General features: G+C 42.3%; 1 protein-coding gene across 2 annotated transcripts; it reads left to right on the forward strand.

Moving 5' to 3' along the window:
• The first annotated feature begins 36,423 nt into the window (after positions 1-36,423).
• Positions 36,424-58,665, forward strand: LOC118509730 (zwei Ig domain protein zig-8-like). Of its 2 annotated transcripts, XM_036050854.1 has the most exons (10): positions 36,437-36,499; positions 36,663-37,156; positions 43,122-43,341; positions 46,021-46,175; positions 46,768-46,845; positions 47,093-47,225; positions 51,535-51,654; positions 51,743-51,845; positions 55,232-55,329; positions 57,544-58,665. In XM_036050854.1, exons 3-10 carry the CDS (start codon positions 43,299-43,301, stop codon positions 57,822-57,824), a joined length of 1,011 nt encoding a protein of 336 aa, XP_035906747.1. In that variant the 5' UTR covers positions 36,437-36,499; positions 36,663-37,156; positions 43,122-43,298; the 3' UTR covers positions 57,825-58,665. The 2 variants fall into 2 exon arrangements, with proteins under 2 accessions (XP_035906745.1, XP_035906747.1); XM_036050852.1 differs by having other exon boundaries at positions 36,424-37,156.
• The last annotated feature ends 2,380 nt before the right edge of the window (positions 58,666-61,045 follow it).

Consider the following 61,045-nt stretch of genomic DNA (forward strand, 5'->3'; position numbering starts at 1 on the left):
AGTTCACCCTTTTCTATGGTCATCCCGAGTAAATGTATTTAACATAATTGCATACGGCTAGGGACAGTATTTATGATTCTTATTACAAGGATCATCGCACTCAATTAACCGACAAGAAACATTTGATTCCATTTCAAGATAAAGCGAATAAAACAACCGATGGAATAAAATACACTACCATCAAAAAAACACACACAAGAAAGGAAAACAGCCCCTCTCCCCTTTCTATTGACAAGCGTTAAAGGGAAATTGTTGCTTTTTATCGCTTAAATGGAAAAAAACCTCGTCCACCATTCGGAATGCAGATGAAATTGATGTCCCAAGGAAAGAAACACCAAAAAAGGTCCAAAACCATCCTTTTTTGCCAACAATTAAATTTCTTTTGTAAGGGTGGTGCTCATTTCGGACACGGCCTAGCAACATTCCATAAAACACCTTGCTAAAATATAAAGAGTAACAGAAGAAGGAAGGAAACCCGGACACAACACAACCGTCAGCAACATTTTCATTAAGATCAGCCCTGTCTACGAAATGATAACGGTGTAAATGAATAGGCAAACCCACCGGCCAGCCTATAGGTTGCATACCGATGGCGTGAAGTGTAGAAGTGAACATTTCAGTTTTTAAAATAGGTCAATTGGTGTACCTGCGAAAAGGGACAAAAACTTTGCTTAATTACTCAGATGCTTTTACTGCGCTGAGGCACCCGGTTTTTTTTTTTTGTTTTTCCTATTCTTGTCAAGATGCCCGTTTACTCGTGCTGCGCAAAAAAATGATTCTGATTTGTGTCTTTTGGAGCAAATAATTTATGCATTTATTCATTATGCCACCACCACCACGTCACTACACGGCGGAAAGCTTTAAGATAATGTATACATTTATTCACCTCATATCAAAAAAGCTTTCAACGGCCGCACATCTTCTTTAGTACATCCCACATTTCGGAGAATTCGATGCTAATGTTGCATGCAAATGGTTAAATTAATTGCACAATTCGCTTGTTTAGTGCCGAATGTACGGATCTAATTATCAGACCCGTCACTTGCTTCTAAAACCTCATCATCTAAACAATACGGGCTGCTGTACAATGCAATTGAATTATTTTCCCCCCCGCCACGAACTTGCTCTTTGAGGTGGCAACTTCCATGCCACTTCAAACAAATCTTTTCCTTATCTGCTGACGTCCAACACCACATCCCGGTTGATGCTGCACTGGGAGTTGCACGCCGGTCGGTCTCGTCGGTCGGTACCGCTCGACTCGATGCAAATTTGTGTCCAGACGGAATACTAAATTTCACTGGCAGGAGGTTAGATTTGATAAGGTTTGCCATTGGATGTTGCTCACAAATTAACTTGTACTGCGGCCAGATAGGAATAGACAATTACGGAGCACAAACCATTGCTCCTGACCAAATGCATCAACGTCGTCGAAGTAATAGACGATGCCTGCCTCTGGGATGTATTTATTTTACAGTAATGGAGTTGCTTTCGAATTCTATGCTCTGTGTAGAATTGAGTGAGCCCTCTATTTGGTGGCTTTTAACAACAAATAGCAATACGGATGCATTCATTACATATTTTTTTTTAGCCAAAGGTCACTTCCACTTGTAAATAAACATAGTTATTTAGGGCACCGTTTCGAACCTAGCTATCATAAACATGTCCTAAAGCGATTCTATACTGCCCAACGCCATTTCTAGCCTAATCATGAATATAAAATTTCATGGTAGCCTCCCAGCTAATGACTCAACTATTGCCCTAAACCGACGCTCTCGACTGAAACTGATTCATTTATTGTTATTGTTATACCGAAACTATGATTAAAATTGAATGAAAACTTCACGGTCGACCAGGTCCAGGATCCAGGCCTGTAGCATCGGCGAACTATTGGGACAATCGAGCGTCCTCTCTCACACACACACACACGCCTCCTGGATTTAGCCGGATGGTGTGTATTCCCCGCGGCTAAAAGCAATTCATCATCAAAAAGCGTTTGTGTGTGCAGAATATTGCACACCGAGGCCGGCCTGTATGGATGACCTCCTGTAGTTGCTCTGCTAACTAAAACAACACGGGCGTGCGCGCTCGGACACCAGACACAGCGAGACACCGCTGACCCCCGTCCCCCTGTGCTCGACGTCGATGGATGACAATAAGCTACATAAATGCACGGGTGTTGATGTACAATATGTGCACCGAAAGCATCAAACTAAATTATGGATTAGCGCACTCGGGACCGAATTGGCCGCCGGTTTGCACACAAGCAACGGCGGCCAGGATGCAGGAGCGAGGAAAAAAAAGCCGGTAGAAAGTTTTCCACGGTGTGCAACAAACGATCATCGCCCACCGGTCCGTTTCTTCCCCCGTTGACGCTGTTGACCACCACCGTTCGACGCCGTCCCGGGTCGTTATCGTACGCGTGTGCCATCATGCGCGAAAGGAAGTTTTGGGTCAACCGCAAATGTGGGTCGATGTTAATTTTGCCTTTCGGGAGCAATTATCTCCGTAATTGCGAGTTCAAACGAGCGAATGCGAATGATTGAATCATTTTCATGACGAACTCTTAAGTATTTTAATAAGAGGTTTCGGGACTCGGGCGGGAGGTTGAGCTGCCTGTGATGATCCGTTTGATGTGTGCCGATTAGTTCAGGGAATATGTTGAAGTTATTTATTATATTCTAGATCTTTTCCTAAATTTTTAGCTTTTGATACCCGGAATTCAATTCACCGAGATAAAAATGGAAAATATGCGTTCAAAATAGCTGTACGCACCATACTAATTCTTCTATTTTCCTGAAACTTATAGTATTTAAATTATTTCTGGACTCTATCCTAGATGAAATGGAATTAGGAATCAGTAGCAATATCTCAACACCCATCAAGAACGAGGAATCTTTTCAAGCATTTAAGGACTAAGATATTGTTAAATCACCAACGATATTTAATATTTTTTGATGGTATAAGCATTGCATTACGCTAATTCTGTTTTTTATATTAATTGTCTTCTCGAACCCCCTGAAATCTGCTTCTTTCTTCTTCTTTGGTACTATATCCTAATAACGACTGGAAAAGGATAAAAATGTCTGACTTTCTGTGACTCGATTTAAGCTGTAGCTAGTCATGCGTACGGGGAGGTTGTTTGGAAGGGACTTAAACCCCGAACGGCGCCGCTATGGCCTTTGCTACAAGATCCCCTGGAAGAGATGTATAAAAAATATATAAAAAAATGTCCTTTATACCAAGGAACTTGGACTTGGGACTAACCCTATAATAACTTTTCAAAACCAAGAAACCATTGATGAAGCATTGAATATTAGTCAAATAAACGCTAACAAGGTTCATGGAAAGATTGTTCAAAAGGTGTCTTGAATCATTTCTAAGTCGATAGGTCACATGTTAGTCAGCTTTGTCTTGTTGGCCTAATGGCTTCTTAGATGATGCCTGCCATTTCTGGCTTATTAGACTTAATGAAGGGGCGGTCCGATAGCCGAGGCAATTATGGTGCCGGTCTTCACACGGCAGGACTGGAGTTCAAATCCCATCCAGACCGCCTCCCCGTACGCAGGGCTGACTACTTTACTATGGGTAAAATTAAGTCATAGAAAAACAAGAAACGGCAGGCCGAGACCTTTCGAGGTTGTAGTGTCAAGGAAGAAGAAGAAGAAGACTTAATGATACCATGCAGTTGAATAGACAGTCCTCACTATTTACTATCCACCACTCACTCACTAGGGGAAACGTCTGGATAGGATTTGAACCCCAGTCCTTCATTCGCCAGTTTTATGGATCAAATATTTGTGTTGCCGAGCTTTTAAAACCATCCTTGAGTAAATAATTTGATGGTATTAAGGATAAACCAGTTATACCAGGAGATCAACCAGGAGATAAGCACTTCATGAAGTGCAAGAGACATGATTCGACCATGGTAAACGATAGAAAGCTGTTATTGTGAGCCCTTTGCAATTGTCTCAAGTTCCTCTATTCTTAGCGTAATGCATCAATAATTAAAGACAACAGATTCAAGTTTATTATTATGATGAGCATTGTTGAAGCTTTGGATGGTTATGAAATTCGTCTCTATTCCCATAACCTATCAGTGTAACAATCAACACCTTGCCCTTTGATTGAAACTGATCTTCAAGTCCAATTAGCAAAACTTTTCAAGCATTAATTTCTAATCATAATTTCAAACTATCCAATCAAACTAGCCACCCCTATCGAACACCTTTCCAAAGCAAACCTATCGCAAGCAATGGGAATCTCCAAAAACGCAACACCCCTTAAAAATAGTTTACTAATGGGATGCTTTTCCAACCCGGCACAATCAAGATCGGGCCGATAAGTTTCATTCCCGACCAAAAAGCGATCTCACGCGTCGATACACGGCACGCCGATACCCTCTCCCGTCCATTTCAAATCGGTTCCACTGGCAGGGGGATACATCTTTCGGTTCACTTGATTCGGTAAGCCAAAGTTCAAAACTCCCATTTCCCATTTCCGTTCCACGGGCGCGCTCTACACTGCAGGCCCCGATAGAAAAGATCGTCCCACGGGAACACGCACGGAGGCCACCCTCAGGATGCTTCGGATTCGATCGGAAATATAACGGAATTGAGATACGCTTAATTTCCGCAGCATATTCCTTCCTTTTTCGGGAGGCGATTGCACGGAACCACACAACGGAGGCCTTCCCAGCCCGATATGGGCTAGAACATCCGGGTGGGGACAGAAAGCGGAGCACATTTCATAACAAAACGCGCGATCCCATTTTATGGCGATTTTTCTCCAAATTGTGTTTGTGTGTGTGTGTGTGTGTGCCAGCGATGGGTGGTACGCATCGCGAGCGCGAGTATGTGCTGGAAATTGAATTTTACGTCACCGGCGCTGGCGCTTAGAGCGAAGGATTCCATTTTATGACATGTGACGATGAATCAATCTTTGACCCGAAACGGAACCAGCTTTTTCCGCAGGAAGGATGGCGAAAGGGAAAAAAAGGTGGAAGAAGAAGGAAAAAAAAAGGACGAGCGGTTGGGAAAAGCGGGGGCAACCGGGCTCGGAACAAGCGGCAGCGTATCGCAACGGACGGAAAAGCTTTTTGATGGCAGTAGCTGAGCGTGCTCATGCGATTTCACCGATTGTGTCGGAATGTAGCTAGAACGGACTGGAAGCCACTGGAAGCTTTCCATGGAAAAAGGACTCACACACACACACACGCATACACGAAGGGCCTCCGAGAGTAAAAAATATGTGGCTCAATTCCATGTGTGATGAAAACAACGTGACCAAACGCCGTGTGCTGCGCGGCAGATCAGTGAGCGGATCTGCAAACTTTGCACCCCTTTACGCGATTTCCGATTTACGCGAAACGGGTCCGACTGGTGCACGGTACTGCCGGTGGGCCGCCCAATTCCCCGGGCGATGCTTTGAAAGTACGGCGAAAGTTTAGACAAGCGAACGAACGAATCATTCGTAGAAAATTGTAGCAATCGAATGTTACGACCACGCTGCAGCATTCTGTCGCAAATCGGTACAGCCATTTTCTACCCATTCAGCGGGCCAACGTGTGCAAGCAAAAGGGAGACCGGGCACAACACGGCCCATTTTTATTACACCATTAGGTATGGGAATATTTTTCAATTATTCACACGGGAGATGTTACACCCGACGGGTTGGTCGACGGGCTTACAGGGCTTTACGACCGTATGCATGTGAGCATATTTACTACGAACCCGTAAGCTTATTCGAACATTAAAACGTGAAAAAGTCGAAAATAGTTTGGAGCTCTGGTGTTGAAGCTTTGCAGGAGCTCCTATCCATTAGCTTCAACGCTTTGATCGCGTTCGAGGAAGCAACTGTCGGTTTGTTTTCTTTCTTCTATTCTTGACTCAACTCTCGCGCTCGGTCGGTGTACGATTGCCAACTGGTAAAGTCACGACGACCGGTTGCGGAACAGCTGACGCTGACATGTTGGCAGGATGGGGTTATCATGCACGCGTTCCGAATTTTCCTCGAACCGGGAAAATGTGCACCACCGCTCAAGACATTCAAGCCATGAATCCCCCTTTTTTTTGCTCGACCATTACCAGTTTCAAATGCTGCTCACAAAGAAATTCTTTAGCTGCAAATTAAGACAGAACAGCTTGCGCTTGCCTTTCCGTGCTGATCTGCCGACCGCCGTCATGTATGTGCGGGTCGATGTGAGTAATTACCCGGTGCTACCAATTTAACTTTTATTTAACGAACTATTAATGCTTCGCCTGCATCATTGCGCACTAATGAAAATTGTGATAGCGTCTTAATCCAATCCCAACCCCGGGGACTCGCGCCATCACACGTTGCAGCTTGGTCGCTGCAGGAATAATCTAATCTAATTGATTTCAGTCATTACGCTGCACGTCACATCCGACCGTCCTTAATTATGTACCGTGGCTTTATCGTTACGCCAAGGTGCTATGCTCGCGACACCATTACATTAGTAATGTTGGAGGATATTTCGGGGGGGGGTTAGTGGGAGGATGTATGGAAGTGCGGGGAGGCACGTCTTTGCTATGATTCAATTATCACTGCCGTTGAGGATTTAGTTGGCGCATTCTGACTAGAATGGCGTGACTATCGATCTTTGAGCGGAGTGAGTCATTTAAAGGATTGAATAGCTAGAAGAAGGCGTACGATTATGCATTTGAACCTTTTTCGATATACTTAATCATCGGTGCTTTGTCTAATAACACTTAGGAGGAACATTATTTAATGGAAAAGCTTATGTCCGTCTTGGGTAGTTTTCTTGCTAATCAGAGTTTAATCTTCTAACTCTTTCAAAGCAAATATCAACAATTTCAATATTAAAATTGGCACTACAACCACCTCCACCACACTCTATAGGCAGGGTCGTTGAGAATCGGCAACATGCTCATGAAATGACCAGCTTCCTCTCTGTGTCGAAGAAATATTCTTCTGGCCGTCGTCCTCGTAAACGTAGCAAAGAAGTATTCGTCGGATTTGGGCTGAGTCTATGTATGTTTATAGAAACCTTTGTCAGAAATATAAAAGTACTATACGATTATAGGTTTTCCTGTTATGACAGGTATTTCAAGCGGTGAAGGTTCCTTAGGATTTATGACTGATTAGCAGACAGCACCCTCTGCGCGTATCTCAACATTTACAGGATGTCAAGCTCGTCAGGCTCAGGAGTGCTGGTCACGTCATAAGAATGACACCGGAAAACGAAGTCCTTAAAGTCCTTTCGAGGCCGTCCACACGGATAGTGGATGCGTGGTATTCCCAGACTGAAATGGAGTGATGGCGTTGGTGCGTCCACCAGCACGGCCGGGATAATCGATTGCCAGACGAAGGCGCTGTACTGCAAGCGGTATCGAGGTACGTTGCAGTTGCAGCGGTTGTGGCGCATGATAAGTAAGTAAGTAAGCAAGCAATCTTAGTTTGACAGTTCTCCAAGGAAGAGTAAGAAAATTGTACAAATTAATCATTTTAAATACTTTTCTGTTACCAAATTACTTATCCGAATCACTGGATATAGCCATCTGGCTTCGGTCCAGCACCAGAATTTGGAACAAGCCCTGGCATCTGTCTTCCTGAGAATGGTCACAAAAACAGATATTGGTTTTGTGTTGAACTCCACTTTGGTGTTGCTATAGCTATTGGCATTTCTTTAAGCTTCGGGTTAAAAGGTCTGGGGAGTCAAAAGGTCTAACGCAATCCGTTCATCGTGGCTAGACGATGCCTTTCTCAAAAGCCTAGTCACAGTTTTCCATCTCATATCGAATTGATTTCACGGTGTTCAAGTAACACTGAGCAACCTTCATAATTAAAATTCGTTTGATTTAAGATGTGAAGATCGAAAAACTATCAAGCTTTTAATAAAAAATCTCATTACTGCCAGATATTTCTCAGTCTTAATTTTCAAATTTCTAAATAACTTTTTCCTTACAGATTGCACTCAAAACAGAAGTCTCACTAGATATGACATTAAACATAATTAGGATATAGCTTATTATTGTTCTTTTATGTTTTTTTTTATTAACAGTTGTTTACTAAGGTAAGATATCTAAACATGTTTTAAATGTTGATGCAAATAATTAAAATAAAAATAAACCCGGCTTTAGTGACATAAAAGCTTTATAAATATTTATATTTTTCTCTCGAATCCCTAAAAATATTTTAAATGTTGCTTAAGATTTTAAAGTAAGCTTCAACAACTTGATTAAAGTTCAAATAAATAGCAGCATAACTATAACAAACCGGCGGACACAAACAAATTCACAAAGAAACTCAGAATGCATTATAACGACTGCAGACGTAAAAATTCATGCATCACATTATGCTTGGCCAAAAAACAAAAAACAAAATGCACAGAAACATTTTCAACTCTTTCACAACCATGAAGGTTGTGCTGTTAAACTTGCAAAACCGTCTTGTCTCGAAAGAAAAAAATGAGACAAGATCCACCTCTGCTGGGTTGAAAGGTGTAGGCCGCCGATGTTCACCAAACATCTTTCGTCAAAGTTTACCTACTTACCCGCCAGCTACATTAGTGTTTGGGAGTCTATGAAGTAGAAACCATCAAATGGTATTATCTGTGAAGGCGATGGATGGTAGGTGTTGTGTGGTAACAAGAGTTCGCAGAAAAGAAATTTCATCATATTTTTTATTCACTCTCGTCAGTCCATCTTCTCATGAACAGGTACTAAAAAACTGTATTCTTAAAGGCTTTAAAGTACATAGGTAAACACAAGCAATCAACTGTAGTAACCGTCTTGTGAGGTTGTGGTAAAACAGGTGGTATAGACCAAATTAAAGGTTGTTCTAACTGAATCAAAAACAAACTGTCATCCGATCGCCACGAGGCCTCGTGCTTGCTTAGCCACGTGGCCTAACGCATGGTTCATCTACTAGAGGATTTTTTACCAATGATACACCGGAACGAACTCATTCATAATGCACTAAAAATATACTCAGAACCAAAACAATAAAACAATAGCTCACTATCATAAGCGCTCCAATAGCCAGTCCACTATCGCAGAAATTGGATTCCCTTACTTGGCCTGGACATGATACATGAAGTCCGTAGAACATCGCGCTAACCGTCGGGTAGATATCATATTCTCAGCGATATCACTCACGAAAACACATTGTTTACCCCGGCCCAATGGAACCGAAAGAAGATCAAGAAGAGAACCAAACAAAACACAAAAAGCCCACCCGACAATAACGAACCATGTCACGTGTAACGCAATGCTGCACCCACGGCCATTATGATAAACGCGAACGCAACAGGATGCCAGCGCCAGCGGGAAGCTGCAAATTGGGAAAAATTGCTTGTCCCGTGTCTCGTTATTACATATTTACTACCATGTTTAACCAAGGCCCTCCCGGTTAATAACGCAAGCGTCTACGACGCCATACAGTGCGTACAGGACGGTACAAATCATTCCCGGCACAAAAAGCAAACCCAGCGTTCCCGGAGCATTGACGTACCGAACGGGAAATGGAAATAATGAATAGTAATAAAGCAAAAACGGAAACGGAAACAAAACAATTCCCATTTCCCGAACAATATTGCGACATTCCGTCATTATCCTTGGCGAACCATTTTCGCACTCACGGCGACTCACTCGCGACTAAGAAATCATTTGCGTGTTGCGTTATGAACGAGATCCGCTCACGTTTACAATCCTTTCGCCATCGGTGCCGGAGCAATTTATGGCTTGCACACCATTTCAGCGAAGCAGCGAACAGTGTGGACAGTGTCATCAGTTTTGCAGGAATTTCTACCACTTGGACTTGAGATGGGGGTAGTAGTAAGTATTGACAATCCTATTAAACATTTCCACGATGCGGTGGCAGATACACTTCACCGGTTCGCATTTAATGGAGAAAGAGTCCCTGACAGCAGTTCTGCAAACTGGGCTACAAGCAATGGAAGAAAATTATGCTTGCTGGCTTTTTTTTCCGAAAAATGTATCCTACCCAGTCCTGCACCTTGCTTTAGTGCAAGCGTAACGGTCTTTGCTCGATCTAATGCAAGTGATCGTCGTTTGTGACCTTCTTTCAAAGCTTCTCAGTTTTAAGCTGAACTGCTGGCTGTAACGGCGTTAAATTATGGCTCACAGGAAATAAAGGAGAACCAACCGAGAAACAGAGGAGTGCGATGCGAAGTTTCTTTGAACTTTAAAAACGATATAAAGTAGTATCCACCCAATGCAATCGCTTTTCTTCACCGTGATGGATGTATTGGTAGGAATGCTACAGGTATCGCTTCCACCAAAGCCAAAACCTCTGCGATGAGTGCAATCTATCCATGGACGGTGAGCCGCTTTGAAGTTCTTGTGGCAAGATATGATGAAAGTGTACATTATTCAGCCATCGATGATGACAGAACAGACCGGGTGTTCTGGAAAAACCGACACGGAAACCACTCTCCATTGATTACTATCCTCCATCGGTAAAAGAAATATCGTATCGGTTGAATGGCGTTGAGGGGCGAGTGTTGGACAGTTTTGTATCGGCACCGTTCCTAATCGTTCCTAATGATCGCCACATGGAAGGATTGTTTGATGTACCATCTTTAGGTGGTATCGTTTCCAGTGTTAATCAAATACACATTTTGATTGGAGGTTTGTGCTGGCTTATCTTTTCAGATAAGTCAGTTTTAGCAAGGCTTCAATTAAACAGAACATCTATCATGCGATACCAGATATTATATTATCACTATTAACTCGCTCTTTCACTGATTTTCGATTTTTTAAGATCAATTTTTATTACTATTCTTCCATTCCTTGACTTGATTGCCGGATATTCAGTCCTACGCATTGGGAGTCGTTGTTTAAGATTTGGTCTCTGGCCTTGCCATGTACTGCCTCGTCCGTCATAGAGAAAACCTGAGAATATAATGCTTTAGAATAAGAAACGCCAGTTTTTAAGGTCTCCAATTCCAGTTGCAGATCGTGAGACCAGTAAGTTGATAGGTTGTTATGGTCTTGCCACGTCGTGAAATTGTAGCTTGGACTGATTTGAAGCTTTGCTTAGATATTACAGAATATGGGCATGTAACAAGAGTACTATATCCTAAAGTGGGCATACCAAGCAAAAAATACAATGATGCTACAACGTCTTAGTGTAATGCGAAGATCTAGAAATTGTCTGTTTATTAAATAATATACTGGAATTAGAGTTCAAATCCTTTCCGGACCGCCTCCCCAGGGCTGAAAACTTTGCTACGGTTGAACTCAAGTCACAGAGAGCCATAAATGCTAGTGACAGAGGCCGGGACCTCTCGAGGTTGTAGTGCCAAGGAAGAAGAAGAAGGAGTTCGCGAAAATTCTAAAGATAGATATTTTATAGAAAATTACGAAGACAGCATACATCAAGAAACAGAACATGGGAAGAGCATCGTAAACATATAACAGAAATTGAAGCATATTACTTGATTACTGCCTTGTAGTACCCCGAACGTACTCCCATTATCAGTTGCCCTTCGGGGTTTGTGTATTCTGTGAAGCTGTGAGGTCTGTGCCTAGAAATCGATCTTGATACGTTTATCCGTGCAACTTACAATTACGCAACGGATTTTACCGAATTTTGTAGATGTTGAGCATTTTGGTATGAATCCGTATCAATAATCTGTCTTGTTAATCTCTCAGCAATATAGTCCCTAACACAACTATACGAACACCTATTATTTAAGATAAAAACTAAAAGAGTTAGCTGAAACTAATGTTGTAGAAAATTTTGGAGAATTACAAAACACTCATTTTGGAGAACATATTATAATTTTACATACAATTTAACAATTTAATTTAACACTCACAAAATTGCTCCATAAAACATAACTATACGAACACCAACGGAAAATATTGTTCTCCGCTATTGTAATGATTTTAAAAATCGTTCAAAAATACAACAAGCTGGAGACAATCTTTTTAAACGTTAAAATATTTTTGAAGCTGTTAATTTAACCATTTTGGCTCCCTGTCATATGGTTTTTATGGGACATTCACGTTTTTTTTTTTCATATTTTGATATTTATTATTTTTGATATCGCATGTATTCATTTCAATTTTTTTATATATTAAAGACTGAGGTGGTCCGGTGCCCGAGACGATTGTGGCGCCGGTCTTCACACGGCAAGGCCGGGGTTCAAATCACATCCAGAGCGCCTCCCCGCACGTAAGGCTGACTACTTTTCTACGGGTAAAATCAAGTCACAGAATGCCAGAAATGGCAGGCCGAGACCTCTCGAGGTTGTAGTGCCAAGGAAGAAGAAGAAAGACTTTTTAATAACCTTTTAAATCATGTATTTGTATTTGATTTGAAATTGCTAAGCAAGGCGAAAAGATGGCAAATATTTGACATACATTGCTCTACATGGATACAACATATCAAAAACCTAGTGTAAAAATAAGGCAAACTGTTTTTCAGAAAGGAAAAATGCAAAATTATATTTAAAAAATATAACAAAATTGATCCTACTGTCCAAGTCGGCTAGGAACACTACTTCATAAACAGCTAAAGAAGCGCTCCAAAACAACAGGAATTAAAGAAAAAGGTTGAGCGTGTAAGCTCTTGCATCACTATTAGAAGGCCAGCGTATATGCAGTCTTTTATAGCTATAAAGATTATAAACCTTTCAAAATATTTATCCATCATTTTTAAAAGTGCACAATACGGCGTCATGCCGTAATACTGGAATTATAAATAAATAAATAAATAAAAATTTTAAAAGTGTCTCAGAATGTTAGAATAATATAGTATTATTTTTCCACTTTTCAAGTCCAGCATCTCATAAAAAGCAACTTAACAAGTGATCCCAAACAGTACGAAAAAAATTTTTATTAGTCTTTTCAATTTATTAAAATATCAGGTTCGGCTGTCTTATTAAGTTCTTATTTAAAAAAAAAAACAGGTGTTCGGAAAATGTTCCTAAAGACTGTAGAGCTACACAGCTAAAAAACAAGAGACAAATTTTGTAATGGTGAAAGATAAAGCCTCAATTTCGCCGTATATTAATGACGTTGATATTGAACCGATATTTTAGAACCCGAGTATTTTTTTCCCAATAATCATAAATTACTGCCAATGATTTACTCCCAGCGCCGGACCGAGGCTCACTAATTTATTTCACTAACCCTGCAGGAGGCTTCCACCTTTTATGAGCTAATACGTGTTTAAGTATAATTTTTCACTTTGCTTTTCCGCTCACGGGAAAACCCCCCGACGGGGCGTGTGACACCGTCGTGCATCATTACAACACTCCACGGTGGTTCTTGCACTGCATGATGCTGTTCCACCAATCTCTCTCTCTCTCTCTCTCTCTCTCTCTCTCTCTCTCTCTCTCTACCTCAGCCTTATGCTGCACGCTACGACCCACCTTCAACCAACCATAAATCAACCACCGACAAGGAAAACCACCGCCGCATATGGTTCAGGCGCACACAGCGAAGGCTTAAATTTACTTTCACCGCAAAAATGATGCTTTTTTATCACCTTCCCATACCCCCCCCCCCCCCCCCCCCCCCCCTGTGGTATCTTGTGATTCTAGAGGGTGTTAGTGTGATTTTTCATACGCTTTCACAGTTTTGCTTTCGAGCGCTGTAGCGTCTGGTGACGGAAAATGCCACGATTAACTTATTATCCTAATGACCGCGAGGGAAAGAAAAGACAAATTTAAAGAGCAACCGTTGGCGTTCTTTCTCATCGTGGCGACATTTACTGCCATGTAAGCATTGTGGCAAGCATTAAGATGACCTTTTGTGAAACCTATTGTGTGTGTGTGTGTGTGTGTGAGCTTGGTATTTTATGTGCTTCTTATTGTGTTTTCTGAGCACCACCTAAGCCCAAGAAATCCTCTTCTGACTATGTTGGTAAGAACAACGGCACAGCAAAGGGGCGGAGGGAAAAGTAGTGCTGGACGGACTCTACTTTTTCTTCTTGCGTTGTTGTGATGATCATCGCCCCATCGACGACCGAAACCGAATGGCTGGCACACGCTCACAAACAACACGACCAACACGAAAATCCGCTTTCATGTTGGCTTTGGCTGGTGGCCGTTTGCTTGGTTGTTCATTTGCTTGGAAAATAAATTCCATTCCGAAGCGTGGCGACAGGTGAAGCGTGGTTTTTCTCTGCATAAGTAAACACACTGCAGGTAGCGAAATGTTTATGCTATGTTTTCATGTTGTTTCCCCATCTGCATCTGCAGGGTTCCCGGTGGAGAAGTTCCCTTTCGGAGAAACGGCCGTAGCGATCCCGCCGGTACCCATTACCGGACGACACAAAAGCACTGATTATAAAATGGAAGAAGAAAAGCGCATTCGAGCGCACACAAAATGCGGAATAAATTACTTCCTTTCCCCCAGCGGCGTCGGGACTTACCGGGCTTACCGGGGTTACAGGCCGGCAGAAGATGCTTGCCGTCCGCCCGGGACTTTCCCGGACGGAGGAAGTTCACATTATTTCATACCCGGGAGTAGCCTTAGCAGTATGATAAAGTTTCCGGTCCCATCGTAAACTGCTGTCGTAGCGGGCAGTGATGAAGTTCCGAGTGGTTCCAACCATCGAACCGGACGGGAATGTCGTGCAATAAAATGGCAACACTTTTCCGATGCAGTTATTGGACGCTGTTTTTTTGTGTATCAATGAGGGGAGATTTTTTCTTTTATTCTTGTTGGGATAGTAAGTCCCTTTCGTTGGATGGTACAGGGTAGACGTGAGCTAGAGAAACGTTGATAGGAGGATAAAAAATGTGAAAAAAGGAAATATTTACTTTTTTTACGTGTGACGTAAAGATTATTAAATTGAGATGAATGATAGATATTCGTAGTGTTTGGTGTGTTAGTAGGTTACACAATTTCCGATGGCATCTTCAGTTTGAATGTAGAAAATGTCTCCTATTTGGTCAACGAAGAGAAATAAGTCTGATCACGAGGTTCTAGTTCTGGTAAAGAATAAGATGATGAAAAACATTTGACAATTGTTTGTAAAATAATTAAATTTCATCAGGAGGCAATATTCAAAACAAAAATGTTTTTTTGGCTTGTTTGATAATAATTTTTGTAAGAAATTCAACCAAATTTATTGATATTTCATGATTGGATTTAATGTCATCCCCAATGTCAATCATTCTTTTTTTTTGTGTAGTCCCTGCCAAAGATCGAGTACGGACCTTCTGGCTTTCTGTGCCTCCATTTTACCCATAGTTTGATCCTGCGGTTAATCCTTCGTTTGGATGGAATTTCAATACCGGTCGTGCTGTGTGAAGACAGGCACCGGTATCGCTTATGCCACCGGACCGCGCCTTATTACTCTTGGACAAATGCAGAGCTCTGGCACACTATGGGGTAATACTGTTTCCACGGAAAGCTCTCATGGCTGTTAGCAACGACTATTCAGCGCTAAGGAAATAATATGGACAAGATACAAGGACAATGTCTGAGAAAGACTCTCAAGTATTGGGTGATATCGAACGAAGGGTCCTGCTACCCTTTCGTAGCGCCAACGGCGCCCATGAACTCATCGTGTTGATGAAATAGCCACCTTCCAAATTCATTTCAGAATTAGGCTTTGTTGATCGGATTCTATCTGTATAAAGAACCACCTCATACAAGAAAAATAAATCATCATTGTTTAGCGTTGATAAGATTGTATTACTTTACTGTTACAATTAAAGTCAACTACTATTTTTTGGCTTGTAAAGATTTGTTCCCCTATCAATATCGGAAGGGAAAGGATGCCGTGAAGCTCTTTCTGCTCCGACTTCAATCATAAGTCTCTTTCTCCAACTTACTTAGGTTAGGTTACTGTTGATCTTTTGCACGATGTTTTGGAACCCATCAGCCTTTATTTATGACGCCTAAATAAATAAGCGCCTTTGATTATGACTTCTCCTTAACATCCGTTCCTATGTACTAATATGTGAGTATACTGCTATCCCCAAGATAGTCAAACCATGAGACAAACATTTCAAATTAAATAAATATGAAAACTGATATTGATAAAACAAGTGCTTCTATACCACAAGGAAGAAATCGAGTATGATCACTAAAGTCTTGGTGTTATGGCTTGAACATGCATAGGTCCATGTTGTAGTTCTACAAGATCAAGATATGATCTTAAAAAGCAAGAAAATAAGAGTAAAATTGAAGACGCATACACTTGACAAGTGTCGAACGGTGTAGCGACTGATCGAACCTTATCGTCCATGATCGTTAGAACGAATCCTCTACCTTATGCGTCTGATTCTTCGAACTCGGGTATTTTTTAAGCTTTTTAGTTGAAGTACGCGGGATAAATCACTACGAGGAAGAGCACCCATGATGTGACCTCAATTGAAGCACTCCGGAAGAGTGAAAAAAGTTAACTCAGTTCGAGTGACGCAGGAGCTCTCTATCCCTAGCCAAATGTCTCCATTTGCCTGAAGCATCATTCACATAATACCACTGCATCTCCTGCAAGATGCTCTCAGGTGTAAGAAAAAGAAGTTAACAAGAAACTGCCACAAAAAACACTTTCCACTGTAATGTGTGTGTGTGTGTGCGTCGTCATCTTACGCCACAAAGTTGTACTATTAACATTTTCAAACACTTTATTAGTTTCCTGCTACTACTGCAAACGTTGTTAAAAAGGATGTAGTTTTATGCTAATCTTCGTGCCCCGTTTCCTCGTACTGTCGCTAAGCTCGTTACAGACGTTACCCGGGAACACAGGTAACCCCATTACGCTTGTTCCATGAACTTCAACATCATCAACCATAGTCCGTGAAACCCCATCGGGGACTCTCGGCTGCTGTGGAACGTGTCTTCCAGAATTCCAGCCAACGAACACGACACCCATTTGCATACGGAAGTGCCGGGCCACGGCGCCCGCTGCCCCTTTTGTACACAATTGTAATTCATAAATCACTGCATCTTGGGCTGGTTGTGGAATCGCAGCAACAGCCTTTGTACTAGCCGGGGTGTGTGCGTGTACGGCACTATGTTACGACGGCTCGTCGTTGATTACATTCCGTCAGTGGAAATTACGCGCCGTACCATGTTTGACTTTCAAACAGGTACACCTTACAGCAAGCCGACCGGGATGTACAAAAAAAAACAGCAAAACATCGGAAGAACAAAACCCTCGGCGGACAGTCGTGTACACCGTCGTGTACTCTCACCACAGCGACGCATCAAGACGGAAGGCTTCGTGAAAGACAATTTCGCCCCCGTATTTCCATTTAATCTCCCATCCAATTATGATCATTTTGTGGGTGTCACGGAAGGCTCTCTAACGCAGGCTCTACTGTCCTTGTCCCATTACTTCCGGTCGGTCGTGTCCGTGTACTGATGATTTATTGGTTGTACGTGCACATTCGCTGGCCGGGTCCGGGTTCATCATTTTTTGGTGAGGTTAGAGAGGGAAGCATCATTCTGTTTGTTAGCCTTTACAACGCTCCTCTGCTTACTGTGGCCACCCGTCAGATTCGTCCATTCCATCCCATTAAAGAATCGCCCAAAAGAAACTCAACCAATTTATTCTCTGTGCACCCGATCGGACGAATAAGAGAAAATGGCTTCACACCCAAAATCTCGAAGCCACACACACACACACACTTCATCTTCAGCTTAGACCGTTTTGTGCACACTTCATCAGCTTAAGTGCTTTCCATTTCGATCGAAGCTTTGAAGAGTGAATCAAGTTGCCCGCACATCGTTAGAACTATCGGGCGAACATATTCGGACGCAGTAAAGATCTGCTTACAGGGCGACCGTAAGGACCAATATTTGCGCTCCGTTCCTCAACTCACACCGAGACGACACGCTCGACAAGGACAAATATGATGGCGACGACAGCGACCAAGGACACCACGTAGTGACGGAATAGGACCAGTTTGTAGTAGTTTTGTGTTGTCGAAGCGCTGTAACGCCAACGCCGAACGCTAGATTAGGTTCACGGTTTTTTTTTTCTCCCGCTTTTCTCCAAAATCTATCCAAGGTCGGGGCGATGTAAAGGTCGCCATTCGTCAAAGGGCATCCATATCAAAATAAATGACAAATACACACACACACACGCACACATGGCACGTGACGTATGGTTTTACTGAAAAACAATCAAAACTTCAAACAATATTTGATCGGCATGGCAACAACGGTATGGCAAGGGCCACGTGTCTGTCACATGATGATCCCGCTTAGAAAATGTTCCCTCACACATAACGTTTTCCTATCTCTTCTTTTAAAGGAAAATTCTAACAGCAGAACACTTTGTAAATTGATGCCATTCGTTCGTTCGTTACAGTGAATTACGTTTCTCAGTATTGGCTCGCCAAGGGTGCAAGATTTCAAACTATTCAGATAATTTCTACAGCATTAAGCGTCCTTGAGCTTATACGTTACTATCTTTTGAAAATGCTATAAATAATTATCTCAAATTTGAAAATCAGTAACTGAAACTATAACAGCTTAGAACAAAGTACCAATTTATGAACTTTTGAAAGCTGAAAACTTTTGCTACTCTGCACCCACATTTTGACTTACTTTTTAAACTTCTTCCTGAACTCCACAACCACAGGTGGTCTTAAGTATCGTGGAGGATCAATCATTATCGCTTGAATTCCTGGAAGTTGATTAGTGAATTCCGCGTACGAGATGTACGGTCGGTATGAGATTTGATACCGTTTTCTGTGTGTTGAGAACCGGTGCTGGTAACTGCAAAGTAGCACCAGGAAACCTCATATTAAATGTGCATGCTTTTTTATTTAAAAGTAGTGTTAAACAACTTTCAATTAAAATTTTTGTTCGTGCCATGTATTTAGTTTTAAGCTTTGTTGATGAAATCTTTCGTATTTGTGTTATTTCTTTATTTATGTTCTGTCTATCCACCTTGCATTTTAGCTATTTTAAATGGAAATTTGATTACGATATCTGTTGCTGGGAAATTCCTTCTTGGCTATTGTATCGTCTATCTAACGTTTGGAAATAATTGAACTTAGGAAAGGTAAAAGCATATTCCATCAATTGCTATCAATTGACCAAAGAAACAAATTTGCGACAAGCTCTACACCTCACAGCATTTAAAATATTTAAAATGGCCTCCAACGAGATCATCCTGCGGTTGGTTTGAGTCTTCTTTTTTGAAACTATATCCTCACAAGATCTTGGTCTGCCATCCTGGTTAGGCTACTGATTTAAAACTTTCTGTTTTTCCTTACTAATGTCAATACGGAAGTCTCTTCGATCGAAATCGATTTAAAAAATAATATGTGTTGAGTAGTGAACTGAAGTCGCGAGATCAAACTTTATCAACAACAAATTTCTTTTCTTTGCAATACATAGGTTTTTTTGTACCTTTTAGTCGTTATTTATTGTATAAAAAATAGTTTTCTTTCTTATACGTTATCCTCAACTAACAAGGCATTTCTTCCCCTTTATTTGCCTTGTTACCAGTCATGTTCGGCTGTGGATACACAGTATTGTAGTTGTTTTGGGCATGTTCGTTATATGAGTCCAGTACTACTGCTTTTTAAATTGAGGTTATCCCTGTGCATTAACCCTTTCGTGTACCAGGACTGGACTGAAACAACAGAAGCAAGCAATAATTTGGACAGTGCATACATTTGCTTGAGTACAGTGCTCGACACGCTACCAAGCAGTGATGGAACAAGCTCCACCAGATCAGCATCGAAAACGCTGGTATCTTGTACATCATGTCTTGGTATCAAGACACAGAAACTCAGTTGCACTGTTGCAGAAAACAGTCTGACTCTCTTCTTACGACAGAGTCGCTGTTATCCTCAGATGCTGTTGCTCCGTCAACGAAACACCAGTGACACTACAAAAAATCTGAAGACAACGGCAATACAACGTATGTATATCTTGACGCGAACACTATCAACAATTTGACGGATACTGGGACGAAGCCACCAGGGTATAGGCTTTCAGCTTGTTTCATCGACTTCTGCTCAATTTGAAGGGCATACAACTCTGTTAGTGTGCTAGAATCTGACACCTTTTGCACGTTGTCGTTTTCAGAAGTGAACTAATTTTTAACCAACGATCAGGAAGAGTTTTGTTGTTATAAAATTGATGGCTCAAGGATTATGCTGAATCTAACCGCACTACTTAAATGCCACACTTTTAGGGGAAAATTTTTAAGAATCACTGTAAATTATTATTAAAAGGGTTCGAATTTAATTTTCGATTTTAAAGTTTCATAAGCATTTCTGACTGGTCTTTCGGCTCTTTTGCCATCTAAATATATTACATGGTCGGCAGCTTTACCTACTACAGTCTGAGAAGGTCAACTTTCATCTGAATATTGTTCGTTCGCAAGAGTTTTCGGACATACTTTTCGCTGTAGTGATAAATATTTACCGTCGTCTGTGTATTTTTTGATAATCAAGGAAGAGAGTTTATTTTCTAATAATAACTTAAATTTAATAGTTTTATTTGTTTCGATTTGATTTTTTGTTCCTGCCCTCAACACGAATACTGCATGCGCGAGGACCCTAGCTTAACGAAAGCACGATCCTGCTTTCGTCGAGTGTCAGCTCTCCAGGGTTGTGTACAAACAACAATCAATATGTAGTCTACATTTGAACAAAGAGGCAAGGGGTCTTACTATTCGACTAGCAGCCTGGAAGATATTTTTTTAAATATGGCCTGAATATGAAATAAGACAATGGAACTCTACAATAAATTAACTACACATCGAACACTAGATTCTATTTTTGTTTTCTCAAAGTCGTTCAAATACACATTTATTTCTATTTAATAATCGATCACCAGCTGTCCAATTCTTCCCAACCGAGACCATGAAATAGTAAATATTGTTCCAGTGTTCCCACTATCTGCAAATGCTTCGTCCATTTTTATTGCTTACCAATACAGCTGGTACCATATGGTTGATTTGTCTATCGCTCATTAAAAAAGGCTTTCGCGCCGGGTAAAAGCGACCATCAGTATTTCAAAATGACTTAGACCACAAACACTGGCAATTTGTGTAACAACAAAATAGAACCAAAAAAAAACCTTATAAAACACAGGATGCAGAAAAAAGTAATCGGCAGCACCCCGGGAACATAATAAAACTCAGACAACACACCGTTACACTGCGGCACCTTGGGCCGGAAAACAGCGAGTGAACTAACAAAACCGCCCGCTTCCGGTCGGACCGTTCGGACCGGCCCGTGTGGACTAAGGCGCGGTACGAGCGTTTCGTCTATCATTGCATATTTTATGTTTCAATTTAATTTATGAAACACACAATGTATCGCTTCACTTTTCATGCAGCAAATTTATGGCCTCCGCGTTTTCCTGCCTACGGCCGAACGAGCCGCATTTCGCAACATGTTTCGGATGTGTTTTGTTCGTCTTTTTGCTCACGTTTATCCATATCGGTATGTGTGTGTGAGTGTGTGTGTGTGGGCCTCTTTTTTATTTCCTTTTTTCCAAATTGAAGTGCTTTTATTTGGTTTTGTTGTAGTTTTTCTTTTCATAGTTCCAGTTCCCATTCGCTAGCATTTAACTTGGGGGGTTTTTGTTACACTTTCATGTTCCGTATTTTATTTTCCGGAAGCACCTCACTCACACGCTCAACGTGCAGCTCTGTGGTGCCAATTTCGGATGCAGTTTTCGGGAAACCGATTCATGTGCGCCGAGCGCGAATCGGTGAAAAGCTGTGCCATGAGGTAAAGCAGATGGTGGCTGTACCGAGCGCAACAACAACCAGAACAGAACACAGACACAGAAAAAAATGCAGCCTTCATGCTGCTGCCCGCCTTGAACTGGGAAAATCGGAAAATATGGCACACGGTGAAGGTCATTTGGCAAAGGAGAAGGCAAAATAGTCGGAATGTGTTTTTGTGGTCCCCCGGTCACAGGGTTCCGCACGCACCGATCGTGCACCGTGCCGTACATATTAATGCAATTTAAAATTTTATCGTCGCAGTAATATTGATTTAATTTGTGCACATATTTTATACGACCGTTTCAGTTTGATGATTGGCTGCAGGTATCATCAGCACCATTGTTCCCGACTCGGGAAGACGGTTTTGTACGGCCATTTGTTACAGAATGGTGATCATTAAGGTCGCGGTAAGGACCGGGTTGCAAAATAGCAAAGCGTACTCTACCGTTCATCTGCTAGGAAAAGGGCAAAAGAGCACAATGTCCCTCGTATTCATGTTTGTAACCAAATATTTCAGCAATACAATTATTTCGCTATAAAATAATTGATGACAGCATACTTTTGAAACGGACTATATTGATTACATATGGAAAAGGGTAATTTAACTCAATGGATTATTTATTTACCTTCAAATAATTGTAACATTCCCTATCCTTTCAACCTTTTCAAAATTGGAGCAGGTGTTGGCGGAAAACCCTCATCATTAAAAATGTAACAATAAACAAACGCAACTAGCTCGACAAATACGAATGCCATGGCCGCTGTAACAATATTCTTGTCGATACTGACCTTCTGTACGATGGCTCAGCAAGAAATTCGAAAACCGTTGCGTTTACTTTTTAGGGACTAATTACACATTCCTGATGGCCCGTCACCAACGTAGCCTGGGTCAGAACGAATTTGTTGTGCAGGGCATCGTTGCATTTCATGCTTCGCCTGCTCGCCATGGGAAACTGTGGTTAATCGGCTGCGGTTTTCCTTGGTTGGGTAAGATATTTGCATTCCTACCTTCACTGTTCAAATCACGTTCCGCGAAACTATTGCTTCCAAGCGGGTTTAGAAGGCACTCATACGGAAGCTTTGACGATGACTGGTAACAGAAGTCATGGAGTTAGTTCCTAATAAACTAATATGAATGGAATAGAATTTCTACAGAAAAGCCATAGATTATTAACTAGTAGGAAGTACGGAAAGCCACTTATTTAAATTAGGTGTCCAAGCGGGATCATTCGCTTTATTTGTAGCAGTGCGGTGCTAAGTGATAAACAGAGGACTTTGAAATGATGTGTAAAATTGTATATCAATTCTTATAAACTTAAAACAGGTACCATGACAGGAACTGGATAATTAAAACTAAACTAAGATCTACGTAGGGAATAAGTCGTCCATAGGTCATATGATGATCATAGATAGGTGATTAGCCCTTTGAAGTCGTCCCTAAATTCACTTATCTGTGATCAAACCTATAAGACTACCGATCATGCTACAGTATGAGAATGCTACTCCCTTAAACAAAAATGTCGCGAAGGACAAAGCTGGGACTGAATAGAATATTTATAGTCTCAGCACGAGCCACTACTCTCTTCAGCTACGAATTTAACCGACAAATACTCGCGAGAAATGTCTCCCTTTAGGGGGTGTTCATCGATACGAGGCTGTCGTTCGAGAAACAGCTTGATCATGTCGTGGCTAGGTGTAACCATTTGCTTGGACTGGTTACAAATATGACGCGGGAGTTCCGTAACCCCCTCTCTACCAAGTCCCTATACTATTCGCATCCCGGTTCGATCGCTAATGAAATGTACGAATACAGTGTGGCAGTGAATTCAACGTAGAGAAACTCGCTTTGCCCTATGCTGCTGGTATCGTAGCCTGAACTATAGGACCAGTTGTCTGCAGCTCAGGTTGTCACAGATCGGCGAACGCTTTCCAGACTTGCCTTTACTGTCGGAATCCTCAACGATACCATGGATTGTCTTGCGCTGCTTTCGTCGGTGGATCTTTACGTGCCAGCCAGGTCGCTCAGGTTTTGGACGACAGCATGACCTATTCATCTGTATGTGTCGACTCCTCCAATGCACTGACGCGAATAAACGTTCTTAGACAAAACCTTTCGACGTTGTGATTTAAAAAATAGTGTCTGTTAAACATTAATTTATGTTCCCCGACAATGCCAAGAGGAATTATAAGTCCATCGGTTGTTAATTAAATAAACAATAAATAAAAGTGCTGACATAAGCTTCTGAGTGATGCACTCTATCAACATCTGATGAGATAGGAGCGGATCAAGAGAATTTTTGAGCTCCTATGTGTGAAAGGATAATGAGGGACCTACTACAATGACCATCGGCTGGTTATGCTACGAGAATGACACTGAGCAACTCAGCCAGTAAAGTGCTTTTATTCCGTTCACATGGACAGAAAAGGCATGACAGGCCGAACTGGTGAGAGAGTGATAGTTTTGAAAGAATCACCCTTAAGTCCGGCACATTGGTTGGGCAGAAGACTGCTACATAAGGCTTAGTCTCGCTGGTATTGAAGTAATTAAGTGACTAAGCTGGTAAGTCGTTCATTACTTCACGATGAAAACGATCACAGGTTTTCTTTTTAATTTGGTGATCGATTTAAGTAAATATATTGGCAGGTAAGCAATTATTTTTCGAATGGAGTTAAGTTTTAAAAGTAAATTCACATGAAGAATAAATGTAGACAATAGTGACGAGGTCGATGGAGTACTACATTTGTATGATTGATGTTGCTGTCTGGCTATACAAGGAGCCATTTCGGCCAACCGATTCTGGTTGAGAGCGCTGCAGAAGATAGTTTTAAAGAGAAAATGCTGAAACCAAATTACATTTCATTCTAAATTCTAATTCTAACTACAAATAATGTTGTTGAATTTTCCATTTATCCTTAAAATAAACGAATTACTCTAAAGCTCGAAGCGCATTTAAATTGTTGTAACATTGGGAGTTTATTTACGTACCAGTAATGTCAAGCTAACAGCCGGTTCGGTTGGCTTCCTGCCAGGGCTAAACTTACACCGGTTTCATCAACACACTCACACACACCGCTTCAACCACCTATGCAATGCCACTCGATAGCCCAGGATTGATTTAGCCCGAAATGAAAAGGGATTTCACATACGGCAACCCACCCATACGCACGTACCATCCATTCGATGGAAAACGTGTTCGACGTTAACGATACGGCACCGTATCCCGTACCACTCTAATCGTTTCTAATATTTTCGAGTCGAAAAGTTTACCTATCTCTAGCGCGGTACCGATGTAAGCCCGGACCTCACCACGTGGGCACGGGTGGAGGGGTTTTGGCCCGAAAAGTTTGCAATTCATGTAACACAACACCAACCGATCGGTTACACAATCCCGGTCCCGGTGGCCTACGTGCGCTTGCCAGGTGCCAGGTACGCTTGCCAAAGCACGGGCACGGGTTACAAGGTGTCCTAAACAAACCACACTGATTGCGCGCTCCCCGACCAGACTAAACCAAATTTGAAGCACCGAAATACGGCTAAACGGTGGTTCCGGTAAACAAAAGCGCTCATTTAATTCGGAATAAATTCACCATGATATTGCAGCAATTACACGACGGCACCACCGTGCACCAAAACGTGCAACCGAGTTTTTCCCGATGGAAGTATTTACAGCATAAGTCTATTGCCACTATGTACACGTGTTCGGAAGCGGTCCAGCAAAGTAGCGACTTCCGTTGGGGGAGCTTCCGTACCTGCACAGATCCACATTGAGCCTGCCAATAAGCCGAACATGAACTGCTCTGTATTTGTTGCATCGTTTGGACGAATATTGCTTGACCCTCCAATGGTTGGGTCTCCAAGCTGAAGTTGGACGTATCTCTCCATCCAAACTATTTCAACAAAAACGCTAAACACATAATGAAACCAGCTGCTTTTACCTGGAGGACAAGAAAACGCTTTGATCTCTCGACTATCAGCAAGATAAAATGTATATTATTTCCTTCCTTCCGGCTTACACACACACACTGCGGAGAAAAACTTAATTCAAATTGGCGAACCGTTTAACGCAGACGAAAATCGATTCGTCGAACGAATGCATTTCCGGTGAAAAGCTTCCGCTTCATTTGCTCCAACCGGACGGACGGACGACCGGGCAGTTGATTAGTGTGGCGTGGCCGCACAGCATCCGGTGCCTCTTTTGAGTGTGCCATAAGAAGGACGGTCGTTTTAATTGAGTTCTCGCTTAACCATCTCATGGGATCCATCGGAAGATCAAATGTCCATTCGCACTGTTAATGTGATGGTCCAGCGCCGCCGTTGATGGCTGCCGGTCAAAAGAGCATCGAGATGTTTAATTAGAACTTCAGGAAGCACTTTTCGAACAGTCACAGACCCCGTCAGCCTTGAGTCCTTTGCCGTGCATCATCTCCTTTGGGGTACCGAACGGAAGTGGCACCAAAAGTCTGGCCCGAAGTGTATGGGTTTCTGTCGCCGGACGACAAAATGTGTACATCTGTGTGTAAGCTACTTTGATCCGGTGTGCAGGGACCGGCACGCTTGATAACCCGGTGTCAGATCAAGGCGTCATTTCCGTTCTTTGCCAAGCACACAGCCACACGTACGATACACAGGGAATCACTTCCACTTGGCAGTAGTTCGGTGTATCCCTGATGGCGTTCGAAGTGGTAGTTTGTTTTTCTTTGACAATCATCTCACATATCACATCGGGCCTGGTTAGCGAGCATCAGTTGTTATGGTTCCGGGCTGAAGAACAGGAATATTTTAGAGATTATTTTCTGCGTAATCGTATCATAATGCTTTTCATCATATTTGGAGTAAAACTTCTAGTGCATAAGAATGAAGAAAATTCCCAAAAACACCTATGCAACTTATCATAAAACAGTCCAGATTTGACAAACACGATGGATCGTGACGTGGTTGGGACTGCTGACACAGCCGAGTTAGCAGTTATCAAGAGCTGAGGACACAGCTACTGAGAGAAACTGTTAATTGGAAAAGTCTATAGCAGCTCCAAAAAGAGATTGAACTGAGATTTATAACACTTATGGTTTAGTTTATTGCTTATCCCAAATTTTGAAATTGCTGATTGAATTGATCCCAAATAGCAATTAATCAATTAGTATTTAAAGTGCACTCAAGGGATGAAATGTTAAGAGAATTATTTTCATTTGGGGATAAGAAGAAAAACTGCATGCAGGTAATATCCTGTCCACTCTCTAGCTCTTTTTTATAGGCACATCAATGCCGTCGATCTTCTCCTCCCTTGTCACTACAACCTCCAAAGTTCTAAACCTACCGTTTCTGGACTTCCGTGATTAGATATTACCCGTAACACAATAGTCTGTCCTGTATACGCAGAATTGCCAATGCCATCCTCTCATCCCAATTTGAGAAGGAACGTCCAATGCCTTCGTAATTCCAGACTCATCAGACCTCCAAATTCTCCAACTCTAATCAGGTTCAAGTATCATGGACTTAAAAGTTTTCCATCCAATTCCACCTGGTATATGACTTTAAAGGAATAGGAGAACTAAGTCTGTCATTACTAGAATTCTTAACTAACATTATCCCCGTAACTGGAGATGCAGTCCGGTGTGGTTGAATTTACCCAGCGACATGGAGCCATTTCGTTGTTACGCCGAAAGATTAGCAACTCATGCCAAGTGAGCGTACGTTGCATTGCGTGGCTTATCCTAATGGATTGTTTTAGGTAAGATTGTCTAACCGAGAGCTCAGTGCATGATCTTTCCGCAAGAAGGCATTTTGCATGCCATTTCTTGAGAATCATTTTCGTAACCCTTTCAAGTGTTGTACCAGTATTCTTAGTAAATTGACTGAGCGGGGCTTTTTTTCCTGGAATGGAATAGAAAACACCTTTTCTTCCTTCAAATTTCGTTAAGTGTACACGAGACGGAACATTTTCTACGTATTCAAGAAACTTTGTAATCGGGAAATACTCGATCGAAAAGACACAAAAGTATATTGTTACAGCTATGTCATTCCAGATGGTGTGATTAAGCTTGTAAATTTATTATGCAGAATCGGCAATTGTAGATTTTGTCCACTAATCTAAGATCTTAAATCATTTCGTTTGTTTTATTAAGCAGCTCAAAGAAGTTATGCTCCGTTAATATCTCAATAATGAAGAACAATCTCTTACAAGATTCTAACACGCGTCCCTTAACCCACGCAGTTGAAGTGGACTCGATCTGCACTTTCCCACCATCACCACTACAGCGCTGTTGGTGAATCGCTACGTTGTTGAACAGCATTGCTTGTGCTGGGAATCCTCCGAATGTAGGCTCCATTTCTTCAACGTATCCATGCCTCCGTACGGTGATCCAGCATTTGGCACATCTTCCAATACCCAACATCACCACCAAAGGCCTGCGGCGGATGATAATCGAAAGACTTCCGGATACCAAAGTGGCAGTGGAGTCGCCTTCCACTGACTGGCGAAGCGTTGGATCGTCAAGCCAACGATCCACACTATATATATGTTGGTGTCTTACGAACTGCTGCTATACAGGATGGATCGTGCTACCTCAGATCAAAATCTGAGTCTGCTCAGTCTGCTTCCAGTTGAAGACTCTGGAACACAGGTTTACCCCATGCTCTAGGGTATCTTGTCTTGGAGCATACTGATGCAGGCTATAGAAGCCATCGTCCCAAACCACAACCCTAACTTCCCATCCCTTCTCTTACCTGTGTTTAGTCATATTAACATAAATAAGAGGGTTCCCATCCTACGTATGTTTGCAAACTACATCATCCACATTGTTGGAATGGATAAAAATGTCTTAAGATGTTGTTTGAAAAGCCTGTACGTCTTCTCTACATGTACCCCACCTTCTGAATGTATACTATATTTTTATAAATAAAAATCGTTGAAAATTGCAATGTCTAGTGTTCACAAGTCATGTTCAACTTATTGTATCAAGCAATGAACACTTGCAGCGGCTTCTAGGTCAGTTCAACTTTACTGAATGTCATAACTCGAATCAGTTCCAGGAATCATATTTTTCCGTGCCAGATTAATGTAAACATGAAGATTGTTTTGGAGGAAATGATGTTCAACCTTTATCTACGTGAAAACCTGATCCTGATACAAGTTTGAACAATTCGGTGAGCTGTTTTATTTCAAGAAATAAATCCATTGCCTCGAATCTTAACGAGCCTGCATTCGGAGTGTACCTTAATGATACAAGTGCAAAGAATAATGCAGAATTTATTGAACTGTTCGTCTGTTGTCGCTTACACGGTTAGCTAACTACTCTCCCTAACCAATTTTCGGAGCTCTTTTTATACCCACCGCAATACAGGATGATTCCTTCTATTTTTGAAACTTTTCTATAGCAATACTTTTACTGGACCATGCCAAGTTTTGTATGGACCCAAACACCGTTTAGCTACTGGTACATACCGCGATTCATAGCTCTGAACTTACTAAAATATGATTCTTACTCAACATTCTGAGGGATTTTTGCTTCATCGTACCTTCTAAGGATCTATTTTTATAACAAAAAACCCTTTAGTTTACTCCTGCCTATTGCTGTTGCGAGGTGGGATTCGCCGATCGCTTTTGAATTCAATGTTGACTTGGTCGATCACGGGCTGTACCATTGCTGGGCTGCTTGGAGAACATTGCACGCAGAAAAATTCATGTTTGTACTGTCGGAACAACTTTGCTTGTTTGTTTCAGTCCGGACCCACAATAGACAACCGTAACAAATCAACCCCCATCGAAGCCATAGCCACAACAATAGATCCGGACCAAGATAAAACTCAACCTACATACACACACACACACAATAGAAACGGACAACAACCACCCATCTTCCGTCACAACCGAGCATGCCCGGCATAAGGCATATAACTAGGAGGAAATGCCTAGTTAATTATGTTTAATTGTTTCTTTTCGTGAATATAATTCTCAGTCACCAAATTCGGTGGATACAATACCGCATTGGACCGTCATACTTAATAAATATAATATATATTCCTGCCTATCGCATTCACGGAACTAATAAGAAATTTCCAAATTTAATTGTAACTTTGTTTGTAACGTCGTACCTGTAAATACTGAGAAATGATCGAGTTGTTTCCTCGAGAACAAAGAAGTTTCGGCACAAAATATCGGCCTATTGAAAGAATTTAGTAAAAATGCTCGGCCTTTCACTTGTTTAAAACATAGTTTTATTTGATGTTTTATTGTAATATGGGCATCTGCTGTTTAAACGTCATAGTGCTTCTGTTTCTATTTCGCACCCTTTTTCATAAATTTGTTTACTTATATGTAAACGGGTCACAAAACTGTCAACGTTATGATACAAAAAGGTATAAAGTAGGTTGTTTAAATATTCTTATCTGAAGATGGGCGAATCATAGGGCGGCCCGGTGGTCTTCACACGGCATTCGGATCGTTTCCAGTAGTGAGGAGTGACGTTCCAGCTACGTGGTTATCATGAAGTCTAGTAAGCCAGATATGGCAGCCATGACTTAAGAGGTCGTTTGGCCAAGATGAGAGCGAGAGAAAGACGAATCATTCAGTAAAAGTTAAAAATATTATCCAAAACAAAAACTTACTGGTGCTACTCTTACTTCGCTCAGTGCAATGTTGCTTTCTAAGTATGCAATTATTGTACCTTTCTAGTTTAGTTAATGTATTTGAAGAAAATAACAACGCATTTTTTTATTTTCGTCACCCTTTTTCAATATCTGTCTGCGTGATCTTTGCCTATTTCCCAGATAATGATTGACATTTCAGTGTTTCGACCAAAAACGTATTAAGCCTTCTTTTCACACCATACCCAGCGCAATGCACGACAAGCTATCACGACTCACCTTTTCCACCTTTTCGATGGGAACGGATAGTCTACCTATCTTTTGGTGGGCTGCCCCGGTTCTTGAACGTGTCATGTGCATGTCAAGCTAGACCAGATCCGTTTTTGACATTTTTAAACGATGTATTCCTAGAACGTGTCAGATCTATTACACAGGTTGTGCCCAGGAACGTTATGAATTGTTCTGAGCCGCTAAAGTAACACGCCGGACAGGTTGACAGCCAATCAACTTTCATTCTCTTCCAGGACGTCCAATTATGGAATGAACGGCTCGGTTTACTTCTTCCCACGATTTGCGTCGAGTATTGGTGAGTGTGTTGCGAGAAAAAGTGCGTAAAGATAGCTTGTTTTCGTTCAATTTCAATTTCTTGAAGATTTCATTTACAACAGCACTGGGGAATGATTTATAATCAGCAGCTCAGTACACTTTAAAACATTGATGCAACCGTATGCGTATGCACGAAGCTGCTCGTCAAATTTAAAAATACTCTGCCTCTGCCTAAAACCAATCGAATCGAATTGAATTGAATCTCGGTTGCGCCAGCATACGATTGACAACAGGCAGTGGTACCGGAATTGGCAAAGGATATCCGACGATAACGTTTTATTGATACACAGTTTCCCCACCGAAGCTCATCGAAAACGACAGGCTGGGACAGATGAAAAACACACGCACACACGAATGACCAGAGCGAGTGCCTTGGGTGGAAATTCCAAATGCCGCCCAGTCGCCCAACTAGCCATCGATGGCAAATCCTGAAGCTGCTGCTGCTGCTGATCCTTTAATCCTTTTTTCTCATCCACCGGCACTGCTCGAAGCTTACACAGCACTGGGACACGGGCCACAGCACTAACTCACTGGCGCGCGCGCGCTCCATTTTCTCTCGAGGGAATCCAAATAAAAGCGGCTGAGATCCGTACCAGCTGAAACTTCTCCTTGGTGCCTCCCGGGGGTCAATCGCAATGTATTTCGCATTATTGAAATCCATTTTCGTCATAAATTGTTGATTGTATGCAAATACTTTCGTTCCGGCAGTGATTCAGCCTGCCCAATATGGCGTCTACTGTGTCGTCGGCGCCGGCATCGGCCTTTCGTTAATGGAAGTGAAGTGAGTTTCGTGCCGGTTGCCTCTACGGCAAAAAAACACGAAATCTCTGGATCAGATAAGAATTGCAATTGTTAGTTTACGTTTTCACCATTGTGTTTCGGGCTACGATGGCATACTGTTACCATCCCGTTGTCGTCTCTGTGCTTGTTCCTGTTTTTTGTTTTTGGTTCCAGCGAAGCAATTACTATAAAGTTAGTATTGGTCTGTGCGTAGAAGCGTTGTTTCTTGGTTTGCCGAACGCCTCTATCACGCTCAGGCCTTGTAGTTCAATAGTAATCGATGTAAGTATGCGCGAAGCAAGAATCTCATTTCTGTCGTCCCAGCATTACTTAGACATTTATTGAATGCTACAAATCCTCTTAACTACATGCGAAGTAGTAGTGCACGAAACAAGCTAAGTAAACATTATTAAATCTATTCCAGAACAAAGACCGTATTAGCAACAAATTCTACACAACTTACGGCCAACATCATTTAATTGCGTGAAATGGAGTATCCCGTTACTTCCCAACCATCTCGAAGAAAATGGAAACAGATCAAAAACACATCGCAACGAATCGAGAAAACTTTTACAGTAATGTGGCTCGAAGCTGCCATAAAATGCTGATTGCCGATGCGGTCGTACCGGGACTCTATCAAAACCCGACACAAAACGGCTGCCGCGATATGGAACCGCTTTGCGCGAGCCTTCGCGCTACACGCCAGGGCCATCAAATGGGAAGACACCCACGGGACCGGGCTCTCCCGGGGAGCAAGGAGCCGAAAAGAAAACCCAGGCTCAAAACCAACCCACTGGAGGCAACATTTTGCGTCGGTACACGATGACGATGTAGACAGGACGTTAATCGTTTTTACATCAACGGACGTGTGCAAAGCTTCCTGCACTTTACTTGTGTTCTTGCGCTTGTTATCTTTTTGCAGTGGTGAAGACGAGAACCGGTGAACAGTTTTTTTTTACTGGCGAACAAAATATACTCCTGTCGTAATGTCTTGCTGTGCTTTTTATTCACACAAAAATGTGTTTCTAACTACAGAGAAGAGGAGAGAAACATGTACGCCTTAATACATTATTGATTCAATTTTGGTTTTTTTTTTTTGTTGCTGCTCCTGCAACTTAAAACCCCGTTTCTGCTTGTGTTGCTTCGTCGTCGATGACAGTATCAGCAGTGCATCATAAACGTAAAAGAGTCTTTAGCACGAAAGGAACCGGTCTCGAGTGTGTGTGTGTGCATGTTCTCCACCCCAAAAACCGCACCCTACGATATTGCCACGACTAGCTTGCACAAGGCACACATTATCACTTTCATAACATCGACTCGTGCCAAATGCTTCGATACATACCACTCTAAATCAAACCAGGCATCCATCGAACCCATTTGTCCGCTTCCAGTAATCCCGGCCACCGCCGGATCGCCGTCCACTCCCGACACGCACAAGGACTCTGTATGTGTGTTTGTGTGTGTGCGTGTGTGGCTGTGTTCGATAAGATAAGTCGTTATTTGGCAATCGCTCTGGCCAGCTTTTAGCCTTAAGCTTAGCCAACCATAACATTCGACGTCATTTTGTCCCCCAAAATGCATGCAAATATTTGCACACATTTACCCTCGACACAGTTATGCTCTCACTCTCAGGGGTTGTCCTGAACCTTGGTTGGCTTTGCCAGGGATATGGTCCACGCTTTGGGGGCTTGCACAGCTGAAGAAATATGTGTTGTGCGTGTGTGTGTGGCAAAGTGCAAGAATATTTTCGTCCCCACTGGCTCGAAAGTGAAATGCTATCGGTATCGATTGGCCGCTGCCCGGACGCTGGATAAAAGCTTATTTATGGTGATTGCAATTACCGGCAGTGTAATAATTTGGCATCGGAAACGTTTTGGTGTTTGTGCCCCCGTTTCGCTGCCATGACAACAATGATGGGAAAAGCCATCCGGTCACGGAATGCTCATGCTCGGCAGTAGCATATTGTAGGAGAATACATTCATCAAGCATGATGCGACAGTACAATGACAGTGGTGCAGCTAACAATTATGTATCTATGAGTGGGGCAAATGGGGCGACAAAAAGCAGATTATCATGCAACGTTTGTTCATATCTTAAATATGTGGACGATTGTGCATAAGATTACAAAAACTGAATAGAACAGAGAAGTAGAGGAAGAAAGTTCTACAAAATAAGATTTTTTTTAGCAGCGGTAACAATTACACAAAGCAATGTTGTAACTTCCGATAATATTTAAAACTTTTTAAACGATGAAAATCATCGCTCTTCCTTTACTGTTAAATTAAAAATCATGGTTATTTCTCGCAAATAATGATACCGATTCATTCAAGAATTAAAACAGACTAATTTAATTCCTCGCACTTTTGAGCGCATGCCATTCGTCAAAATTAATTAACGTGTGGTAAGCTTATTAAAGAGATTTATTCAATTCTTTCGATTATGGATGTGGATATGTATGATCGCTCTTTCATTTACCCATGTAATCGAGCTACACTTGATGTAATTCGAGTAAACTTGTAACGAGTTAATGTAATGATGCTATTCTGATTATTCAGCTTGTTCCGATTTATGGCTTAGATGTGACTTTTTCATTTTTCGTTACACTTCCACCAAGCATTCAGTATAATAAAATAGTTAAAATAATGTGGTTATAATTAAGCTGTCGGAGCAGTTGGCTTCCGATTGGTGTGAAGTACCATGCGCCTCCATCATTGTTGTTATTTATTATTAAAGAAATAAAAAAAAACACGTCAGAGCCTTTTACAACGAAAAAAACATAGAAAACATGACATTAAAATTTAGCTCTTAAAATTGTTATATTCCCGTTTCTGCAACCAATATGCTTCGGCTGACTTCATGAAGAGAGAGGAGTTCGGAAAATTTACCTGTCAAACGGCATTTTGGTAAATATCGAAACAATTTTTGCAATCAGAACCAAGGAGAAAACAAGACTCTCCCAGATGAGCTAACTTTCATGATACGTATCTTACTAGAAATGTATTGTGTATACAGTTGTAAATTTATTAACCTTAATTACATAAATTACACACCTTGAGTTTGGGCCATCTCATCTAGAGACACCCTGGGCATGAGCTGTCAACGTGACAGAAAGAATTGAGCACGTGCGAGGACACAGAGAAAAACCCCTTGTTAAACAAACCTTGTAAAAACCGTGATAAACAGAAAAATATATAAGTTTTCAATTGTATCCTTTTTTATTTGATCCCTTTATGAACCACCAGGCGTCTCCATTTCTATAAAGCCTTTCTGAGTTTGTAGTACTACAAACTTCTCCCGACAGTTGATCGTTTTCTTAAAACAGATCAACTTGGGTTTAAAACTCCTATGCTATAAGCGTTATAATTATAATTTTAATCTCATCGCTAGTAATCTGTCTTTTTGAATTAACTACTTGGTACTTGGAACATGATCATCATCGTAATGGTTATTTCTTGAATTTTCCATTCCATAGCCTTGTCGTGACATTTCTCATTTCTTTAATAAAGTCTTATCTTTACCATGTTATTAAATTGAGCCAGAAAGTCAGTTTTGTCTTGGAAAATCTGGTCTGATGGAGCGGAAATCAAAGATAACCTATAATATTCCGTATGATCAATATCATGTTTTTAAGTTAAGACGAAATTCATCTTCTTCTAAAACATACTTTGGAAGCCATATCTTTTAAAAAAAAATCATTAATTCCGCATTCCAAAACACTTCATTTTTGTAAGTTACCACCTAAACAATGAAGAGAAACACCGTAATCCGTTGTACCTTTAAAATGTTAACAAAATTTTAAAACAAAACGGGTAAATTCATTATTTCAAATATTCTGTGGCATAAAATTGTCTTTAAGTTTACGGGTAGACACCTGGCAAAGATGAAGATCACGATAATGGAATTTATAAGGGTGCATGAAGGACCGATTTAAATCACGAAGAACCGCTCATTGAATATCCAAAGATTGTGCGTTAAAAGGGTAAGGTTGAGTACAGATTATTTGCATAAATTACATTATAAGAGGAAAATTTAGCAAGTTCACTGGTGAAATGTAACATTGCAAGTTGAAATACTCAAATATAAAAAATGTTTCCATTAATAATTCATAAAGAGATTAAAAAAATGATAATTTCTCATGAAAATCATGTACACCGAAAATGGTAGTTTTTAACCCGGTTTTAAAAGTTCCCAATGGCCAACACGAACACCATTTTCTGTGAACTCCCAGTTTAAACAGTAGATTTATGAACGCGTTGATCGCTTTGAAACCTACACCAACTTCCTGGAAAGATTGTGTGTATTTTAAAGCTTCGTTGCGCTCCCTGTTGACTCTCGCCCATTGAGGAAGGTCATCGGAACCACTCACCAACCATTCCGTTAACGGATGCTGCAAAGAGCAGCCGGGTACTCACGAACGCATGCAACGGTGCCAGCTTGAGTGCTTTTGTAAACGAAACTCAATTGAGCAAAGTTTGAAGCCAGCAGTAGGTGAACACGCTGAGCAACACTATTTGCAGCTTCCACGCTCCGGAAAAGTTTTGGCCAAATGCAGAAATAGCACAGCAAGGACACAACGAGCAGCGAGAGCTCACGAGACGCTGCTCGTGAGAGTAGTTTGGAGTGGTGTTACGCAGTGAGAGGTAACAATGGCAAGAGCAGCGGTTTAAATAAACAACACGAGAGCGGACTGAGAGCGGGCTTTGGCGTGAGAATCGTTTGTTGATCATTTGCCATCCGTTCGACCGAAAATTGGCATCGTAGTAATGAGGCGGCTAAGGAAACTGCTCAGATGACGGCTCGCGGTTCAGTGTAGCGTTCGTAGTCGGTTGTGCTTGACACGTCCCGTTGACCGTAAGCGTTACGATTGTGTTGGAAATCAATCTCCATCTCTTGCTGCACCGTTCTATCCCGTGTAGGGTAAAGCGAAAGGGAAGCACTGTGAAGTGGAAATTTTTTTTTAATTTTTAGTGGAAAATTGTGCATAAGAAAATTCTACAAAATTTCCCCCCTACAGCGTGCTCTAGTGTTGAATAGCAAAACACTTGACGGCCAGTGCTACTTCTGTTGGTGGTTAATCAAATGTTCGATGCGGTGTATGTGTGTGGTGCATGTGTGTGTGGTGAGCTGAGAGTGCATCAAGCATGATGGACCACCACTCGTCGATACCTTATTGATTGAGTTATATGTGGATGTGACAGAATCAACAGCATCTTCGCTGCATCCAAGCGACGACAAGTGGTAGAACGGGATTGCATCGTCGCATTATCAACTAATGGATTACAGTGGAAGTGATTGCAGTAAGTGCCGAGCGTAAATCGGGGTTGGTGCACGGAAAATCATTACTCAAGCTGTTTGCCGTGTAAGTGTGAGTAGTGGTGAATAGAATGGCCAGTGATAAATATTGTTAAACGATGTACCAGGAATAAGCTAAATTAAGGTTGTGACAAAAGCTTGGAGCGTTTGAAAACGTTTGAAGGTGTTGACGGCAGTGGATCGATTATTGAAAACGTAAGTTATTCTACATGGAAAATGTTCTGGATTATTATCGGAAATTTTGAGGATAATTTAACGCAATAGAAACTCGAAAGAATAATTGCTGAGTAGATTTATATAAATTATACACAAAATGCCTCGGTTTAGTTTTTACTCATTGTATTGCTCGTGGTACTTGAAAGCTTATTAGATTACCCGATACGTTGCCTACCGAATGAAGATCCATTAATCTATAAACAGCATCATCCACGGGTCCGGCAACTTCTAGCAAACAAGCAAGATGTTTACATCAAAAGCTTTCCACAGCGAGCACTTATGCTTTAGGTTCACCTAATTTACCCACTAATGGAGTATGGGACTGCGCGTCCGGAAGCGATGCATGCAAATGAGCAGACGACCATTACCAGACGACGCGGATGTGAGACGCGTTACACGCTTTCTGGTTGACCCTGCCGGGCTATCACATTAACGTAATTTTTAATGTCCATCGTAACGGGCATCGCTTCCAGCTTCGTGCAACATCCAGCTAATAGCCACAAACCGTGGGAGACAAACTTTTTTCCACTCATAAATGACGAATGATGGCGTGAACCAGACGTCACGGATGGTAATAATAAAAAAAAACCGGTCTCACACACAAACACGCACACACACAAGAATGTTCCAGTACCTGGAAAATGTGGAAATGTTGCGTTTCTTTTATCTAAAATTAAATCTTTTTGCCATAATGGCTTTTCGCGGGCTGTTCGTCATATTAAGCGCGAATGTGCGTTGAAAGGTAGCAGGAAAGTAGAGACAAGAACAAAAAACAACCCCTGATGGAAATAGACCGATGGAAAATGGGATTCGGTTTGCAACGCATAAAAGTGGAATGTGTGACCTTATCGCATTGGAATGGAGGAGCGGACGAACTCAGTTTTGGTCAAAATATTCGCCCGACCCTGGACAATGGAGGAAACCTTCTTTTTTTCCTTTTCGCGTTTGTTGCTTTTGTTTGGGTTAAGGTTAGTGGCTCAAAAGGGAAAAAACAACTCTCGAGTGAAGCAACGAAAAAAAAAACCGAAACAATCGTTACACCAACGTAAATACCTTTTATGGTTGGAATAAAAACGATTCTATTTTCGGGAGTGGTTCCCAGGAACCTTGTTGAACCTCTCACAATATCGTTTTTTGGAGCAAATAGTGAATTTCGGGTTTGAAGTGTAGATTTTTTCGATAAAGTTTAGTTTGAGCAGGGGATTAACTAGGAAGGAGGATAAAATACGTTGAATAATCCGCAATTTCTGCTGCACAAATGGTACAGAATGCTGATGCCCGTGTTCAAAAGTTATGCAAAGCAAAAAATTCTCTTGATTTAAGCGATTTTGGAAGAATTTAGCTTACGAATTTTATCATGCAACATGGAAAGCTAGAATCAACGAAATGAAGTTTCAAACTTGATCTTCTGATTACAATACGATTTGTTAAATGAAACATGTGGCACTTGTGTCAAGTGCAGATAACACAAAATCGGGTTTGTTTGCATCCTATCTGCCTTCAAAGTAACCGCAAAACTTCATCGATTTTATCGTTGTCAAACATAACAAAGAGTTTTTATATTTGTTAAATGTATACGATAAAAATGTGCTTAAGATAAAACACTCGCTAGTCAGCAGAGCATCAGCTGGAAGATAAAGCGCAATAAATTAAAACAAACCACAGAGGCTTATGTGCTGCGAGCTATGAGTTCATGGATAAAAACAGCATCACACTATCTGTAGGATAAGTATCAACATCAATTAATCATGATATGCATGGTGCAGTTGCGTTTTATCACAGTTTCAAACAAGATAACAACACTTTAAATAAACTGGTAAGAACTGAGGGGAGAAGATTACTGTCAGCTCAATGATGCATGATTAAGTGAGAAGCTTAATTAAGCATAGACGGCAATGGGTAACACACCATACGCTGCTAAGTATTGCAGGTGCAGATTCATTCTCATGCAAATAAGAATGCTCAAGACGGATTTAAATCAGAATAATTGAGATAAAAAACCGAGATTTAAATTGATTTTCAATAAAATACATCAGGCTCATGCTGAACGTGATTCGTGTAAACCTGTACTGGATGCTGCTCTGATGATCCAGCTATTACAGATTTTTAGTTTAAAAGTGGCTTATTTGTATACAAAATATAGAAAACTTCTTAATAAAAAACAATATTATTTTTATTTTAACAAAACGACCAAGCCATAAGTATTATAAAATAGCTTGAATTTGTTTTAAGTTATTTAGCAATTGAAGCAGTTTGATCCCGAATATGTGAAGCACCATGCGCCTCCATAAATATTGCTGAATTTAATGAATGAAGTAAAAGTTGATTTAAAAATTTTAAAATGAGAAGGATAAAAATTATTATTATTTTTTTTTTATTCATAAAGAACGGCCTGGCCGTATTGCTAAGGATAAAAATTATATCAACCTCAACAACATCAACCAAAGTTTTTTCAACTCTTAATATATATTACACTTTTTGGCAATAAATATGCTATAGCTTCGCGAAGAGTATACCGCTGAGAAAATTAACCTTATCATCTTAATTGTGTTTCATTTTTTTTGCAATCTTCAATAATGCTTGTCATTTTTGATAATGTTCAATATGTATTTCTTACAATAAGACGAAATTGTTGTGGGTGCGGCCCGGTGGCAAGAATACAACGGCGCCGGTTTTCATACGGCAGAACTGGGGCTCTGAACCGTTCCCCCGTAGTGAGAACTGACGATCCAACTACGCGATGTCATTAAGTCTAGTTAACCAGAAATGGCAGGTATGCCCTAAGAGGTCGTTAGGAAGAGGAAAAAGAAGACGAAATTGTACCACTGTTTTCAATAAGTTGATCTGGTTGTGATCCACCAGGCGTCTCCATTAAGAAATGGTCTCTGATTTTCACAGCCGAAAGCTTTCTGACGCTTAGTATGGAAAGGACGATAGGTCATATGCCTAGTAGAACATCTTTTTACAAGCATCCTGAGTGGTCCTAGAAGCCTTGATTATTAAAGGGTCATGTTCTGAATTATCAGATTCACACCATGTCTCCAATACTCCAATACTCTGATTCGATGAGTAAGTTGTCCTACAAATTGCATTCTGTTTGGGGCCTCAAATGTGACTCAGTCTGCCACTGAAATTGAAGATCAACGCCATTTATTAGTGAGAAGTCTCAAATAAAAAAGTATTGCTATAGTTCTGCATCAAAAGGTTTATAAAAAAAATACTATACGTAAAAATTTATTCCTTGAACTCGATTTTACGCATGTAAAAAGTTTAGTGATCGTGTTTTCATTTCTGTCTCTATAATAAAGATTTTATAAGATAATAATTTGTGTCTCCATTTACATTTGTTTGCATGCTATTTGTTTCAACTTGACCATACATCTTTTAAGTTTTGTGTAAGAAAGTTGATTAAATGAATTAATTCACTTTTTATGATTTTATTTTTCCTGTTACTTTTCGTGTCTAATCCTATTTTTTTTAACATTTTATATTAAAATAAATTCCACGCAAAACATACTGAACACATCATGCACGTATGTTTCTCCTTTATTCTAGAAGCATACATCCATCTTATGCATTATTACCTTCTCCATTTCACGCTCGCCCAATTTCACTCCAACCAAAGTGCGAATGCACGACTTTCACTCACACGATGGCTCACGTACACTACACTCGTCCCGATGGCATTCTAATTATTCATCGCCGGCGATCACTCAACATGGTAGCGATCGGCAAACCGTTTTCAGCCAACGAAACGATACAATTCAATTCCGATGCAAAACACTAAATCTTTGATAGTGTCGTTACAATCATCTTCCACCCTGTTGATCACATCGGAAGCCGCTCGCCCGAATCGCTTTCCGTTACATTCGTTGACAACCTTGTTGTTTGACATTGTGCCCAAAAAGCGAGCGTCGATGTTTTCCGGCTCTAGGTTACGATCGGCTCACAAATCATAAAACCGTCCTCGCGCCAACATCCACTGCTACACTGGTATACTGTTCGAGGCCTACGGGCCCCGCCATCGCTGACGAGAACAAGGTTGTGTGCGTCAGCCTTCGCTACTTCGACGATCTCGTCCCTCCTTTCACGGTTTTATCACCAGCGGGGGTTTCAGTGAATTTTATAGACCTATCTTATTGCTAGCCCTAGCTAGGCACAGGGCTGCGCCAGCCACGTTCTGGGCTTTGTCTGGGAAGCAAGTGGAACAAAACATACATCTGTACTGATAAACGCATTAGGATATAAAGGACCGGCCAAGCGTAGGAAAACAACAGCGTGCGAGAAAAGGAATCGAAAATAAAAATGTAACATATCGATTTCCGTGCGCCAATAAATTTCCGGCCGGTCTCCCTCCCCCCACCACATCCACGCGAAGATAATAACGCGAAGGCATCCGGGAAGGGAGCACAACTCGCGTCCCAGTTGAAGCTAGAGCAATTGAAGGCAAGAGCACTTGTACGCGGCAAACGCTTTATTTATCGAGCTGTTGCCGAGAGCACATCGCTATTTATTAGTAACATCGCACAACCGGAGCACCAACCGAACGTTACATTGTTCGAAACAAATCGGTCGGTTCTAGCAGTGCCTTGGCGGGTATTTGTAGATACGCGCAGCCCGGTGATGCAATAGGACACAGCAACAGAGCAGGAAACTGACAACCGAACAGCCATTGTCAAGGGCCGGCACCACCGGATTTCGTTCGGTTCGTCCCCGTCGTTCGTTACGTTACCACGCTCTCAAATGGTCCGGAAGGCGACAAAGTGGCGACCAACTCAATTACTCGATGTACATCAATGAGATATCCGGCTTTGATAGGCAAAACGTGGTACGGCAAGCGGTATTGTGTCTTTATTCCACCAACCCGGCAATCGGCGCACACTTGTAACAAGCGGTGGTACAGATGAGCTTTCGGGCTTTGAGGTTTTCATTTTGCCTAGCTGGGGTTTTTTGCTCTGTCTTCTGGCAGGTTTTTTTTTCTTTGTAAGGCAGCCGTTTTGTACGTCAAAATTGTTTGTTCACTCGATTCGATTCCCTTTCATATGGTCGCGGAATCGGATTCCCAGGGTAAACATGTTTGGTTTCCGAGATCGTATCGCATCCCACGCTCGTTAGACGTCGAAACCAAAATTTGCACATTTTAGCGCTCTGTCGTGAGTACTTGCGAGGAAAATATGTTTGATTGATTTCGAGCGGAGCAGGATTACGTGATTTAAGCTGCATTGGTTTCACTTTTATCGAAACAATTTACCGAGTAAACCCTCGAATTGCTCCGTTCTGGAAGCTTTAAACGGGAAGTGTTAGATCTTAGAACAAACATTCTTCCAACGCGAAGAACCGGCTACGTCATCGACTCCAGACCAGACACACCGAGACAAAGAAAACTCAAACCGTGTGGAAGAATCTTCCTCTGCTATTCCCAATTTTCACACGGCAGGTGCTAAAATTGGTGCCCAGAGCATTCCCGTTTCCGGCACAATAATTTGATCACTATCTCGGCCCAGAACCGGAATAGGTTGGCCCAGTAAAGCTAAAATGCTACCCGTGCTTGCCAGCACAGCACTGTTTTCGGTGCCAACTGGCTAAAGCTTGTGGGGAAAAGCGTAGAAAATTGTTGACCAAGCCGTGCTGAAAATAGATTATTGAATGTGTGTCTTCTTGCTGGAGGTGACCGTCTTTTATGGCACCGTTTTCTTATCCCATCAGCTGTGTTTGTGACCGGTGTTTTCGTTCATGTTGATGGTGCCCTAATTGTTTTCATAGCCTAAAACTGGTGGAATGTTTTTGACTGGATCGCTTAGCTGACCAACGATTGTCTGGAAACTATTCTGGAAGGGAGAAATTTAGAAATTTAAATCCATTTAAATGCTCTAGTAAATTGCTTAGAAATAATTCATAAATATTTCCCAACTTTTTCTCATCAGAATTCTTATTGCCTTTACAGAGATTATCGTGCCGCATCGTACCAACTTTCATGTAATGGCGGAAAGAAATGCCGACATCTAATCAGCATACACAATTGGGCCCCATTCAGAATGGCACCGGCAACCCAAAGTAGCAGTCGTGACCGAACAACAACTCAATGTAAAGGAACCATCATAGCCAGTCGTGCACATCGAAAATGCACATAGAAAATGTTCTGCGAGCGTCATGTATCATTTGGGGTAAGTATGAACAGGACACTTCCAACGTTGTGGATCGATCGTTGCAAAGAACTCAATTCTAACAGATTTAAAAATAATTCGTTGACTGACGATTTAATTTGAACAACAATTGATATTTTTTGAACCAGTTCAATCGGGTTTCTTTATAATAGTAGAGCTCAACCAATTCAAAATTGTATTTGTTCAGCCCGATATATTTTTGGAACTTGAATTGGGAGCTTGTTCTAAAATAGACAAATTATGACTAATTACTGTTAATGTGAAGTGAAAAGTATTGCATCACGTTGGGAAACCTGTCATGAATGCGCCGTAAACATTGACGACTTAATCGGTTGATTCACAGCACATGATGATTTTAAACCCAATTCTGCTAATTTTGTCTTCATTATGTGTTGCTAAACACAGAACCTTGCTCTACATTTCTCGAATTCACTGTACCACGGTACGCGGTAATAGCTGATAAGGATTAGATGTCATTCCGTTTCTATGGTTGAGCTTAATATGGTGAGCATGACAGAGCCAAGTCATGAAGGATTCTGTACCGGCGCACTGGTTCAACACGCTAGTTATCGGAATTTGCTAATTAGTATGTTCCAGTCCTGGCAACCTGTCTGGTGAAATTTTGGATTTTCGTATACCATACCAAGAAACATTGGCTTCTAATATCGACCTGGGCTCGTAAATTATTCCTACAGTATGCGAGAATTGGCTGCAGTTTTCATTACGATTAGTGATACTAATTTTCTTGCTGAAAAGTCTTTGCAATTTCTACTCCACTCTCTGAACGTTGAAAATAAACTTAAATAAATTGCTTCAGAATCAGAATCAGAAATCTATCCTGAACTGTTAAAACCGTGCCAGGATTCGTTGGGCAGATCGGTTTACTATTTCTGGCTTCCTTGGAAGTATTCATCAATGGTTATAAGGTTCATCTGGTATAAAGGGTTCGCCCTGATTCTATGTTGTCACTTCCGTGTAAGTTTATTTGTGCTTCATCAAGCATTCGATGTACTGCAGCCTTTCTGGTCTATCATACCAGCTTTAACTATTATCAAGATATCTGCACCACCCAATCATCTCAGCTTTTACATGGCCTCTTAATACTCACTACATCACCCATTAGTCCCACATTGGGAGACTTAGTTTTGTGCAACTAGGTTACCCTAGAGAACTTAAGCATGTATCAGCATTTTCTGTCTTCTTGTTTTACGTGATTCGATCGAGCAATGGTTTGCTAAGCAGGGTTGTCTTCAAAACTTTAACAGGGAAATAATGAGTAAATTGTTTATTGAGCTCCCGGTATGTATCTTATCATCTGCATACCATCAGACCTAAGGATAATGAAGTTATAAAACCTAAGCTGCGAGATCGTGCTATTATGCTCGAACTTCTCGGAACAACGCGGAAGTCTCGACAAGGATAAAAAACAGGTCGCCTCCACTACCGGGTCACTCGTTGTTTGGTTTGGAAAACTGGTCCCCGTTGTTTGGTCTAGAGTTTCTAAGGATTTACTCTTGTCAAATTTACGAAATGATCCCTCTCATACTCAACTTTCCCCTCCCCTATTATTTATTACAATACAATACAAAAGGAATACTGAAGTGGGTCTTAAAGATCCTCTTGTTTTTCCACTAAATTTGTGCTTAAAACTATTTTTAATAAATATGAAAGAACGGTCTGGCCGAACTGCTTCAAACTAGGTAACACAGAGAAAATATTCACTTTGGTTTGGCGACATTGCCTTCCCCAAACCGTCAACGGTAATAAAAATGCGTCATTCAAATCGTGGTCCTTTTGATTTGCGAGGGTTTGTATCGAGTGAGAACATCTCAACTAGTCAGTATTTGTAGAATTTCTTCCTGAGTTTTTCGAACGATTTTTAGAGAGCCAGCGTTATTCCATCACTTTGTCTTGTCTGGAGTCTAATAATTTGATTTATATATAATCAAAGAATTTTATTCATCAGGGACGGCCTGGCAGTATTGCTAATACTAGAGTTTTACCTACCAGTGTTTAAGTTAAATGCAGAATAAATTCAACACCTGAAACAAAGCCAAGCCTGCATTCTCACCATAAACATATGCTCTACCCCCCCCCTCCCCCCCCTTTCCACCATCTGATTGACAAAATTCCAAAAAAATACACCTAAAACTGTAGGGAAAATAAATGACAACAACACATTTCATTCTGCAAACACTCATCAATCGTCGTCGGCGTTTTCCTATCGTTTGATGTCAATGTATTGCTCATTTAAACATTCCCTCATGCTTCCGATTGTCTGCACCAGCATCCGCTTGGGGTGGATCTGAATTTTCATTACATTCCTCCCGAAAAAAGAAACATTTGTTTATGCCCCTTCAAACCTTCGCACACACCAACATGAACATGCGCCGTTTATTTGCGCCCAACAACACACGGTAAAAAGGTGGAGGTCGGAGCACAGTGTGCGTGTATGTTTACGAGACGATTCCATCAAATGTTGCCTTCTAACGTGCTGTTTATTCAATACTGTACCGGTGGTATCATGTTGCGCGAACCACGCACCATCGCCTTGGATGGTGCTTCGTCTAGCTCTTATAGAATATTCATATATTTTCTTTGTTTCAACGTGTGTCTGCCCATTTTATTTTCTGTTTGTTTTTTGCGATCGTTTTCCCCCCCGTTTCTTCTCGCTTGCAGTTTCCGTCAGCTCGAACATTATAATGACCGCCACGACCGAGGAGTCCGACGCCCCGCAACCGTACTTCGACTTTGACGTGCCGCGCAATCTCACCGTTACCGTGGGCCAGACCGGGTTCCTGCACTGCCGGGTCGAGCGGCTAGGCGATCAGGATGTGAGTATTTTCTCGCCACACTCGGGTTGCCATTTTCTCTCACGCTTGGTGTACCTGCTTTCCCGTGTCATGACTGCATGTGTGTGTGTGTGAGTGTGTAGTTTCCAATACCTGGAAAATCGATTCTCGCACCACATTGAAATCGATAAACGAAGTTAAATTAATTTTGAGAAAATACTGCATGAACGTGCCACAATCAAGAGTATCGGAAAACACTTACGCCGTGTGAAGTAGTGGTGCCGTGCAGCATCTCGGAAAACGTTGGATAGGGAAATTTATTCTATCTCAATTTATCCAAACCATCGCCATTTTACAAATAGAATTAATGTCAAACACCAAACGAAAAAAAAAATATTGTTCCAAACTTTTCGATAAAAAAAGGAATAATTTCCTTCAACTATGCCAACTGAAAACTTAAACCGCAGAGAAAGCTCCCACTGAAATAGCTCTTCCGTTTCCCATTTAGAAGTCTTGTTTAGAGCCACCGAGTAAATGTAATTGAATTAAACCACATCAATCTTCCATCCTGCGCCAGCATTAATTAAAAAGCACCCCGAGACTAAATTGATAGATTTGAATGGTGTTTTTGCAGGTTGCGTGGATACGACAGCGTGATCTGCATATACTTACGATGGGAGCCTCCACGTACACATCGGACCAACGCTTTCAGGTACGTTGTAATGGCAATTAAGAATTGCCACAAAAAAAAAAAAACTTCCATCACGAAACGAATTTTCTCACAGCCACTTCAATCTTAGCGCTCGGCTGGCATCGGTCAGCTCTGCACTCTGCCCTGGTCCAGGTGTTCAGGCGTGCACCAACAATCAATTAAAGCACCGTACGAAGAAGTTTAAGTGGGGTTTGACCTGATTTTCCATCTCTGTCTCTCTCCCTTTTTCTCTCTGTTACCGCTGCAGGTGATACGCCCAGAAGGTTCCGTCAACTGGACGCTGCAAATAAAATATCCCCAGACACGTGACTCGGGCGTGTACGAGTGCCAAATCAACACCGAGCCGAAAATGTCCCTGTCATATGTGTTGAATGTAATTGGTGAGTTTACAACAAGAGTCCGAGTGGTGGGGGCTTTCGGGGGGTCTGTGTAGGTAATTGGTGGCGAACCGAATAATGCTTTGGAAGAAGAGGGAGAGTGACAACGAGAGAAGGAACTACCCAATTTTAACCCTCGAAAATCGCCCACCTCGAACAACAGTCGACGCGAAAACGGGGCTGGGAAAACTTTTCGGCCCGAGGTGATGCATTTCTGACTAAAAGTGGTGCGGGCCGGGGATTTTTTTCTTTTTTCGCAGAAGTTTTGCAGAATAAATCACCTAATTTAATTTAAAAACTCACCCAACCATGAAATAAACAAGCAAAAAACAAGAGCACTACACTCACACGCATACAACAAAAACCGGGCTCACCACTATCAAACACAGACGCAAACACCCGCCAGCAGCATCAGCAAATGCCCGTGCATCGGGATGCTGTTAGACGGTGCGGGATTTGCACGAGCAGCATGAGCAAACCTGGCGAACCGGTGTTGGTGTGTGTGTGTCGGCCATGGTTTAGCTCAAAGCCACAAGGCGTAATTGGGCTTGTCGTGTTTGGCTTCTTTCTGTCCCGTTTTTTGTTACCTTCCTTACTTCGGTCCTGCTCTGCGTGCAGACGTAAATTTAATAACTTTGTTCTTCGGTCGACCAACCTCCCACAAAGCGCCAAGTTCCCGGGAAAAACGAAACCAGTCAAATAGAATCAGCCGGGACCCGGGTCTGTTGCTACACCTTCATCACAATGGCGAACGCATGCACACCAAAGGTTACGGAAACCTTTTAAATCGGGGTGCCTCTGCGTACCATATGCTGCCCTCAACGTGTCTTCTGGCATTTGTGTTACATTAAAATGTCTTCACAGCCTACAATGTAACTTTTCCGGGGGGGTGGTAGTCTTGGCTTGCACGGGTACGAGTTGAAGATGATGTAATTTAGTTCAACTTAGTCTGGCCGGAGATGTACGCACGTAGCAACGGGGCAAGAGTTACATTGTTTAAAATTATTCGGAGATGTGAATATCTTTTCTACCTACGCTGGTAATAATCCTTACGAGGATATCATTACTCTTTACTGTTCCACTTCAACTGGGTAACGATCGTTGGAGCTTTGTTTTTTTCAGAAATTAATTCCTATCCCGTGTGTCTGAGTTCGCCCATCATTACACTAGTGATGGGTTTTTTGGATTGCATCAACGATTCCACTCCGGATCCGGCCGATTTGACAAATTCGGTTCCGAATCCGATGAAATGGAATCGTCGGTTCCACGTGGAAACGTTCGGAATGGAGACAATCATAGTAAGCAAAATAATGAAACCTGTTCACTTGACGGTTTCAACAAATTGGAAACAGCTCCGTATGCTAGGTGCGATCGAACCGTCCGGAACGTTATGACCGTCGGAATAATCGGAACCGTGCAAAACAGTCCGGATTCGTACCGAACTGTCGGAATCGTCTGATACGTACAAAACCTTCGGAAAAGTCGGAATTATCGGAACGGTCGGAATCGTCAGATTCATCCAAACCTTGTGGAACCCCTGTACCCGCCCGGTATGAGCCAACCTTTGGTGAATGGCCCAGCGGTTCTTAAATTTTCTATGAATTGATAATGTTAATAACGTTATTACTATTTTTTTCTAAGTGTCTAATAAAGCCCAACCAAAGGTCCTCGACTCCATTTAAATGATTCCGAGCGGTTCGACCGATTCCGATGGTTCCGGACGACAGCGATTCGGTTGATTCTGACTAGATTTCGTTCCATATGGTTCCGGACGGTTCCGAAGGTACCAGACAGTTCCAGACGGTTCGTTTGCACCTGACTTCTGGAACTCACTTTATTTTTATTCAATCTTCCGGAACCAGCACCACTTTCTTGCTAATTATGCCCATCCCTACTTTACACATCACGCCAGTCGGTACGTTAATTGCAGTCATGAACTCAGTAACAGAAAAATTGCCCCTAAAGCTCACCGCACGCACAAGAAACTGCTTCAATGGGCTCCAGAGTTTTGCTTTGCCGTACCTGCCGTGCCGTACCATGACCCGCATTAATGTCACCCATGCTGATCTGCGCATAAAAGTTTAATCATTACCAGCAGGACTCACCGGCACGCGTGGCGTACACTGCACGCAGGCAAACACTGATTGGCTAAATGGGCAAGACACTCACTCTCTGGTGGCGAGAGCATGGCCAACCAGCCGTTCAGGCGCTCATTCTACCTCACTCCCATGAAACATCCCTCCGCCGGGCGGTACTTAGGCAAACCCTCGTCTGCTGCAACTGAAAGCGCGCTGGGTTGAAGCCGCCCAGGGACATGATTTGAGCCAGACAAGCCCCGGCCAAAGCGCGGCTACAATTCCGAAGCTCCGATAAGCTACGCTAGAGTTAGTGTGGATTATACGAAGCGACCGGAGAGGCACAATGAGGAGGGCTTTCATCGAGGCACCGTGCGGCACCGGGCCGGACCAGATGGGTTAATTGATTTTCCCGAGCCCCATTGTAATACGGGTTCCCGCCGGTGACCGTTCGCTATCGCGCGAGCGCACCCGTCCTCATTTTCGTCCGGAGGCGTCGAAATGTGGTGTTAAATTTGATGTAGGTTGGGTGTTGATAACATGCTTACCGACACATCACTCCCATCCATCAACACGCCAAAGGGATGTAGGCTGGGATGCTAGGCGGGCTGGCATATGCTGATGCTGGTGCAGCGGCCGTAGCTTCAAACCTTCCCGGTCAAGTACGCAAATGAACATGTTTACCGTGGGCGGCACCACATACCACGCCAGCCACGTCAGATGTCAATTTGGGGCACAGTCGGAAAACAATTTGTTTGTTTATGGCTTTAGTTTTTCTCACGCTTCAGGAAATTTTGGACCGAAAAACGGAACAGCAACAAAAAAATCATTGGAAAACTTGCACATGACCCCGGAACGCTCGCCCAAACCTGTCGCTGGTGGAAAGCAAACAAACACGACCAAAACAACATCACGGCGAACACTAAACTTTCTCCGATTTTAAGGGTGGGTGGGGGGGGGGGAGAGGAAGGGGGCCATAAGCACACACAAAGAGCCGGTACACCAAGGGCCGGGAGAGTTGTCATCTGCCTAAATGGTTTTCCCCCAAAAACGCACCGTCTGCGCACACTGCGTTTCGGTCGGTCGGTCGGTCGAAGTTTCATTTAAATATTTGCCCACAGGGGTTCCGGACAGCACTGCTCGTGCCTTTTTCTGGCCCGTCTTGCCGGCTTGTTTTACCATGGCTGCGTGGCTGTCTCTGCAATCTGCAACAGGAACGAGTCAAGTCTTCCGAGCGCCATATTATCTTACCCCCCTGTAGACGAAGACGATGATGCCTTTCTTGCACTTCTTTGCTTGCTGCATCGAACCGGTGCCAGGTTTTTGCGGGGGGTTATCAGACCAAAAAAAAACTTGCTTACACACACACACACACACACACAGGCACACAAGCCCCGTCATACAGCAAGAGGAAATAGAAAGAGAAAAAGCTGGCTAGTTTGTCGGAACAGAACTTTTCCGATGCGAACGCTCTCTTCCGGGTACGCCACACACGCCACAGCTTTTCGCTGCGTTGTGCTGTTTGGTGAAACGTTATTCGAACGCAATTTCACTTCACTCCGTTTATCCAGCGCCAGTGGGATAGAAAAGTCAACAACACATTCCTGTTGATGTTGGGTCGGGTTTTTCCTTCTTTCCTTGGTGGTTTTTTTTTCTCTCTCTCTGTGTGTGTGTTGCGTTTGAGTTTTCCTTTCCGTTTGAGTGGTATGTTCCTATACCGAGAGCATCATCGTCCCTTTTTTTTAGTTTCCATCGCCACCGGTTTGGATGGTGTGTCGGAGCTGGAAAAGTGTTTATTTAAATTTGGGAAAATGATTTCATTCGAGAACTAGCGGCGAAACGGTGCGCCTTTTTGTGTGCGACAGGCGAAAGATGCAACGTAGCCAGCACTGCTACCATACACCACAGTTTAGTTTACTTTAGTGCCCGGTGCTCAGTGAACTGCTGAGCTACTCTTCTTCTAAAGAGTAGTGGAGGGAAATTTTCAGCGGAATGTTGCTGCAGCTTTACAAACACCGAGCGCGAGAAACTGTTGCGGTGAATAAAGATAAACGGCCGGTCGGAACTCGTCGGATAAATTAACTTTTGAACGGCATTAAGGGAAGGCGCGTGTGTTGCGATGATACATGGACCTACTAAGCGTCAGAATACATCAACCCAAAATGCGTTGTGAAGGTTTTCCTGGTCGAACGCTTACTTGCTTGTGCGTCACATTTGCTGGTTTTTTCCCCTCACAGAGTTACACGCCCGGATACAGGGACCGTCGGACATATTCGTCAAGTCTGGCAGCGAAATAACGATGGTTTGCGTCATCCAGCAGGGACCACACGAGCTGGGCACGGTGTTCTGGTACAAAGGTAGGTGAACATTCAGTCGCGTGGTCTCGTGTCTGTCTGTCTGTCTGCCAACATGTCTTTAATTTCTACGCGATTTCTTGGTACGCAGGAAGCACGCTGGTGGAACCGCTCGACCAGGAAAACGACATCCATTCGGGCGATCGTGGACGGATCACCATCGAAACAGATTGGACAGATGCTCTGACATCGAGGTAATAATAAAAGTGCAGCCAAGTGAAATAATTGGCCTGAGGAATGGTACGCCGGCTCGCTAACCGCTGCCCATTGCCGTGTTTCGCATCGCTTGTGCCTTGTCGTCGTCTCGGTCGTTTAAGAACGGCCTTTTTGTCCTGAACGGTTCGGATCTGTCAACGATGTGGTGGAGAAGGTTTAGCTTGGCTCTGAGGTCAGTTGGGTAGGACACTGCAGGGATAAATATGATTAATGTCGGCTTCATATGTTGTCCATTAGACGTATCCGACCTCAAATTGCTCATCCATACGATTCATTTACATTGATCACACACGCTCTAGGAACATCGAATCACACAACTAGCTCTTTGTGTTCCTTTTAAAGACGCTTAAAGGTTAATTGTTCACATTTCGTGCAATTTGTTTAAACATGTGCCTGTCCGGATCATCTTGTTTTCACAAATTAAGTTCATTTACAGACTTGCTTCTAGTAAGTGTTTAAAAGTGTGATTTATTATTGAGTTTTAAGGTATGATAGAAAAAAATTTCTCTAAATCTTATTAAACTACATTAAAATCAGATGCTTCTGCTGGTAGCGAATTGCCAGGAATCATCTCATGCCTTTGTTCGTTTACTAATAAGCACTTCATATCTCTAACAGATCTTACCTATCTTATCTCATCTCAATATTGATAAGAAGGGTTCCAGCTTCCGGGTGATGCAGTGTTGTGCGATACCTTGACGGATGTTTAAGTATCGTGTTAAGGAATTTATTCTGAATCCACCGTTCAACAAGCAGACTCCTGCTGGAGTAAGTCTTCCAGATATCTTATGGCTCCAAAATTGCCCCTTCAAACTAATAATAGAGTTGCTTATGACTGCAGATTCTGCTCAAAATTGCAGGCAAGTAAATTACAGTCACCAATATACTTTTCTGCTCATGGGTTTAGCTCAAAAACCGCAGAAGGTCTTGGCCTGCCATTTTTGACTTTCTTGACACAATTATATCCGTAGCTGGCTAGAAAGTCCTACAGATAGGAAAACGCTCCCGATGGGATTTCATATCTAATTTTGTCGTGCCATGAGAGCCACCACTAACGCCTCGTCACTTTCTGGTCAGGGTCCTTTAAAGAGTTGCTTTTTACACATTAAGATTAAAGTCTCAGACAAACAAGGGCAGAAACTGGTTTTTCTAAAATTGCACTTTTCTAGATAGTTTTTAAATTAAATAGTTGTTATTAATCATTGATGTAAACTAGAAATCATCGAGCTGCTACAAGCATAGCATATTTCTAGATTATACTTATTTTTTGTTCAGATAGTTCAAGTTTTTGTATTTTAGTCAGCATATCTTTAAATAATCATTCATTTGTCATTATTATTTTTAACTTTTCTTCACATATTAAGGAAATATAAAAAATTGCACTCAAATCCGTCATAAGAAGATAAAATTTTATGCTAGTAAAGTTGCTACATGAAATCCCTCCAAGGTAAATAGAAATATCTTTTGCAAATTTAATCTTAAATTTAAAAAAGTATTTTCTTTCAAATCGAGCGAAAGCCGCCATCGTTGAAAGATGAGAGTGAGCAATAATAAAGTGTCTTGGTGAAGGATTCTACTCCAACAAAACACGCACTGTGACCGGATAGGGCGGATATGCTGTTCCGTTTAGTTTTCTTTCTTCGATATCTTAAATCTCTTGATTTGCCAGGTAATTTTGAATCTTTTTCTCATCCCAAGACTCCTCATGTAATCGGCTCAAATTATCATTAGGTGTATCAGTAGGCTAAAAGGTAGTTCAGTGGTAGCTTGGAAGATTTTTCGAACTACAAGCTCCTGTTTTGAGTCCCATTTAGGCTATTCTAAGGACTAAAGGTCGGACTTTGTGGTTTAAATAAGTCTTGGAAGCTATTACACGACCAGGATGACCTAACATGTTGTTTAGCCAAGAAGACGAAGAAGACAATTTAAATAGGTCTTGTAGGTTTTTCTGCCGATAAAAGCTCTTTCTTATAGAAACTTGAAGATTTCTCAGAAAGCAACTTAAACCAATTATTACCATTACGCTTATAAATACAAAACTAGCTCGCTCTCCTTGCAGGAAAACTGGAAACATCTTGTAATAAAATCTGACATTCAGTTATAGTATTCATGGAAAAAGAAATACTTTTCCAACCCATCCCCATAGAAAATGACCGCCCTGTATCAACGATCAAATAACGATACCATGCCTCCATGCATTAAAAAGAAAGCTCTCAAGTTTTATTACAAAATTACAAACATTTTCTCCCTCAACCAGTTACATCAGCAAACCTGCATTCTTCGCCCTTTTTACAGTTCCTTCCAAAAACAAAACAAAATCTCCCCATTTGAAACAAGAACTTTCGAGCTTAAATTGCAATCATTGCACTTGCCCGAGCTATTCCTTTAATATTGGAATTCACCAATTATCATCCATGATGTACCTTCTCGGCCCGGCAGTGAAGTACAATGGAAAACGGAAACTATATCATAAAAATACCCACCCAGAAACGCAGAATCCCAAAAAGAGGGGCTGGCGTTTCCTCCGCACCCAGCACAGGCCAGACAAGCAAAGCAATTACGACTTCCCGTTCCCGGGAACCCCGTCCGGCAAATGGCAAGCAATTGCTTGCAATTGAAGCTCGCAAACTTCACAGAAACAAAATTCTTACAGTTCAAACGTAACCCGGGCGCTGTTTCCCTTTTGTTTTCCTGGCGAATGTCTTTCCGTGCTGGAAATGTTGGATATCTGCACGAAGCATCGTTTTGTAAGGTGATGGTGCACTCAACTTTATGCTTCGATGCAAACGATGCATTCTACCAGCAGCTAGTGGTACTTGCTGGGCCGCTACATCTCTGTTCACCCAAACGGAAGCGTAATGTGGTGGGGGAGGTGTTTTTGGAGGGCCAAGTTCCGGGAGCAGGGGGTTTTTATGTGAACAGAATTAGAGGTTTGTATAGGAAGATGATGCAGGCTGCACAGTGCGACCAGCTCCGGTGCCAAGTGGTACGAAGGTACGAAGGTAGAAGCCGTAATATACATGAATATGCAAATATCACCCACCAAAGGTAGAACCGGCACAGTGCACAAGGCTAACCAGGCAATTGCATTCCACCCGTTTTTTGACGGCATAATCCAACACTCGGGGCGAACCGAGGTTGACCGAGACGACGACGACCGGTGCTGGTGGTGAATATGTTCCGAATTGCGGTTTTCGGTGATAGCTTTGGTTGTTAATCTCGATCCTTCTCTCTTTCATCCGCCTTTTTCTCTCCCAACGGCATCCCGACACCAACAAAACCCAACATGCGCCCGTGTTGCACACTGTGGTCTGCTGGACGTACTGCATCGTTCGATATCGGTCGCCCGGTCGGTTTGCTGCAGATTAAAGATAAAGCGAGCGGTGCAGAGCGATACCGGAAACTACACCTGTGTACCGACGATGGCCCGCCCGGCAAGCGTCTGTGCTCATGTAATTAGTGGTAAGTTATGGTTGACTTGAGTCAACATACGAATGTTTTAGCTCCGAGGGCCCACCGACAGCCCACCGACCAAGGTAATGCCTAACCACACCGGCCAAGTGGTGTGGAAAATGAGTGAACAAACCAGCAGAACGAGGCAAAGCAAAAAATCAACACACAACAATTCTCATTGAAATGGGTGTAAAGCAGCGTCATAATGGCATGATACATGGGCGAAAGTGGAGTGGCCTTAGCTCCACAAAAGAGCCAGCAAAAACACCAGCCGAACCAACCCGGATGAATGTGCAGGCACGTACCGGCAACTGTTCGTGCTTCGCTCTCGGATTGGTTTGGGAACGTATGACTTGTTTTCCACCCTGCTTTCACTCTATTCCGTGTCTGAATTTCTTATCCTCCATATGCTCCAGTTGTGTTTTGTGTTGTGCGCTGGTGTAGCTTCGGCGAAGGAAACACACCAGTTGGAGTTAATTCTCCAAATAGCATCGTCTCATTTACATAAGGGTTTCGTTTTCTTTCGTCCGGCAGCAGTACTGTGCCAGATTATTGACGGCAAAGACCTCGGGTTGTTTTTAAGCGCCCGGGATTACAGCTTATCAAACGTATTCCTGTCGCATCTTTTTCCTCCTGGCGTGGGGACGAAAAAATCGCCCCTTCTAACAACCTTACCGGCTAAGCCGAAAAAACATTCCGACCATGTAAAATTCGATTTATTTCCAGCTGTAGAAGCTGTTTTTTTTTTGTGCCGGTAAGTCTGTTTCGGGCACTATTTATGTCGGGAACGCATGTCTCCCTGATCTGGTTCGGATCGTAATACTGGGAACGATAAAACAGACCGAAGGCAACGGCATCCTGATGTTCCTGATGCCGATGATTGTTTTCTCTCCACTGTAATGGTCGCATACGTTCGCAACTAGCGCTCGGTAGCTTCGGTGGAAAAAGCTTAAGCATAAGTTAAGAGCAGGGCTCTAAATTTTACTTCCTCCACCATTTCTGGGAATGGTTGCCGTTTGGTCGAGGTCGTAATTTGTAGTCTTTATCAAAAGTGTGCAAAATCTTAGTTATTGCACTATAAACTATTGATAAGTCCTATGATGCAATGATGGCTTGTATATCTGCTCCGAAATTCACTGTCTAAACCTCTAGAGAAGTTCAATAGCTTTGTATAATATTTGACATGATAAGGATTATCCTTTCTTTCTTTCGTTCAAACTTAAACCAATATAGTCTGCTTTTAAAGTCTTTTAAAGTCTAAGTAAGTCTTCAAAATGTCACAAGAGAATATTTGTTCGAAAACTGATGGACTTGTTTTGCAATCTTCAATTTGGTGCCCGATTCCCGTCTTCTAGGAATTTTTATATTGCATCTATTACAACGTCCAATGCCACGTCTCGACTGCATTTTAGGTACTTGAAAGCTTCCTGACCAAGTTCCCAGAACTACCGTGCGACACAACAACCGTGTTAGGTCAGCCGTATAACTCACACTGTTCTAGTTCGGCCAACAAGGGCTGTACCTATTGTTAGCTCGAAACAGTCTGGCTATTGGTAGACAAATTTAGTATAGGCCTTGCGGAAACAACTCATAAAACATTATTCACTTCCAGTTCTTCGAATTGGATGATACAATTTTCCTGGTTTCATTATCGCTTGTGTTGTTTTGAGCCTAACTTAAACAACAACCACTTTAACAAGATTTAAGTACCAACCCTGAATTATTATAGAATTATTGCTTAAACTACTGGGATAGTAGGAAAATGTTCCCACGTTTTCTCCTCGTCAACCTTGTAATGAATAGGTTAGAAAACCTGTCCAAAATTATGTAAGAATAAGCTGACAGATTTTTTCTATCGCCCTTACAATAACTATAAGCCTGAAGAACCTCGGGACACTTTACAATATTGATCGTTTTTCCTCTAGCCTTGCTATAAATACCCAACGAGATATTTTAAAACACGTATCGTCGCCTAAAGTCCCCTACGAAAGAAAATATTCCAACGTTACACTCACAGGCACACAAAAGCTTTCGTTGCATAAAACCTGGCCCGCACCTCACGGCTTGTGGCCCAAATTTAGATATCGTTTAATGTACCGCAGAAAAACAAAACAACTTATGAATAAATCTGTCGCTTGTAAGTCTTTACGAGCCTTGATGTAAACATTCGTGAGACAAAAAACAGGACCAGTTTCAGCCCCTATCGTCTTCTCCATTTTGCAGGCGAGCATCCAGCGGCAATGCAGCACAATGCAGCCCGCCCCATTGGCCAGCCAGCACTACGGCACAGCATGTGCATCCTATTATTATTGCTGCACCTGGTGGCCACTCGGCTGTACCTGGTGGTGACGGGCGACCGGTGGCCCTACCGCGGACAGAGCACCAGCCACCGGCAGCCGGTCCGCGCTCGTTCGGCCCGCGGCACAAGCTCAAGACCTTCGCCAGCAGCGGCAGCAGCACACCAACAGCACGGTACGATAGTTTTTCCAACCGAGCCCAGCTAGCACAAAGTTTCGCAATTTGGCATACCCGAGCGGGCCCCCGAAATGGAATCTCGCACGTATGATGATGCACCACCGCCGCCCCGGGGACACACCGGTCGCGCCAGTGTCCAGTGAATGAATTCGGTTCTTCCCGACGGCCCCACCCACAGGTGAATCTCCCGCAGTTCGGGAAATTTATTGTTTCATTTGCTGCAAAATGGCAGCCCCTTTCACCCATCTTACCGCACCTAGTGATGCACACGGACACAACGTGTGGAAATGGCCAGCCAAAAGAAGCGACAGTGGGGAGAGAAAGAAAAAACCTTGGAAACAGACAAATCGAAAATATCTTCATTCATAGTGAGAATTCTGATTCATCATACATTCCTTGGGAGGACAGCCATACGTATCTTTGTACACAATCACTCAGCAACAGTCACAGCGAATGATTCGGTAATATGAACGAGAACAAATCAACCGAGTATAGTCAACGAACAAACCTGGATTAAATTTTGGTTTTTTCCCTCCGTTATGGCTGGAGTATGAAGAAGCTTCACTCCAGCAATCGAATGGAGACGGATTGTGACAAACGGCCCTAGCATGGCTGTGGCTCTTGAGTCTCATGCACACCCTATGTTTCTAAGTCGATATAGACGAATTGAATCGTGTTCGATGCAGAGATCCATTGTGATTTCTTCGTGCTGGTTCTTTGATGAGAGACGCACCACACGTGCACTAGGTAGATAAGAGACAGAACAGGCAGAGAACAATTTCATTTTCAAACTATGTATACAAGAAAGGAAGGACACAACACTAGAAGGAGTTTGCCATATGGATGAAATAAACACATTTCAGATGCAAATCGTGCCAAAATTCCTGATTTCTCGCCCCAAAAACAAGCCTTCAAATTGAAAGAAACGCCCGATCAAACAAGGAAACCAGGTAAAACTTATTAAACAACTTACGAAACGGTTGTGGACAAGCACAATCACAATGTCCCTCGAACGAAAACCATCCACCAAGAACATCCGGCCGTGCATGATGGGGAAATCTTGGGGGGAAATAGTTTACTGCCTAAAAGTCGCCACAAAACTGTTGATCTCCAGGCGACAAAGCTTATCCGCTTCGGGACAAATTGCCCGTTGCGTGGAAAGGTTCGGGTGCGCCACCAAAAAGTTGTGTTCCAGTAAGCACCGTGTCAGTAGTGGAAGTGTTAATTAATTTGACATAATATCACCTGGCCCGATCGACCGTTCCCGGTGGTCGGGGATCACTCTCCGATAATCTTTCGACGAACCATAACTTTGAGACAAAACCGGCATTCAAAACTTTGACTTCCGTCCAATATCGCCGGACGCCCTACAAAATGGATGGCCCGCAAACCCTTGGCCATCCAACCTCGTTAATGTCTCTCGTTCGCTACGGATCGCCGCTGGTTGGATGGTTGATTATTATTGCAGAAGCTAATTAAGTCTTCCAACCGGCTTCCCCGATAAGCTTCCCGTGCCAGCCAGGTTGAGGGCCAAAAAACCCAACCCATCCCAACAATTTGCTCCCCATGGAGTGTTGCAGCAGTGTATGTGGGACGTTACACGTCCGAACACGATCGGATCAGGTAAGGATCGATTGGGGGGATTGTGACTCACCTGCCACCAGTTGGATGGGGATGGGCTTCTCATCATCGAAATTAGATTTGGTCGACGGAAGTACCGGCTCACCAGCTGGCAACTAATCGTTACGGATGAGTTCATTTCCAGCAAAACGGGCGGGATGAGTGAATGAACCGTTTGGAGATGATTCCAGCTGGGTCGATTCCGGTCGCTCGGTCCGTTCGGCCATCTCTTCCTTTTAAGCATGGGTTTTCGAGTCGAGCGTAACGTTGCTTGACCCGAATGTCCCACTCGTTTGAAGGAAAGCCGTCCCCGTCGTTGTAAGACTGTACGAGGGATGTGCGGCAAAACTATAAGAGGTTTTAGGTAAGTAGTGCATGTTAAAAGCAACCCTCTCTCCGCCCGGACTTGGTCGGCTTTTCAAACACATACACCCACACAGACTCGCAAAACTGTGCTCGCGGCCACTTGCCCAGGATTCGGAAGAATTGAGAACCATTTAGACGTGAACTGTGTGCGTGGGATGCTGAAGCCTTCCGAACGAGGGGTGAGCCCATGCTCACCGATAGCACCTCTCTGATTAGTGTTCGGAACCGACGCACCAGGAAACCATCCACCAAGAAGAGAATATATAATGCTAGCTTATCTGCAAAAGTTCTCGATGCGAAAGTTTGACCAAGTTCAGCGGCGGGGGTGTTTTGGTTTGGGCGTAACAGTCCCAGCTAGGATGGCTTTAAATTTATTCGCATCGTATAATCAATTCAGCAAGCGCATAATTTATTTCAATAATAAGGGTCGATTTGATTAATTCATTCCGGCAACGTGTGAACCCGTGAACATTACTGGTGTTTATTAATTGTCGTCTAAATTACTGTTTGGGATCAGCCCAGGGTTTGTTTGCTTCTTTTGGAATTTGGGAAGAAATTTTAAATTTAATCCTTCAGAAAGTTGAATTGCACTTGTTGAATGTTATGCGCCGATGAAATCTTAACTAATGTCACATATATAATAGGTAAAACCTGTACAATATTTAGCATCATTCCTTGATTTTTATTAGCTTTAAATTAATGCCTATTTGTTTATTGTTTGTACTATTACTCAAGCGATTTTTCCTTAAAGGTTTAACCTGTGACTTTTTTTTTGTTAACTTTAAACAAATCAAAGAACTACTCTTAAAGAAATATTATAAACAGTGTCGTTGGAAAACGTGCATGCAAACAGGACAAACAGAACTTAAAAAGAGACTAGCTCAAATTGAATACACTAGCTTTAATATATGGTCACTATGCTAATATTGACACTTGTCACCCAGGCCCTAAGCGGAAAATAAATTGAAGGCCCAAAAAAACATCGAATCCGCTGATTGGGTCAGAGTCATTAGAAGCTATTATATGTGGCCCCTTATGAAGTACGGTCTATGTAGGACAGCCTGTTTATCTATTTATCTATGATTATGTAGAAAAGGACGGGGTATGTGGGTTACATACTCGAGGTAAAGTAAAAAAAAAGTAGCTAATGCCTTGATCTGCTCCTCTTGACAGCATTGTAGAATTTCAGAATAAAAAATTCGCTGAGCAATGGCGGATGTTAAACCAAACAGTAAACAACGATTATGATACGATGAACGAAAGA

Source organism: Anopheles stephensi, chromosome 3, assembly GCF_013141755.1.
Source record: "Anopheles stephensi strain Indian chromosome 3, UCI_ANSTEP_V1.0, whole genome shotgun sequence".
NCBI classification, from domain to species: Eukaryota; Metazoa; Arthropoda; class Insecta; order Diptera; family Culicidae; genus Anopheles; species Anopheles stephensi.

Excerpts from the sequence above, each read along its gene's own strand:
- LOC118509730 (XM_036050852.1), top strand. The coding sequence starts at position 43,299 with ATGCACATAGAAAATGTTCTGCGAGCGTCATGTATCATTTGGG. Across the intron at positions 47,226-51,534 it reads ATATGTGTTGAATGTAATTG|AGTTACACGCCCGGATACAG; the intron begins GTGAGTTTACAA and ends TTCCCCTCACAG. Across the intron at positions 55,330-57,543 it reads CTGTGCTCATGTAATTAGTG|GCGAGCATCCAGCGGCAATG; the intron begins GTAAGTTATGGT and ends TCCATTTTGCAG.